At 48.2% G+C, this 72,089-nt stretch overlaps 2 pseudogenes; both read left to right on the top strand.

The window, feature by feature from the left end:
• Nucleotides 1–16,252: 16,252 nt before the first annotated feature.
• LOC127333239 (cysteine-rich receptor-like protein kinase 18) lies at nucleotides 16,253–65,356 on the top strand (annotated as a pseudogene).
• Nucleotides 65,357–67,888: 2,532 nt separating this feature from the next.
• LOC127330120 (cysteine-rich receptor-like protein kinase 6) lies at nucleotides 67,889–71,696 on the top strand (annotated as a pseudogene).
• Nucleotides 71,697–72,089: the final 393 nt, after the last annotated feature.

Below are 72,089 nucleotides of genomic sequence, written 5' to 3'. Positions count from 1 at the left end.
ATGAATTGTTTCTTAGGGTTGTATCTAAATTTAATTATTTATGCTAATGATGCATGTGATTGGACTAGCAATATGTTTTGTCTATGATTCCATGCAAGAGTTTTATCTTAAAATAGTCACAATGGATAGTATCATATAAAAGTATCATGCATGTATACTATCTCTACAATACAATGCATGGTATCATGTAGTAGTATAGTACTTTTCTTTTATTTATTGATTTGTAGAATCTCAATCAAATTGTGTACAAGATCTAATTGAAATTCATTTTTCTAGTTTCATGTTCTATGATATGGTATCTATCTATGATATCACTATGTCTCTCTCATCCTTAATTATAGTAACACATCATATTTTTGCACGAAATACATGATACTACTTATATTCTCATTATGGGTAGTCTTAGCTATAAGATACAATAACCATATCTTTTCTTATTTAATACAATGCCACATCAGCAAATAACTTAGGATACGACAGTAAGAAACTCCCATTGCGAAAGACCTTCGGTTCTCAGATAATTTAACATTTCATTTATTTAATATACTTCAGGTTTTATGCTTACTTTCCATGTTAAATTTAATAGAATTATTATTTCTATAAATAGTTCACCTACGCCCTTTTTATGTAACTAGTATTTAGGAGAATTCATTAATCAAATCCTAATATTGAAATCTCCAGGAAAATATGGTTGGCCAATTGGATCGGTCCCTTTCCTTGAAAGAATCAGATCCAAAGTTAATATTTCAAACATTAGTAGATCTCTAGAATTTGTGATAAAGTTTTTGTAATTTCTTATTCAACATGTAGTACAATCTTTTAAGCTTACAAAAAATATTATATTAGCTAGCATGAATTTGTTCAGTGAATGGCACTCGAATATAATTGATCAATACAATAATTAATCAACTGGGCAATGAATGCCACATCGAATTATTTCAAACGTGATCTCAGCTAGACATGGACTTTGCATCTATTCACTTGTGTATTCTCACGGCATTGTTGCTTTATATATTACTTTGTAGCAATCATAAAGTATCGTGGACAACTCAAACATCATAGCACTGCGCCTACATGGGCACCTAATATTTTTCTTTTCTTACCAAAACTTCCACACGTATATTTTTGTTATATTGAAATGATATTATTTTTCAATTTTTTTTAAAATTACAATTTATGCTTTACATGGCAGGCAACAGTAATTTCCATAATCAAATGAATTTTTCCTGTCTATCCCTGTGAAACAAGTTTCCTTGTATGGGAACTGATTCCCACATTGTGAAAAGAAGGCGTGCATGCATTCCTAAATTTAAATTTGACGCAAAAAAATTCTTGACATTTCAACATCAGGATTTAAAGTTTGCCAGAAATGGTAAAACACCATAATAATCGTTGGATTACTTGGCTAGATAAGCCGTACATTTACCGCAATCTATTGAAACACGGCATGTAAGAACTACAAGAACATGTGCCATGTGCTCCGGATGGTAATTACATAGTAATTATGCATAACGACATAATAAGTAAAACCCTATCAAATTGCTTTTTTTTTAGAGTGGTATTGCGCATATGGCACCTACATTGATTTTTTTTTGTCATCGCAGAGTGCCATTTGACCTAAGATCACATGTCATTTTTACTAGCTTTCTTCGTCCTCTCACCATCTCTCCTCCCTCTGCCCCCTCTTTGTAGTATCTCTTTGTGTGGGTGGGCAGACTTTTTTATCCTCAAACATTCTGGCGTAAGGTCACGCAGTGCATCAAAGTAGTGCCCTTCTGCGATAAATATATTTGTAATAGGGCCCTTGTTATGCAACTATCTAGAAAATGATGCAATATGTGGCAGCGTGAAACTCTCTAAAATGACTTTGATGCGTATTGAGAATGAATTTTGTTTAGAAAGTATGAAATGGAGTGTTACATATTCACGTAAAATATGTACTTATCTTTTATTATATGTCGCCCTTTCATAATCAGATTGCTGAAGAAGATGGCGACCTTCGAACCAAAATAGTTAAAACTCGAATAAAACCTCTGGCTTAAACTTGTTTCAGGATGTTCAAAATTTGTAAAATACCTTAAATTATGCGCTAATATCCATTGATATATATTCTTTCTTATGCAGGAATCAAGAATACAATCTGGATAATTGTAGTGATTGTGGCTGTCGTACTTCTGTTATTATGCATCCTTCTTGCCATTATCTGGACTCGATCAACATGCATATACAAGACTAAGGAATTTGTTGTTCTATAGTAGCTATGAATACTTATTTAGTAGAAAAAATATATCATGCACATCTATGAATTGTTGCATGGTCTTATTAATCCTTAGTAATAGGTTTTAAAACATTGTTGGGGATTCTCGCTTGTTTGGGAATTAGTCTTGAAGGCATAGTAAAAAAGCTTTTGCAAAATTTAGCAAAGAGATGCCATAATTTTGAGTGTACTGGTCTTTTAAATAAATGCTCATCCCTGGTAATTCTAACATTTTAACTTTTCTATAATGTTAATCTATCTATTTTTTCCATGAATCTATCTTTTGCTTTTGATTAGACTAATTAAATATAAATAGTTTGATGAAAGTGGCCAAGGTTAGTTCCAAAATATTTATAGGGTGTACATTTTAGATTAACTCTGTCAATGTTTTGTTGGGAATATGGATGCTTAGATGTTGATATTTGAGCTAAGTATGAATTTGATTTTAGCAAATCACCGGAAACTAAGAAATGGTCTGCTCCGTTTTAAAACTCGGTACACTTATCCTTCATTTTGAAAATATATTATTTTTCCTGGACTTCCAATTACTTCATTCAATCTAGTTTTAACGATAGTTAATCATATTTACATCTCCTTTTAGCTAATGTTTATGGCTAAGAAACATTGATTGTAATATTTGGAAGGAACTATGTTACGTGGATGATACACTTTGTATCTACCCAATAGAAGAGAAACCTGATGATAATTGAAGAACCTATTGTCGTAGTAAATTGACAATGATAAAAAATCTCTCCCATGTTCTCTTCTTTATTGAATTAAGCATCGTCATTACTTATGAATGAATAGGTAACATGAACTCACAATTTCATGAAGTAGCACCATCGGGCACAGAGGAAGCTATCATGCTCTGGAGGATGGAAGAGGGCCACTCTGAGTTTTCGATGTTCGAGTTCTCTCAAATTGCAGATGCCACAAATAACTTCTCAGAAGGAAATAAACTTGGCGAGGGTGGATTTGGTCGTGTCTACAAGGTGAACTATTTAACATATCTATATCGCCTACAATAATTTAAGTGTTAAACTAAGAGGGCCAACTATGTATGACAACCAAGGTAGAATTTCAATATTTTGTTGATCACAGTTATCGTAGGAAGTGGCAAGGGCAATGACACCAGTCACAATCATTCGTCAAAGCTTGTGTCTTGTTTAAAACATAACCAACATACTTAATTTGTAACCTTGTGGACTAGTTCGGCATCTTGACTCGTTATACTCAAGTATCCCATGGAACTCCGCATTTTTTTAATTTCATTTGATAGTTTTAATAGACTTATGATTGATATTCAAAGGCCTATTTACAAAGATTCAATGGTAATTATTTCTAGTTCCAGGTAATAGGTAAGATTTCAAAATTACAACTTGTGGAACTTATAAAGTTTGACATAAGGTAAGCAAATTATGTTAGACATGTGGCCTAACAAGGAGAACATAACTGTTTCTTGGACCACATACTGGTTTTTGAATGATATAATATGCCATTCGGTAAATTGTCCATATTAGATAGAAATAAAATACAATAAGTATATACAAAGTGAGCCAAAATAAAGAATCAAGCAATATTTTTATTCAACTTAACTAATTATAAAAGAAGAGAATAGATAGAAAACTAAACAAACAAAATTATGGTTGAATAAAATTTGTTTTGACTTTGCACAAGTATATATCAGAGTAATTACTGAATCTTACTTCTGTAACATATATAATTCAATCCATTTGAATACTTCCTATTAAAAAGCATAACTTGCTATAAGTTGAGTTGTCACATAGTTTACTTTATCAATAATAGAAATGGATGTCTTTAAGCCGATTATTAATTATTACCTGTAAATAGAGTCCTCATAGGCACCTCTATTAATGAATCATTAAGATGAAATAACTTCCTTAAAATAGCATAATATGCTACAAATTGGGTTCTCTAGATGTACCATATTAGATAATCGGAGCCTTATAATTGAAAGAACTCTTGAACAAGAATATTATGCAGGGATGCAAGTGCACCAACGAACTGAGCTACCTCATATAGTAAAAATTTGTGTTTTAATGGTTTTTTTATTGCATGAAAAATATAATAACAAGGGAAACTCATATCACTGAGGTAACAAACACATGGACTTTAGATATGACAGCTTTGGCTAGTGCATTTGAAATAACACATAAGAATTTTGCAAGAAGAAGAAATAGTATGAGATTTAAACCTTTCAATATTAAACATAGTTTAGACTCATTAAATTGGAGGCATTGTGAGTCTATGCCATAGGAATTCGACAACGTCTAACATAGTATACAAATGTTCCTTGTAGGAAAAAGTTGTAACAATTATAATCCTCTAATCTTGTGAAAGACCTATATTCCAAAGAGGGCCTAGCTATTTTGTGTTCATTTTTTATTCATATGTGTCTTAAAAAATTTGTCAGAATAAATGCACAACTTCCTTTGTTGCAGTATATTTGACAAACCAATCATGTCCATCGATCGAGCGGGCACTAGAATATAAAATAATAATAGGATATGAACATGCAAAGACCTATCCAATGATATTATCGTCCAACATTTTTATATAAATTTAGGATAGTGGTCGAAGAACTAGTTGGGCATAAACCATTATAAATATATTAGGAAGTCTCCTATTCGTTTATTCTTATGCTGCTGGAACGGCTGCAGGGAAAACTACCAAATGGACTTGAGATAGCTGTGAAAAGGTTAGCCGAACATTCAGGGCAAGGTCTAATTGAGTTTAAAACGGAGATTCATCTAATTGCCAAGCTTCAGCACACCAATTTGTTGAGACTCTTGGGATGCTGCATTCAAGAAGAAGAGAAGATTCTGATATATGAATTTACGTCCAACAAAAGCTTGGACTTCCACTGGTGGAAAAACAGGCTTCCGGGAAGCCCCATAAGTCGCGAAGGTAAAGGAACCGCGACTAATGGGGTCTTTAGTCGCGGTTCGTATGGCGAACCGCGACCAAAGGCCTGGGCCCAGGGCGCACGGTGGCCAGCTGGTGCACGTGGGGGGCTTTAGTCGCGGTTGGCCAGGCCAACCGCGACTAAAGGTGCCCGAAGGCGTTTAGTCGCGGTTGGCCAGGCCAACCGGGACTAAAGCCCCTCCCCTATATATACCCATCCAGCAGCCAACACTTAGCCATTTGGTGCCATTCTCTTCACAAGCTTCACAAGTGGGTGTTAGGTTTGCTTTTGGTTCCTCTTATGCACATAAGGTGTTTGATGAAATGCCCCAAGAGCATGAAACAAACATGATATGAAGTGTTGGAGCCACACTTGAGCTTTCTCATTTATTTTTTCCTCCTCGATCGCGGTTAGCAACTTGAACCTTTGATGTGTCGTTGATAAAATGTGCATGTGTGTGTAGTTCATTGTTTAATTTATATTGTTTGTAGCTAGTTAGTTTAACAAATGCATGATGGTTAATTATATATTTTATATTATAATAATGCAGATGAATCGACAATGGATGTACGGTAACCGACTCTCCGGCGAGTTCAGTGCGGGTTTGAAAGATTTCCTCGTAGTGGCTAATGCGAACAAGCAGGAGGGTTTTGTTATCTGTCCATGTGTTAAATGTAAGAATCAGAAGGGTTACTCTTCCTCAAGAGATGTTCACATGCACCTGCTTCGGCACGGTTTCATGCCAAGCTATAATTGTTGGACCAAGCATGGAGAAAGAGGGGTTATAATGGAAGAAGATGAAGAAGGGGATGATTTCATCGATGAAAGCTATCTTGCTCATTTCGGTGATACTTTCATGGAGGATGCTGAAGGTGAAGGGGAAGGTGAAGGGGAAGGGGATGCTGAAGCTGAAGGTGATGATGATCCCGTTGATGATCTTGGTCGGACCATTGCTGATGCACGGAGACGCTGCGAAACTGAAAAAGAGGGAGAATTTGGATCGCATGTTAGAGGATCACAGGAAGGCGCTGTACCCCGGATGCGATGATGGTCTGAAGAAGCTGGGCTGCACACTGGATTTGCTGAGATGGAAGGCACAGGCAGGTGTAGCTGACTCGGCATTTGAAAACTTGCTGAAAATGTTGAAGAATATGTTTCCAAAGAATAACGAGTTGCCCGCCACTACGTACGAAGCAAAGAAGGTTGTACGCCCTCTAGGTTTAGAGGTTACGAAGATACATGCATGCATCAACGATTGCATCCTCTACCGCGGTGAATACGATAATTTGAATGAATGCCCGGTATGCACTGCATTGCGTTATAAGATCGTAGGCGATGACCCTGGTGACGATGTTGAGGGCCGAGAAACCCGGGAAGAGGGTTCCCGCCAAGGTGATGTGGTATGCTCCTATAATACCACGGTTGAAACGTCCGTTCGGGAACAAAGAGCATGCCAAGTTGTTGCGATGGCACAAAGAGGACCGTAAGTCGGACGGGGAGTTGAGACACCCCGCAGATGGAACGCAATGGAGAAAGATCGACGAGAGAGTTCAAAGTTTTTGCCTCTGACGCAAGGAACATAAGATTTGGTCTAAGTACGGATGGCATGAATCCTTTTGGCGAGCAGAGCTCCAGCCATAGTACCTGGCCCGTGACTCTATGCATCTACAACCTTCCTCCTTGGTTGTGCATGAAGCGGAAGTTCATTATGATGCCAGTGCTCATCCAAGGTCCGAAGCAACCCGGCAACGACATCGATGTGTACCTAAGGCCATTAGTTGATGAACTTTTACAGCTGTGGGGCAGACCTGGTGTCCGTGTGTGGGATGAGCACAAAGAAGAGGAATTTGACCTACGAGCGTTGCTTTCGTAACCATCAACGATTGGCCTGCTCTTAGTAACCTTTCGGGACTGTCAAATAAGGGATACAATGCATGCACGCACCGCTTACATGAGGCGAAAGTGTACATTTGCCAAATTGTAAGAAGAACGTGTACCTTGGGCATCGTCGATTTCTTCCGAAAGGTCATCCAAGAAGAAAGAAAGGCAAGCATTACAACGGCAAGGCAGATCACCGGCGAAGTCTTGCGGAACACACCGGTGCTGAGGTATTTGATATGGTCAAGGGTTTGAAAGTCATCTTTGGAAAGGGTCTGGCGAACAATCAGTTCCGAAGGGAGCTGACGGGCACGTAGCCATGTGGAAGAAGAAATCTATATTCGGGAGCTAGAATATTGGAAAGTCCTAGAAGTCCGCTCTGCAATCGACGTGATGCACGTTACGAAGAATATTTGCGTGAACATCCTAAGCTTCTTGGGCGTGTATGGGAAGTCAAATGATACAAAGGAAGCACGGCGGGACCAGCAAAGTTTGAAAGACACGATGACCACATCGGAACGGTTTCAAGGTCGTGCAGCTACGCTACGACCAAAGAAGAGAAGGTCATCTTTTTTGAATGCCTGAGCGGTATGAAGGTCCCGTCAGGATTCTCGTCCAATATAAAGGGAATAATAAACATGGCGGAGAAAAAGTTCCAAAACCTGAAGTCTCACGACCGCCACGTGATTATGACGCAATTGCTTCCGATTGCTTTGAGGGGCTCTGCCGGAAAATGTTCGAGTAGCCATTGTGAAGCTATGTGCATTCCTCAATGCAATCTCTCGAGAAGGTAATCAATCCAGAAGTTCTACCACGGTTGCTGAACGATGTGATCCAATGTCTTGTCGGTTTCGAGTTGGTGTTCCCGCCATCCTTCTTCAATATTATGACGCACCTCCTGGTTCACCTAGTCGATGAGATTTCCATTCTCGGTCCTGTATTTCTACACAATATGTTCCCCTTCGAGAGGTTCATGGGAGTATTAAAGAAATATGTTCGTAACCGTGCGAGGCCGAGAAGGAAGCATCGCCAAGGGCTATGGAAATGAGGAGGTAATTGAGTTTTGTGTTGACTTTGTTCCTGACCTTAAGCCGATTGGTCTTCCTCAATCGCGGCACGAGGGGAGACTAAGTGGAAAAGGCACGATCGGAAGGAAATCAATGATATGTATGGACGGCCATTCTCTCGACTGAAGCACACCACACGATTCGACCAATTCCAGCTTGGTGGCTCCGTACTTTGAGAAACACAAGAATATTTTACGCTCGGACAACACTGGGAAGCCTGAATCCTGGATTAGGAAGGCCCACATGGAGACTTTCGGCAGTTGGTTGAGAAAACATTTAATGAGTGACAATAAGGTTGTAGATCAGCTGTACATGTTGGCCAAGACACCATCTTCGACTATAACGACTTTCCAAGGGTACGAGATAAATGGGAATACATTTTACACGATCGCCCAAGATAAAAAGAGCACCAACCAAAACAGTGGTGTCCGCTTTGATGCAGCAACCGAGAATGGGCAAAAGGTCACATATTATGGTTACATAGAGGAGATATGGGAACTTGACTATGGACCCTCCTTTAGGGTCCCTTTGTTCCGTGCAAATGGTTCAAGCTAACGGGAGGTGGGGTAAAGGTGGACCAAAGCAATACGGAATGACAATGGTGGATTTCAACAATCTTGGTTATCTTGACGAACCATTCATCCTAGCGAAAGATGTCGCTCAGGTTTTCTATGTGAAGGACATGAGTAGCAAACCGAGGAAACGGAAAGATAAGAAAACGATCAGTACATCGTTCGATGATCCAAAGCGCCACATTGTTCTTTCAGGGAAAAGAAACATCGTGGGAGTGGAGGACAAGACAGACATGTCGAGAAGATTATAATATGTTTGCTGAAATTCCGCCCTTCAAAGTGAACACCGACCCAAGCATTAAGTTAAATGATGAGGATGCTCCATGGATACGGCACAATCGTAAGCAAGCGGGGACACAAGGGAAGAAATGATGTGTAATAATTTATTGTACCAAACTTTGTTGAATGAATCATGTGAATTATATTACCCGTGATGTGTTTGGTGTCCATTTTCGAATGATTCAATTGACTCGAGATAGCACCGATGATACATGAAATTTGGAGTGACTAAGTCATACTCCGCATACATGAAATTTGGAGTGACTAAGTCATACTCCTGCATATAGGAAATTTGGAGTGACTAAGTCATACTCCTACATACATGAAATTTGGAGTGATTTAGTCATACTCCTGCCTAGGCGTATAATATGCATACTCGTAGTCTTCATAGCCGCCGCCATTATCTTGGTAGTCGTCGCCTTCTAAGTTGCTTGCAGCGTCGTCGCTGCTTCTTGTCGTCGGCCATCGTCGAGGCGGCGCTCGTGGCTCGAAGCGAGGGTAGCGCAGGCGGGGGATATCGCCGGCCGTGATGTAGTCCATGACGCTCTGCGAGTCCGGCCGTACCACCATAGCCGACGGCCGGCCTCGTGGAAGTTTCCGGGGAGGCGGACCGTCCTCCTCATACAGCGAGCGCCCTCTCACGCCGATTGATGAAGAAGGCGTCCCAAGTATGCTGGTTATCGGGATGCCGGCGGGATTCATCCGCTGCTCCGGCGTGAGGTCGAGGTAGTAGTGGTTCGTGATGGCCGCCGGCGCGCAGTACACGAGGGACGGGAGGGACCGGCACGCCGCCGGGCGCGCTTAGGCTCCGGCGCGGGGACGCGGTAGCCGGAGGGCAAGGGTAGTTCGAGGCGCAAAGCTCCTCCACCTGCTGGTAGGTTAGAGTGGGTGCGGTGGAAGCCATGAGAGAGTGATGAGAGATTGTAGAGATGTGATGCTGGCCAAGCCGGGCTACCTATATGTAGTGACAAATGGCGGGAAAAATGGGAGCGGGAAGACAGGAGGCGGGAAGAAAGAGGCGGGAAAAAAATTGGCGGGAAGAAATTGGCGGGAAAAAATTGGCGGGAAGAAAGAGGCCGGAAGAAATTGGCGGGAAACAATTGGCGGGAAGAAAGAGGCGGGAAGACAGGAAGAAATGGCGGGAAGACGAGGAGGGAAGAGGGGTCGGCGGAAAGAGGCGGGAAGAGGGGGCCAACGAACTTTTGAATTGAATTAGTTTTATTTTTATGAATTTTTGATAATTTGTATTTTTAAATTTTTGAATTGAATTAGTTTTATTTTTCTGAATTTTTTGATATATTATTTGTATTTTTAAGATTTTGAATTGAATTAGTTTTATTTTTATGAATTTTTTGATATATTATTTGTATTTTTAAGATTTTGAATTGAATTAGTTTTATTTTTATGAATTTTTTGATATATTATATGTATTTTAAACATTTTGAATTGAATTAGTTTTATTTTTCTTAGTTTTTTGATATATTATTTGTATTTTTAAGATTTTGAATTGCATTAGTTTTTTTTCTGATTTTTTTGATATATTATTTGTATTTTTAAAATTTTGAATTGAATTAGTTTTATTTTTCTGATTTTTTTGATATATTATATGTATTATATGATTTTCAAAAAAGAAAAAAAATTTCAAAAAAGAGCTTTAGTCGCGGTTGGCCCGGCCAACCGCGACTAAAGGTCCTTGCGCGCGGAAAATAAAAACCGGGCGAAAATACCTTTAGTCGCGGTTGGGGTCCCCGGCCCGCGACTAAAGTTACCCCTTTTGTGGCGGTTGGCGACCCCAACCGCGACTAAAGGGGGGTCCCTATATATTCGCGCACGGCGAACCGCCGCGCCATTCTTCTTCCTCCGCCCGAACTGCGCATCGATCTGAGACGCCGCGCCGCCCTCGTCGTCTCCACGCCGTCCTTCTCGTCGTCTCCACGCCGTCGCCGGCGTCATCGTCTCCGCGCCGTCGCCGCCATCGCCGCCCTCCATCTTCTCTTCTCGCCACGCCCGGCCCGTAAGGACCTCCAAACAAACGCAGCGCGCGCCGCCGCGTGCGTGCCGCGCCGCCGTGTCGCCGCGCAGCCGCCGCGCCACCGAGAGGAAGGCGGCGCCGCACGAGAGGAAGGGCGGCGCCGCCGGCCAGAGAGAGAGGCGCGCGCCGGCTCTGAGCGCCGCGCGCGCGCGGCGCACCCCGGCCAAATTTTTTTTTCTTTTTTTTTAGTTTTAGTTCTTGTTAATTTCGAAATTAAAATTAACTAAAATTGGACTTAAAAAAAACTAAAATTGAATCATCATATCTGAATTGTTTTGTTTTGTTGGTTAGACACAAAATAAAACTTTGTTAACCTAAATTTTGTTAACCTAAAATTTTGTTAACCTAAAATTTTGTTAACTTAAATTTTGTTAACTTAAATTTTGTTAGCCGGTCGATAACTAAGTACTTAACTCACAATTTGTTAACCTAAAATTTTGTTAACTTAAATTTTGTTAGCCGGTCGATAACTAAGTACTTAACAACAAAATACTTAACAAAAAATAGTACTTAAAAATTAAAACTTCAAAATTTGTAACTTACAAATTGTAACTTAAATGAAAAATAGTTTTAAGTAATTTGTTACTTCAAATTTTTATTCAACTTAAAAATATTGTAACTTTGTGACCAGCTACCACCGCGCGTATACGGAGGGGGCCGGCAGCGCTCGTCGCCCCCTCCGTATACGCGCGGTGTTTTTTTTGGGATCGAGAGGGGGCGGCGAGGGTTATGTGTCGTCGGCACCGCCACCGCCGCGCCCTTTCGCCACCGGTTCGCCACCGCCACGCGGTCATTGCGAGGTCGATCGTCCGCATATAACACGCGTCCCCCCTCTCGCCTCCCGCTCGTCGCCCTCTCTGTTTATATGTAGAAGAGATGTGATAATGCATATACACAATTAATTTGTTTTGACTACATGTTTTCAGGACTGACATATGGCGGACGATAGAGCTGACCCGATTCTGGACAACTATGATCCGGACGCTGAAGACCATATGTTCGGCATCATAAAAGGCGATATTCCATTTGTGCCGACCGGAGAAGAAGAAGATGATATCTCTTCTTATCTGAACCTTGAGTGTGAAGATGAAGGGCGCCGTCAGCAAGCAGATGATGCCGAAGGAACGACGATAAACGACGATCTTCAATTGGAAGTAGCAACCCCCTCCGGCGCCGAGGTATATATATATACATATTGAGCTAGCGTCTGGTGATACAAACTAACTGATTTGAATAAACGTGTGTGTACTAACGCGCGCGACTCTCTTTCTTATTTTAGCCCTCGGCCGGATCGTCGAAAAAATCGAGTACGTCGTCAAAGCGTGGCGCAACCAAGACGATGAAACCAGGAGAAACATGCACCATCGATGTTGTCGACGAAGCAACCGGCAGGCCGCTGGAGCCCAGCAAGAACGCCACCAAGTTTGTCAGCCAATGCGGAGCCGTTGTTAGAGACAACGTCTCGATCACCCGCCAGGAGTGGAATGAGCCAAAGAAGGCACGTGTTGGTTTCACTTTTGTCGATAAGAGAGAAAAAAAAGATTGCTTCAACAAGCTTATGGAACATTTCGTTCTACCTCCGGAATACCGCAAATACGATGAGGAGGGTAACAAGATTGCGGAAAACAAGGAGCGGCGCAAGCTAGTCAAAGAGGTCGCTCTTTCTAGGATGGCCAACGCATTAGGAAATACAAGCAAAATCTAGCCCATGACTTTGTCAACCAGGGCAAGACTCCGGATTTCAAAGGACAATATGAGAAGCGCAACATGATTGGCCAGATTTTGTGAAGCAAAAGACATCGGAGCAGTTCCTTGAACTATCGAAAAAAATAAGGAACATGCGGCCAAGAAGGAGTACACTCATAAAATGGGGCCAGGAGGGTATCGCTTTTGGCAGCCTAAGTGGGAGAAGATGGAGAACGAGCTGAGGGCGCGAGGAATCCGTCCGGTGCGGAGGGATGGGACCCAAGGGCCAAAAGCTGGTGGTACGGGCATGGGGGATCGGCTGAACCCGGAGACAGGGGAGTGTGTTTACCAGGGCAAAATAATTACACCCACCAAAAAGCTTATTGAGGCAATGAGGGAGGCTCAAGAGGGAGGATCAGGTTCAACGGAGAGAACGACGCCCGACAAAAGCCCTCGGGAATCCCGAACACGGAGGGACGTATACGAGGCATGGGGCCCATTCCGTGGAAAGTAGGGTTCCCCCGAACGATGACCCGTACGGTTACGTAAGCCGTAAGAGAAAGATGGATCGGGATGCGAGATGTTGTGGCGAAGTTGGCAACGGAAATGGATGTCTTGAAGGAAACCGTGAGTGTACTAGTAGCCGAAAGAGATGCAGCTCGGGCGCGACATGCTGAAGATCATCCAATGGATCTCGGAAGCCAGCGGAGAAGAAGCAGCGTGGCTTCCACGGAGGCCTCACCGGCTGGTGCACCGACGATAGAAATTACTGCACCGGAGCCTCTGGTGGTCGAAATTACTGCACCGGAGCCTCCTCGCTACCCCGTGGACGATATAAAGGAGATGAAAGCATGTCATCTGTATTATCCTATCGGGAACATGTCCATGAAGGTAGCCATCGGCAGTGCTTTGCCACCTGGAGCACTCCACCACAACAACCCCATTCAAGATGGCTATGCTCGTGTGACGGTGGAGGAGATAGTCCAAGGGTTTGAGGACCTGGACATTGACATTGCTACACACGAAGGGGTGAAAAGACTTGGAGATGTCAAGCGCCAGTTCATTCTAGGGCAGAAGAAATTTATCAAGTTTCCAGGCGAGGCGCCAACAAGTCCACCCCCGTACGGTGGTGGTGGTGGCGGTGGCGGTGACGGTGGCGGTGGCGGTGGCGGTGGCGGTGGCGGTGGCAGTGACGGTGGCGGTGGTGCTTCACCTAATACACCTCATTCACGTCGGCCACGCGCCGCCCCCGATCCTCGTTCGGCGGGTGATCGGACACCGGTACCGCCCCCAATCCACCTCCGGCGAAGAAGCGAAGCAGTCTGGGTTATTAACCCGGACCCTTACGTACCTAAGAAAACAAAGGTACCGGAGGTATCACTGAAGCCTCTCCCCACGAGGCCTTGGGAAAGTAGTGCCGAGGAAGTCGAGGCGGGCGCGGCTGCTGATTTAGAGAAATGGAAGGCGAGCGTCAAGAAGAAAATAGAGGGCGAGCCCAAGCCGGTATATTACGACAAGGAAAAGCAGTGGGCTAAGTCATTTTTGAACACACCGTCCCAAGCCGCGAAGAATCTGCCTGACGACTATTTACGTGAACTTCGTAGGCAAGCACTCGCGTTCAAGAACAGGAAAGAGTTGGCGGAGAAGAAAGCCTTGAAGGACGAGGCCGAGTCAAAATTAGAAAGGGGGAAAGAAGTTGCCCAGCTCGGGAACAAAGTAAACAATCGATCGCCCCGCTCATAGTGCAAGCCGCCGATCCGGATGCCCCCGATATCATAGCAGCTGCGGCAGCTTGTGGATTGACCGTAACGAGTGCCGAGAGAACAAGCGGTCGAGTTAGGTATCACTCTTCGTGCCTTGCTAGGCCTTGATGAGGCGCCAATGAAGGACGTAGTATTTACATATGTGAAGAATGGCCCTCTCGTCGAGCCTGCGCGAGAAGGGGATCTACCTCGACAAATGCTAGGTCCGCTAAATTGGTACAAGGGTTACATAAAACATAAAAACGCCAAAGACTATATCTATGCGGAAGTTAAATATGAGCATCACTTCAAACATTACCGGGTACAAATTCCTACGAGTGAATTGTTCCAGCTGTTCAATCTGCGCGACCTCGACAAATCTATCATCGGTTGCTACGTTCGTAAGTGATTTATTAATTTCTACCCCATCTCGTTCATTGCCTTGCTTGTCCTAACTATCTTGTTGTGTACGCTATTATGCAGAATGAAGAAGCGGGAAATGCGAATAAGGAACATCCATGATGTTGGGTTCATTGACCCACACATCGTTAATTCACATGTGTTAGAACACCACCCCGCCGACGTGGAGGATGACCTGTGGCGGTTTATTAGAAAACAGCAACAGAAAAGTGATATTCTATTTCCTTACCATTTTGGGTGAGTGTTTGTCTTGAGCACATTCTCTTTTGTTTACTCCATGCATGGTATGTGGCTAATCGATGAGTTATGCATGACTGTGCATGTATCGTGTCCGCAGGTTCCACTTTGGATTCTTATGGTAATTAAAGTTCAGACCTCCTCGGTTCTCGTCCACGACTCTCTGAATATGGATCCGGCGCTTTGGGCGACATGAGAAAAATGATGCAAAAGTAATTATTTTCATTCATTTGCGCTCTATATCGATCGGCCTATTTCGTTCATCATTTCCTAATATCAAGTAACTAATTAATAACTCTCTTGTTTATTTAATTTTCTTTGCCTCGTAGGGTTTGGAGACGGTTCGTAGATACCAAGGTCGGTGAATTCAAAAAAGAGCTACATTTTAAAATGGCAGTGCGGACGACTGGGGATATTCAGCCACCGGGGACCAATCTATGTGGATACTATGTTTGTGAGAGGATCCGGAGATACTGCAATGAGCGGGACCAGACGTGTGAGAACAACATCCTGAGGAATAACCTCCGGAAGACGCTTAGTCCAGAAGCTCGCTTCCGACCAATTCAAGAGGAACTAGCTGGATGGTTGGCGAGGGAAGTCATCGATCCTAGAGGAGAACACTATTACGATGACGTAGAACTTTATATGCACCAGAATTTGTAACTAACTTGTTCAAAATTGTATATGGTCATCCGATATTGAATATATATTGTATATGGTCATCCGATATTGAATATATATTGTATATTCCTCTTGAATTCTTTTTGGTTCTAATTTCAAATTTGTTTGAAATTGTACATTCATATGCATGTATGTATACAGTACCGTAGAATATGTGAAACTCCTTCAAAATTAAAACCCAAAAGAAATAAAACAATACAAATTAAAAAGAAACCAGATTTAGGGGGAGGGGGGCTAAAACCCTAAACCCTGCGGAGGCCTTTAGTCGCGGTTGGCCAGAAGAACCGCGACTAAAGGTCCTCCGCCCTGGCGCTCGCCTGCGGCCCACGTGGATGGGCCTTTAGTCGCGGTTCGTAAGGAACCGCGACTAAAGGGGGGGGGCCTTTAGTCGCGCTGCTTTGGTCGCGGTTGCGCCACCGCGACTAATGGCAGTTGCCAACCGCGACCAAAGCCCTTTTTTCCACCAGTGTTCTTCATATTTGGCAAGTTGTACATAATCTTAGTATCCATATAAGTTGAAGATGCATGTCACAATAATTTAATTTACTACTTCTGAAGATGTTTGTGTTTATATGTGTAGATACGACAAGAGGAGCATTACTAAACTGGAACAGGAGGCGTCATATAATTGAAGGAGTAGCTCAAGGACTACTGTACCTCCACAAACACTCACGTTTGCGGGTTATACATAGGGATTTAAAAGCAAGCAACATTCTATTGGATGAAAATATGAACCCGAAGATATCAGATTTTGGGCTTGTTGCTCGAATATTTGGGTCCAATGAAACCCATGCTAATACAAGCAGAGTTGTGGGAACACAGTAAGAGTATATATACGTCGATAACCATACTGAGTCGTAACATTGAACATGGCTGATTATTTTTCATAAGCACAAACTTCGCTAATTGGAAGCCTTTTTTCCAATCAGTGGTTATATGGCTCCGGAATATGCCTCCGAGGGCCAGTTCTCAATCAAGTCAGATGTCTTCAGCTTTGGTGTTGTTGCTCCTCGAGATCATCAGCGGAAAAAAGAAACAACGGGTTCCATCAGACCGGAAATTTTGGCAATCTTCTTGGGCATGTGAGTAGATGATCCTCTTGTTCGCCAATGTATTATAATGAACATTGCTACGCAGCGGCGCCGCATATGTGTGGCTTCGTGCGGCGGCTGGTTACTTCGCGTTGCAGCCTAGTTAATCACGGTCAACGACTGGTCCCATGTTGCTGCCACCAAAAAAGATCCCCACAGGGTTACATTCTGGTACGCTACCAAACATTTCTCCTCAGTGCACGCACTAGGGTCACATGCTCGTACCTCATCTAGACTTCCATCCATTCATGCGCACACCATTGTCTCTTAGTGAATAAAAATACACGAAAACTGCTCAAAGTATGAGATACTCCCTTGTTACTAGCTGCCAGGTTAATCACCCTTAGCTGCCAGGATCAGTCAAAAAAGGTCATTACTAATTGCCAGGTTAATCACCTCTATCTGCCAGGATCAGTCGTTACTAACTACCAGATTAGTAAAAAGGATATGTTAATTAGGCCTAATTAACATGTTCCACCATATCAATTAGATCTTAATTGCCCTGTTAATTAAGCATAGTCGCCATACTAATCGTGTACAAAACTGCCATATAATTGAGCCTAATTACCGGAATAATTATGGCTAGCAACCAAATTAATTATGCCTAATTGCTAAACTAATTCCTCTTGCCAATTCCATCTGCATCGCCATGGAAGAAGGGAGGATTAGGCCGGGTCGAGGTGCTTCCACCGGCAAGTTCGAGCTACATCCAGCAGCGAGCTCGAGGCGGGTGGATGAGGCCGGCGAGCTCAAGGCTTCTCCACCGGCGAGCTCCCTCGAGGAGTCGAGGAGTGCCTAGCAACGGCGGGCTCCCCCGACGCGTTCTCAGCGGCGGCGGCTTTCTCCCCATGCGTGAGCCAGCGGCTGCGGGCTCCCTCGACGGCGGCCTCCGTCGGCACGTTCGCAGCGGCAGCGGCCTTCCTCGTCGCCAGACCGACGGCGGCGGCCTCTCGCAGCGCGTTCCCGGTGGAGGCGGCATTCTCCCCATGCGTGTGCCAGCCGGCGGCGGCGGGCTCCCTCAACGCTAGACCGACGGCACCAGCCTCTCCTGGCGTGTTCATGACGGCGGGTGCGCCCATGTGTGTGCCGGCGGCAGCGGCCTACTCGAACCTCCCTGCGCGGAGCTTCCATGATTGTTTTGGAGATAGAGAAAGTGAATGGTGAAGAGCATTCCTGTTGGGGGATGAGGCATGTTAAATCGGATGGTTCGAGCCATCGAGATAGCGGTTTAATATTCTTATCGGAGCACAAAGATAAGAGCTTGGCTAAGTAAAGGCAGACCGGTATCCCCAGAGGGGTATACCGGAACCGGATGAAGAAGATACCGGAAGGAAGAGCATGTCGGCAAGACTGGTCAAAGATTCTCTTCAGAGCTAGAGGACAAGGCTGAGGTAAGCAAAGTGGCTTTAATCGAAGCCCTGGTGCCAAAGAGAGGGATGACGCTGAAAGAAGGCGGAGGACGTCAGCCTCCCTAATTAAAGAAGACCCCGGCGTCATCTATGATTAAAGTTACTTTGTAAAGTAGTTTGTCCAGTCAAAGATGCCATTAGGATTTCTTGTTCTGTAAGCCACCCTCTCCCCTATATAAGGAGAGGGGGCATAGCCTCTTACGGGCACGTGAGGTTGGAAGAGGCTCAGTCTCTAGAGAAATCTTGTAACCAGAAACCTGTAACCATGTTGAGATCAATGAAGATAGTGATCTAGAGCAGAGTTCTTCCTCTTGTATTTCTTCTTGCACCCTTGCCTTTGGCTGCGTTCTTGAGGAAAGCATCCGGAAGTTCGTCCCATCTAGTCACAAACCCTCCCCCGAATCCTCTTGCGTCCATCCGGCCCCAACTCAAGCCATCCTATGGCATCTGCTCGTTCACCACGACGACAGTTGGCGCCCACTGTGGGGCATGAAGTGGCGCTTGCTGGAGTTCACATTCGGGCGGGCATCCTCGACGTCGCCGGCCAGCGTACGGTCTCCGCGTTGGTGCAGCGCATCTACGCCATGGACTTCATCAACGACAACGCGGGCTGCTTCGCCAACGGCAGCATCTTCCCCAAGAACGGCCGCATCATCGAGTTCGGCAGCCACCGCATCTACTTCGGCACCGTCCCTGTGCGCCAGTGCCTCTCGCCGGTGCTGGTGGCGCCGGATCCGCCAAGATGGCTACATGCTGGCCGCGCTCCTGGCAGCGTGGAGGTGATGATGGCAGGCGCGGTCGACGCCGGCAAAGGAGCTGTAGAAGAAGGTGCTGGGCGTGCGGCTTCAACCCGCGCGGCCAAGCCACCGCTGGAGCGTGACGCAGGCGCTGCGGGAGCATCATCTGCACCACCGGAAACACCACTCCAAGCGGCGATGAACGTCCTCGCCACCCCCATCGCGCAGAATATCGACCCGACAGCGGCTCAGGCGGAGCTGGAGGCGCAGCGCCGGAAGGTACTCGAGAGCGGCAAGGACATCCTCAAGGCGCAGCGCGAGCTGAACCTAACCATACGTGAGTACAACGCTGCCCATGGCTTTCCTTCTGTTAGCGCACATGCTGCTAGGATACCGGAGAACCGGCTTAAGGCTCGCAATCTAGATCAGGATCTGCGCAAAGAAATTGTTGCCGGCAAGAGTATCTCTGGATCTGTGAGCATTGTAGAAAAACCTAAGTACAGTAGCCCGAATAAAACCTTGAAAGCTGCTAAAGCCGTGGTAGCATTGTGTGAATCGCTTTCCGGGGATGCTCTGGTAAAGCAACAAGAGCGCGTCCGGGAGCTGCTTGAGACTATAGAGCAGCAGCATGCTGAGCAGCTTGTTAAGCTAAACAAGGTTGTGGCTTCAAAATCCGCGCGTTCAACAAAGAATGCCGGTAGCAAGTCCCATGGGCAGGCTTCGTCCCCCCATCCGGACAGAAGAAAAGAGAAAGAGATGAATGCGCAGCAGATGACTGTGTATGATCCGGTTCTTGCCGGAAAACAACAAGCCGGGCAACACGATGCCGGTAGAAAAAGCCAAGGGGCAGACAGAGGCTACGCCAAAGGAGGCTATGCCGGAAACAATCATGCCGGTAGACACGAAACCGGGCAAAATTACCGAGCTGCAAGGGCAGCGTACGATGAGGAGGAAATAGACCCTCCAAGGTACCGGCAGGCAAGGGCCACGGTACCGGAATATGAAGACGAGGTTGATTCAGCAAGACCGGCAGCGTACCGGAACCCATTGGCAGAATGCTTGGGAGAAAGATACCTGCCAGAACGGGATGCGAGACACCGTCTGGATAGAGTATACTTGTCGGAAATAATCGAGGCAGAAGGACCTCTAGGCCCAAAGTGCTTTGGTCCAAGAATCATGAAAGAAGGACCACCAGTTCGCAACTTCCAGTTGCCCCGTGACACAAAAATATATGATGGCACAACTAAGCCGGAAGACTGGCTCGCGGATTACGTGACCGCGGTATACATCGCTGGCGGCGGAGGAACCGTAGCTGGAGGAGGAAACCGGCGTTGGGCCGTGAGAATCATACCATCATTCTTGGTAGGTGATGTCTACGCCCCCTCCTTTTCCTGTAGACAGTGTTGGGCCTCCAAGAGCAGAGGTTTGTAGAACAGCAGCAAGTTTTCCCTTAAGTGGATCACCCAAGGTTTATCGAACTCAGGGAGGAAGAGGTCAAAGATATCCCTCTCATGCAACCCTGCAACCACAAAGCAAGAAGTCTCTTGTGTCCCCAACACACCTAATAGGTGCACTAGTTCGGCGAAGAGATAGTGAAATACAGGTGGTATGAATATATATGAGCAGTAGCAACGGTGCCAGAAAATAGCTTGCTGGCGTGTAGTCGATGGTGGTAGTATTGCAGCAGTAGTAACGCAGTAAAACAGTAAACAAGCAGCGATAGCAGTATTTAGGAACAAGGCCTAGGGATCATACTTTCACTAGTGGACACTCTCAACATTGATCGCATAATAAATAACTCTTTCTCATATGTGCTACATACACTCTTTTGTTGGATGATGAACACATTGCGTAGGATTACACGAACCCTCAATGCCGGAGTTAACAAGCTCCACAATAATGTTCATATTTAAATAACCTTAGAGCATAATAGATCATTGCAAAATAAACCAAGAACTAACATAGTGCACACACTGCCCACATTACACTATGAAGGAGGAATAGATCACATCAATACTATCATAATGATAATTAACTCCACAATCTACAAGAGATCATGATCATAGCCTACGACAAGAACCACATGGTGCACACACTAGTCACCTTTACACCATGCAGGAGGAATAGATTACTTTAATAACATCACATGAGTAGCACACAACTAGTAGCGATACAAAGCTCATCATATGGATCTCAATCATGTAAAGCAGCTCATGAGATCATTGTATTGAAGTACATAGGAGAGAGATTAACCACACAGCTACCGGTACAGCCCCGAGCCTCGATGGAGAACTACTCCCTCCTCATGGGAGCAGCAGCGGTGATGAAGATGGCGGTGGAGATGGCAGCGGTGTCGATGGAGAAGCCTTCCGGGGGCACTTCCCCGCTCCGGTAGCGTGCCGGAACAGAGACTCCTGTCCCCCAGATCTTGGCTTCGCGATGGCGGCGGCTCTAGAAGGTTTCTGTGGGTTTCGTCGAACGCCATAGGGTTTTCGATCCAGGGGCTTTATATAGGCGAAGAGGCGGCGCCAGAGGGTCGAAGGGGGGCCCACACTATAGGGGGGCGCGACCCCCCCCTGGCCGCGCCGGGGTATGGTTTGGTGGCCCTGTCCCCCTTCTCTGGTGGTTCTCGTGTGTTCTGGATGCTTCCGGGCAAAATAGGAACCTGGGCGTTGATTTCGTCCAATTCCGAGAATATTTCGTTACTAGGATTTCTGAAACCAAAAACAGCGTAAAACGAGGCGGCACTTCGGCATCTTGTTAATAGGTTAGTTCCAGAAAATGCACGAATATGACATAAAGTGTGCATAAAACATGTAGATAACATCAATAATGTGGCATGGAACATAAGAAATTATCGATACGTCGGAGACGTATCAGCATCCCCAAGCTTAGTTCTGCTCGTCCCGAGCAGGTAAAACGATAACACAGATAATTTCTGGAGTGACATGCCATCATAATCTTGATCATACTATTTGTAAAGCATATGTAGTGAATGCAGCGATCAAAACAATGTATATGACATGAGTAAACAAGTGAATCATATAGCAAAGACTTTTCATGAATAGCACTTCAAGACAAGCATCAATAAGTCTTGCATAAGAGTTAACTCATAAAGCAATAATTCAAAGTAAAGGCATTGAAGCAACACAAAAGAAGATTAAGTTTCAGCGGTTGCTTTCAACTTGTAACATGTATATCTCATGGATATTGTCAACATAGAGTAATATAATAAGTTCAATAAGCAAGTATGTAGGAATCAATGCACAGTTCACACAAGTGTTTGCTTCTTGAGGTGGAGAGAAATAGGTGAACTGACTCAACATTGAAAGTAAAAGAATGGTCCTCCATAGAGGAAAAGCATCGATTGCTATATTTGTGCTAGAGCTTTGATTTTGAAAACATGAAACAATTTTGTCAACGGTAGTAATAAAGCATATGCATCATGTAAATTATATCTTATAAGTTGCAAGCCTCATGCATAGTGTACTAATAGTGCCCGCACCTTGTCCTAATTAGCTTGGACTACCTGGATTATCACCGCAATACATATGCTTTAACCAAGTATCACAAAGGGGTACCTCTATGCCGCCTGTACAAAGGTCTAAGGAGAAAGCTCGCATTTGGATTTCTCGCTTTTGATTATTCTCAACTTAGACATCCATACCGGGACAACATAGACAACAGATAATGGACTCCTCTTTTAATGCTTTAAGCATTCAACAATAATTAATTCTTTTCTCATTAGAGATTTGAGGATGTTTGTCCAAAACTGAAACTTCCACCATGGATCATGGCTTTAGTTAGCGGCCCAATGTTCTTCTCTAACAATATGCATGCTCAAACCATTCAACTCAGTGTAGATCGCCCTTACTTGAGACAAGACGAACATGCATAGCAACTCACATGAAATTCAACAATGAATAGTTGATGGCGTCCCCCGATAAACATGGTTATCGCACAACAAGCAACTTAATAAGAGATAAAGTGCATAATTACATATTCAATACCACAATAGTTTTTAAGCTATTTGTCCCATGAGCTATATATTGCAAAGGTGAATGATGGAATTTTAAAGGTAGCACTCAAGCAATTTACTTTGGAATGGCGGAAAATACCATGTAGTAGGTAGGTATGGTGGACACAAATGGCATAGTGGTTGGCTCAAGTATTTTGGATGCATGAGAAGTATTCCCTCTCGATACAAGGTTTAGGCTAGCAAGGCTTATTTGAAACAAACACAAGGATGAACCGGTGCAGCAAAACTCACATAAAAGACATATTGAAAACATTATAAGACTCTACACCGTCTTCCTTGTTGTTCAAACTCAATACTAGAAATTATCTAGACCTTAGAGAAACCAAATATGCAAACCAAATCTTAGCATGCTCTATGTATTTCTTCATTAATGGGTGCAAAGCATATGATGCAAGAGCTTAAACATGAGCACAACAATTGCCAAGTATCACATTACCCAAGACATTTATAGCAATTACTACATGTATCATTTTCCAATTCCAACCATATAACAATTTAACGAAGGAGAAACTTCGCCATGAATACTATGAGTAGAAACTAAGGACATACTTGTCCATATGCTACAGCGGAGCGTGTCTCTCTCCCATAAAGTGAATGCTAGGATCCATTTTATTCAAACAAAACAAAAACAAAAACAAACCGACGCTCCAAGAAAAAGCACATAAGATGTGATGGAATAAAAATATAGTTTCAGGGGAGGAACCTGATAATGTTGTCGATGAAGAAGGGGATGCCTTGGGCATCCCCAAGCTTAGACGCTTGAGTCTTATTGATATATGCAGGGGTGAACCACCGGGGCATCCCCAAGCTTAGAGCTTTCACTCTCCTTGATCATATTGCATCATACTCCTCTCTTGATCCTTGAAAACTTCCTCCACACCAAACTCGAAACAACTCATTAGAGGGTTAGTGCACAATAAAAATTAACATATTCAGAGGTGACACAATCATTCTTAACACTTCTGGACATTGCATAATGCTACTGGACATTAGTGGATCAAAGAAATTCATCCAACATAGCAAAAGAGGCAATGCGAAATAAAAGGCAGAATCTGTCAAAACAGAACAGTTCGTATTGACGAATTTTAAAATGGCACCAGACTTGCTCAAATGAAAATGCTCAAATTGAATGAAAGTTGCGTACATATCTGAGGATCACTTACGTAAATTGGCATAATTTTCTGAGTTACCTACAGAGAATTTTGCCAAGATTCGTGACAGCAAAGAAAACAGTTTCTGCGCAGTAATCCAAATCTAGTATTAACTTTACTATCAAAGACTTTACTTGGCACAACAAAACACAAAACTAAGATAAGGAGAGGTTGCTACAGTAGTAAACAACTTCCAAGACACAAATATAAAACAAAGTACTGTAGCAAAATAATACATGGGTTATCTCCCAAGAAGTTCTTTCTTTATAGCCATTAAGATGGGCTCAGCAGTTTTAATGATGCACTCGCAAGAAATAGTATTTGAAGCAAAAGAGAGCATCAAGAGGTAAATTCAAAACACATTTAAGTCTAACATGCTTCCTATGCATAGGAATCTTGTAAATAAACAAGTTCATGAAGAGCAAAGTAACAAGCATAGGAAGATAAAACAAGTGTAGCTTCAAAAATTTCAGCACATAGAGAGGTATTTTAGCAACATGAAAATTTCTACAACCATATTTTCCTCTCTCATAATAACTTTCAGTAGCATCATGAGCAAACTCAACAATATAACTATCACATAAAGCATTCTTATCATGAGTCTCATGCATAAAATTATTACTCTCCACATAAGCATAATCAATTTTATTAGTTGTAGTGGGAGCAAATTCAACAAAGTAGCTATCATTATTATTCTCATCATCAAATATAGGAGGCATATTGTAATCATAATCAAATTTATCCTCCATAACAGGCGGTACTAAAAGACTACTATCATTATAATCATCATAAATAGGAGGTAAAGTATCATCAAAGTAAATTTCCTCCTCAATGCTTGGGGGACTAAAAAGATCAAGCTCATCAAAGCCAGCTTCCCCAAGCTTAGAATTTTCCATAGCATTAGCAACAATAGTGTTCAAAGCATTCATATTAATAACATTCTCATTAGCATGCATATAAAGTTCCATGGGTTTTTTAATTCTTTCTTCAAACACATCATGTCCTAATTCAAGATAAAGCTCATAAAGATCTCTCATATTTTTGTTGTTTTCCATTATGCCTAACTAGTGTAAAACAAGAAACAAAAAGTTGCAATTGCAGGATCTAAAGGAAATAGCTTCGAGTACTTACAACGGCGGAAAATAGCTTAGTAGCCGAGATCCGGAGTGTGAGTACCTTTTACCTTTCCTCCCCGGCAACGGCGCCAGAAAATAGCTTGATGTCTACGCCCCCTCCTTTTCCTGTAGACAGTGTTGGGCCTCCAAGAGCAGAGGTTTGTAGAACAGCAGCAAGTTTTCCCTTAAGTGGATCACCCAAGGTTTATCGAACTCAGGGAGGAAGAGGTCAAAGATATCCCTCTCATGCAACCCTGCAACCACAAAGCAAGAAGTCTCTTGTGTCCCCAACACACCTAATAGGTGCACTAGTTCGGCGAAGAGATAGTGAAATACAGGTGGTATGAATATATATGAGCAGTAGCAACGGTGCCAGAAAATAGCTTGCTGGCGTGTAGTCGATGGTGGTAGTATTGCAGCAGTAGTAACGCAGTAAAACAGTAAACAAGCAGCGATAGCAGTATTTAGGAACAAGGCCTAGGGATCATACTTTCACTAGTGGACACTCTCAACATTGATCGCATAATAAATAACTCTTTCTCATATGTGCTACATACACTCTTTTGTTGGATGATGAACACATTGCGTAGGATTACACGAACCCTCAATGCCGGAGTTAACAAGCTCCACAATAATGTTCATATTTAAATAACCTTAGAGCATAATAGATCATTGCAAAATAAACCAAGAACTAACATAGTGCACACACTGCCCACATTACACTATGAAGGAGGAATAGATCACATCAATACTATCATAATGATAATTAACTCCACAATCTACAAGAGATCATGATCATAGCCTACGACAAGAACCACATGGTGCACACACTAGTCACCTTTACACCATGCAGGAGGAATAGATTACTTTAATAACATCACATGAGTAGCACACAACTAGTAGCGATACAAAGCTCATCATATGGATCTCAATCATGTAAAGCAGCTCATGAGATCATTGTATTGAAGTACATAGGAGAGAGATTAACCACATAGCTACCGGTACAGCCCCGAGCCTCGATGGAGAACTACTCCCTCCTCATGGGAGCAGCAGCGGTGATGAAGATGGCGGTGGAGATGGCAGCGGTGTCGATGGAGAAGCCTTCCGGGGGCACTTCCCCGCTCCGGCAGCGTGCCGGAACAGAGACTCCTGTCCCCCAGATCTTGGCTTCGCGATGGCGGCGGCTCTGGAAGGTTTCTGTGGGTTTCGTCGAACGCCATAGGGTTTTCGATCCAGGGGCTTTATAGAGGCAAAGAGGCGGCGCCAGAGGGTCGAAGGGGGGCCCACACTATAGGGGGGCGCGGCCCCCCTGGCCGCGCCGGGGTATGGTTTGGTGGCCCTGTCCCCCTTCTCTGGTGGTTCTCGTGTGTTCTGGATGCTTCCGGGCAAAATAGGAACCTGGGCGTTGATTTCGTCCAATTCCGAGAATATTTCGTTACTAGGATTTCTGAAACCAAAAACAGCAGAAAACAGGAACTGGCACTTCGGCATCTTGTTAATAGGTTAGTTCCAGAAAATGCACGAATATGACATAAAGTGTGCATAAAACATGTAGATAACATCAATAATGTGGCATGGAACATAAGAAATTATCGATACGTCGGAGACGTATCAGTAGGACCGGCAAGAATCTGGCTAAACAACTTGCCGGCGGGAAGCATAAACGGCTGGCTAGATTTTGAGGAAGCTTTTGTGAGTAACTTCAGCAGCACATACCGGAGGCCAAACAGGCCGCAACAGCTCGCTCTGTGCGTGCAGCGCCCAAATGAAACAGACCGGGATTATCTGGCCCGATGGAACACCACAAGAAATTCCTGTCGTGGTATCGTCACGGCATATGCCATAGGGTGGCTAACGAAGGTGGTTCCTAAGGGATCTCACGGCGGTATCCGGATGCGGGTATGGGGACGAGCGACACGGCGACGTACCCAGGTTTGAGGCCCTCCAATGGAGGTAACACCTCTACTCCTGCTAGAGTGTATATGATGATCACACAATACAAGGTTGCTCCTTGAGCTGTGTACGGCTGCTCCTGGGAGGCTAAGGAAGACAGGAGTCTCTCTCACAGGGCAGCGCTAGGGGTGGAAGTGAGGTGAGAATGATCGATCGATCCCCTGCACAAGAGGGGGTAGTGCGGCTTATATAGGCACCGGCACTTTACATATAAGACCCTATAGTTTACTGGCCGGCTTGGCCGGCTCCGGCTTCCGCTCCTTCCCGAGGCAGTGACGTCAGGAGCCGTTGAGGCCTCATGGCCTGTCCCATCCGGCTGCCAAGGTCAGCGGTATGGAGAGGAGGTGTCCCTGTCGCCATCAGCCACTGTAGCCAGTACGGGTCGACGTAGACCATGATGGCCTGTCCGGCGCGTGGCACTATTGCTCCACAGTGCCCCGCGCTTTACGGAAGATGAAGTCAGCGTGGACTTTGGAAACCCGGATCACCAACCCGGTTCCTTCTAGTGCAAGACTCGCCAGCCTCGAGTCGGCCTGAGGTACAAACCCCCAGTCGGATATGGCTTGTAGAAGCCGGCCCGGCCACAGCATTGGCGGCCGTAGCCAGGCCGACTAGGACCTAGAGCCAGCCGGCTTCCGGACCAGCCGGCCACGGCGCCAGCCGGCTGCTCCTCAGCCGGCCTTTGCCGCGAGCCGGCCAGTGGCCAGCCGGCTGCTCCGCGTCCATTGCCCTACCCGGGGTCTTCCCCCCGACATTAGCCCCCGAAGCTGGCAAGGTCCTGCATTTAGAAGGACCTAGGCAGGTTTTCCTGGCTTCTCGAATATACTTGACGGCACTTGGAGGGGCCGACTGAGAATTTCCATTCAGCCGGCTGCGCCCTCATCCGGCTCATTCCGGCCGGCTGCTTCTAGCCGGCCACTATTTACACTTATGCAGCTTGTGCTTTCTCGCAAGTTTTGGTGATGTCTCCACCTTGCTGGATGAATTTTGGGCCGAGGTGAACTTAGTGTCCGGCTCCGGCTTGCGGCGCGCCGGAGTCTCCGCCGCCTCGGGTCCTGCACCCGACTTGACCGGTCTGACGTCTGGGCTCTGCCGCCGGTTCGTCTGGTCACATCAATGTCTCCTCCGGATTCGGTGCGGTCGTGGGCGACGCGGTGTGGCAGTTTCCGGTAACTGCAGCGGTCGTGGGGGGAGTTAATGCGCAGAAGATCCGGGCGACGTGGCCACGTCCGCCACTTGGAGGCCAACCGTCCGCCCCGGGCGGCTATAAATGCCGCGCGGGGGGGGGGGGGATCGAGGCGGCACTCCCGCACTTCCTCTTCTTCCTCGCGCCCGCGCCCTGCTCCGCTGCACTTTGAGCTTTTCGCTGTTCTCTTCGCGCCGTCGCTCCTCGCGGTTCCGGCGAAGGTTCTCACTGGCGAGCTCCGGCGAACGTGTCTCCGTTAAGCCGCCGCCGCCACTCCGTCGAGCCGGCGCCACGGGGCCCCGAGTTTCAACCGTGCGCCCTCCGCCGCCGTCGTCGCCGCCGCCGTCGCGAGGTTCTTCCTCCCCGTTCCGTCTCTCGTGGTCCTCTTCATCTTCTTCTTCGTCGATGGCCTCCGCCAGCGGATCGTGGAGGGGGTCGTACATGAGGGACGACGACATCGAGCGGCTGGTGCGCCTTCGCCGGATCCCGTCGTCGGTGGTCACGAGGGCGCCCGGTGCGGAGACGGAGCCCGAGCCGAGGCCCGGCGAGCGCGTCGTCTTCGGCGCGCACCTCGATCGCGGGTTGGGCCTACCGGCGTCCAACTTCTTCCGCCAATTCCTCGACAACTTCGGCTTGCAGCCGCACCACCTGCCGGCCAACGCCTGCATCCTCCTCAGCTGCTACGTGGCCTTCATGGAGGCTTACGCCGGCTTGTGGCCAGACATAGATTTCTGGAGCCGGCTCTTCTACCTCAAGGCGCAAACCACTGACGGCCGCCTGCGGGCCTGCGGCGCCGCCTCGATCTACACCCGGCCGGGTACGCCCTTCTTCAAAATTCCAACCGTTGACTCGGTGAAGAATTGGCAGATGTCGTTCTTCTACATGCGCAACGAGGGCCAGCTCGTCGACCGGATCAACCTGCCGGAGTTCAACCCGGCTCCTCCAGTCGGCCGGATCAACTGGAGCTACAACGCCCGCACGACGGACCCAGACGCTTAGGTGAACCAGCTCTGGGACTTTCTGGGGGTGGCCGTCGGGAACGGGCTGACCGCCGAGGACCTCCTATGCACCATCGCCGAGCGCCGGGTGCTGCCGCTCCAAATGGGCACCCACAAGATCGGGCACATGTCCGGCCGGTTCGACCCGAACCAGACGTCCAAGGCGCTGCTCTCCAAGGCCCAGGTGGCCCGCCGGGTGAACAACATCACCAAGGCGAACATGCCGGACGAGTGGAACTATGGGCTGGCACCCCACGACAGGGACCACCAACCCGAGCTGGTAAGCTTTATGTTCTGGCCGACTTCCGGCTTGCGGCTGCGAGGCCGACTTCCCTTTCTGCCGACTTCCGGCTTGCTGTTCGCTCATGTCTCCTGTTTTTTCTAGCTCTTCGACCGCCAGAACATCGAGGACGGCGACCTGGCGACAAGGAAATGGACGCCGGATCACGCCGATCCGGCTAACCAGGCCGGCGACCAGGCCGGCGATGACGACCTGCTGCAGGCGCCTGACCTAGGCGGCCAGGGGGAGCACAATCCGCCCCCTTCACCGGAGCAGCAGGAGGACGAGGAGCCGGCGACGTCCGCCACGGGGCCAATCCCCGCCGTGCCCCTGCGCGCGAGGCCGCCAAGCACCACGGCGACTTCGGCGCCCAAGGGGAAGAAGCGGGTCGGCGATCCCCGCTCCACCGCCACCTTGGAGGAAAAGGCGAAGAAGCTCCGCCGGAACAAGCCGAAGAAGGTTCCGGAGCAGGCCGGGTGAGCTCTCTTTTTCTCTTGTTTGATTCCTTTTCTTTCCTTACTCTTTATGCTTATCTTTTCCTTAATTGTTCGGCTAGGGCCCCCATCAAGTTCGCTCAGGGCGGCGGCTCCCGGCAAGCCCCGCGTGTCGTGTCGCCGCTTCCGCGACAAAGGAGGGAGTCGACGCCACAGCCTCCATCGCGCGCGCCTACGCCGCCGCCGCCTGCGGGTACTCCGCCTCCCGCAGGGGCGCCTTCCTTCGCCGTGCCACTGGCCTCAGCGCCTGGCCGCGGCACGCGGGCCGAGCCGACGCGCCAGCCGATGCTGGACGACATGTTCCCGCGCCGTGCTCGTCTTACGGACCCAGCCGGCCAGGGCCGGCCGGGGCATGCCGCCTTCGGCCGGAGCCGGAGCCGGCAGGGCTGCGCCACCTGCGACCGGAGCTGGAGCCGGGCCAAGCGTGGTGGTGTTGGTGGAGAGTCCGGAGGGGGCACCTCGGGCGCCGGAGGTGGCTGCGCCGACTGGGCCAACCGCTTCGCCCGGAGCGCCGCCACTGCCGGAGCCGACGACGGAGGAGCCGGCCAGGCAGGAGCCGGCAAGGGATGAGCCGGCGCGCATGGAGGGCGCCGACTCGCGCGCGCTGGTGAGGACGGAAGCCCCGTCGGCGCCGCTGGAGAGCCTACATGTGGCCAAGGGCGCCCGGCTGCTGCACGTGCCGTCCGCCTCCGACTCCAGCCTTGGCTTAGCTGGCACTATGGAGCAGGCGTGGCTCCGCGCCGACTCCTACGAGGTGACCAGCCGGGAGGGGAACCCAGGCCAAGCGTCGGTGGAGATGTTCTTCTCCAGCTTGCAGGCCAACCTCAAGGCCAGGGCTGCCGAGGCCGCGGCCAACGTCGCCAAGGTGGAGGAAGCCAGCAAGGTAAGCGCTTCATCTGTTTTTCAATTTGGTTATTATCCTGGTAGCCCTCCGAGGCATGGGCCGGCTGCTCGGAGCCGGTCCGGGTTTCGTCTAGTTGACTGATTTTCTTTTCCCTTAGGCTGTGGCGGATCGGCGCACCAACTTGTACAACCGCGCCGTGACCCACTACCACAAGGCCAAGCTGGACCGGGCCGACTTGGCTCGCGACCTGGAGGCCGTCAAGGGTAAGATCTTTTTCTTTCCAACCCGATGTCTTCTTTCTTTTTAGTCTTGGTTGGCTGACGCTTCGTTCCGGCTGCCTTGCAGCTGAAGCCGCCAAGGTCCCGCGGCTGGAGGCGGATCTCCGGGCTGCTCGCGCTCAGTGCGCCGAGAGCGAGGAGGCGGGCCGATCTGCTGCCGCCAAGCTCAAGGTGGCTGAGCTGGAGCTAACGCGGCTGCGCCGGCTTGAGGAGAATCACCTCAAGGAGCTTGCCCTCCTCAAGACGGCTGAGAAGGAGAAGGTGGAGGATCTGAGCCGGCGGCTGACCGAGGTGGAGAAGCACCGGCTTGCGCTTCAGGAGGAGGTCACCACGAAGACCACGGAGCTGTCGGCCACCGCCAAGCGCTGGGTGGACGAGATTGGCGCGCTCGACCGTGGCTTGTCGGGTGAGTGCATTTCTTTGTTCCTTTCCCTTTTCCGGCTTTCGGCTGTCGGCTGCCGGCTTTCATTGGCAGCCGGCGGCAGAAACTCTGATTTTTTCGCTATCTCCGTCTTCGGGCTGGGGGCAGTCGGTTCTTGCCGGCTGCCGCCAGGCTTTTCCTTTAGGACTTCGAAAATTTGCATTTTTCAGCTTATTTTGGCTTTGACGATTTCTGACGTGCTTCTTCTTGCAGCGGCCTTCCCGGAAACGCAGGACGCGGCATTAGCAGCCGTTGGCGTTGCGCGCGAGACTAGGAGGCGGGCGACTGGCGAGGGCAGCTCGGAGTACTTCACCATGGAGGATTATATGGCATCCATGGCTGGCCGCGTCGAGCCCATCACCAAGCTTGGCTGGGAGCTCCGGAAGGCGGCTGAGGAGCTGGTCCCGATGCTGTGGCCCGCGGAGGCGGTGCCGCAAGATATCTCCAACCTCGTCTCCTTGATGGAGCGGGCGCCGGATCGCTTCCTCGACTGGAAGGAGTCTGCCACGCGCGCTGGAGCCGACATGGCGCTGTCCTTTGTCCTCTCCTGGTACAACGAGGTGGACTTGGGGCAGCTCGAGTACCGGCGAGCCGGCGTGGAGGACAAGCTCCCGGCCGAACACAAGACTGCACGGCTTGCCCGAGCCAGCGCCATCGCCGACTTCGTCGACAAGGGCCTCTTCGTCGTGGACCCGAACCCTCAGTCTGATGATGAGTACGAGATGGAAGATGAGGAGGCGGAAGACGCGCCTGAAGACGACCCGGCAGCCGGCAGCCGGCTCCGCTGACGCTCCTCCGACTGGTCCTTCTCCAGCCGCTGCTTAGTTTACCTGTCTCTGTTGTTGCTTTTGCCAAGACAATTTGTTAAATCCCCGGGATGCCGGGTGCATGTGTATGAATATTATCGTCCTTTCATTATGTCACACTTTTAATGTGTTTGTTAATCATTTATGTGCCGAGTTGCTTTCTTTCGACTTGTTCGCTTTTTCCCATCCGCCCCACTCTTTGGCTGTGCTCTTGCCGGTCGTGCGTCCGACTTGCGATCCGTTGCCGGATCAAGAGCGGGCCGCTAAGTGAGGCCGACAGTATTTCAGTCGAACGAGCCGAGTTTGGCAGTCCGGCACTTTTATGAAAAGTTGCAAGTCAACTCGCTTTTACTCTTTCCCTTAGTCGTCTTTCGCGTGCCGGCTCCCTAGGCCTTACTCCCGCCAGCCGGACAGCCGGGTTGCGGTCTGTAGCTGGATCGGAAGCCGGCTGTCGGAAACCGGATCACGTTACTGAGCCAGCCACGAGAGAGGGTTTAAGCCAATTGGCGAAACGAAGTAGAGTACGCGAAAAACTTGTCGGAAACGGCGCTCTTGGCGCACGCTTTTTCATAGCTTACAAAAGGGATACAAGGGATACATACATTCCTGATCTCAAGTGTAAAATGGGTGGAGCAAGTTGACATTCCAGGGACGTTTAGTCTCCTCGTCAGCCTTGTCCGGCTTGTTTTCTCTAGCCTCTTGGGCATCTATGAGATAGTAGGAATCGTTGCCTACTGCCTTGCTCACGATGAAGGGACCCTCTGTCAACACCCGTATTTTTAAGTCCGAATGCCTATTATGTCATACATCGCAATCCCAGGAATATTGTTGTTGCGAGACATAATAGTTAAGTATCACAGTCATCATTCATTACAAACCATAAGTCTTACAAATTTGGAATCACATGATCCATATTACACGAATAGTTGATCTATTGATCAACGAACAAACACAAGTTCATAGTTCAACATAGCGGAAGCGTAAGATACAAGGACTCTCTAGTCCACAGGCCAACGCTTGACGTCGGAAGGCGCTTAGTTGTCGTAGGCGTCCTGCTGGTCATCTCCTTGGTCATCTTCATACTCTGGCCATTTGAATAGCCAGGGACAAAGCCGTGAGTACGTTGAGTACTCGCAAACTAGTACTAATGTAAGTGCTAGACATTCTAGTAGGGTTTACTAAGCTCTAGTTTATTTGCATAAAGCTAGTTTTAGTTCGCAAAGTTTGAGAAAAGCTTGTTCAAGTGCTAACTAACTCAAGTGGGAACATTAGTGTCATTCACACCATTCAAGTGGTGATTTCAATTCAATCCACCACAAGTCATTTCACCATCATCCTTTTCAACATCATTTTCAAAGATATGACATCGGAAACTGTATGGCCTTTCCAACCGTCATGCTTGTAGTGGACGTGGCTATTCGAATAGGTTTACACTCTGCAGAGGTTGCACACTTGTGCCACAACATTTGATTTCATCCATCGGGATTTCCCCGAATCATCGTAACACAGTACGCGGATCATCAACCATAACCTTTCACTTACGAACCCTAGTATGAGCACCTCTCCCCATGAGCTTGGCCTCCCAGTGAAGACAGACAGTCAGCCTGGGAACTGCACAGGGCTTGGGCCAGACATTCACCTCATTTCGCATCATATCGTATCGTTTCTTTTGTTGTAGAGGCAGCTTTCGGCATAACCCCGATGACGCTTGTTTAGAGGGAACCCATACTAAGACGCATTAACTTCCAGTTAAGCCCTACCCAAAATCAGGTATTGTGGGGGTACTTGATAATTGGAAAGGTATCGCATTCAAACCAATATCATGTTTTATCAAAAATCACCATCTTCTCTTGGTCATATTCCCCTTCAAAAATCCTTCAATGGAAGGCATCTTCATTCCAAGGTTTAAAAATCATTTCAACATCACATTGTTCCCATCTAGAGTAGTCAAGTTTAGTTGATTAGCACTAGCTCTAATTCATGAGGGGTGCTATCTTGCTTTGCTTGGGAAAGACTAATTCACTACTCTAGTAACCAACTTGTACTTTGACCAAAGTTAACTATAAAAGTAACTCATTTAGAAAACAAGTAAAAACTTGTAAGATAAAAACTTGGGATGGGTTCATATAAGAAAAGATAAGAAACATTGTGCCTTGCCCCAAGGGGCTTTGCACTTTGCAAGAATATTAGCTTGCATTGGTAGTAGCTTGCCTTGGTAGTTCTCAAACTGTTCCTCCTCCTCCTCTTGGTAGCAACCTTCTTCTTCGGCGTACTCTCCGGTGCTACCGTCTAAATTGGAATACGAGTATAATTACTCACTAATTCAATGGCTATTCCATACATCACATACAACACACAAACTAGTCTATGCACACAAATAAATCAACTAGAGTGCATGGGTTGTGGGATTTAAATAGAATTCACTTCGTTGTATTTCATATGTAAATGATAGTTTCCATAGGGTTCTTGAGAAATAATTTCCTCTCATTGAAATCTTCTTAAGATTTAATTTCTCCAGCAATCATGTATGAACTCCTCTTGACCTAAGTCAAAGGTTCATCATCATCATTTTGAGAAAAATGATTTAAATGAGGTGGATCACCTCATACCATTTAAATAACACTACATTTGATTTAAATCTCAAGTAATTCATATAAGAGAGTTTGGGACCAGGGGTCCAAACATCCCATGAATCCATGTGAGACAAGTTTAAATGAAGTGTAAGACTTCACACCATTTAACTTTAATAGTTTTGGACAATATCAACTAGTTAAACTAGTCAAAATATCCATTCTTTAAACCATGGCATGATCATGCAAAGTGACCACACCATTTTATTGCATAAACAATTAGTGTAAGTCAAATGTGAGCTATTAGAGTTGGAATTAACTTAATATCTATTTTGGTTGATTTTTAAGAATTATTTGAATAGGGAAAAGTCCCTGTCTGGTTATTTTTACCACATTAATTCTACAAAGAATTTGACCATGAGGCCAGTGGCATGTTGTAGAGAATTTCAGTGGCTTTCTAACAACATAAAATTCACTAAATTTGGTTTAGCCAATTTGAAATGGTTGAATTTCAAAGTGGAGGCAGTATTCAAATTCATTTGAATTAATTAAACTAAGTTTGAATTAAAAGGGCCGGCGGGAAAAGCTACTGGGCCAAATAGTTTAAACGGGCCCAAGGCCAGCCCAGCCACGGTACAGTACCGCGCGGGCTGCCTGACAGGGTGGGGTCCGCCTGTCAGCCTCTTTTAAAACCCGAAACGGTATGTTTCAACGTGGGACGTAGGATTAGATCGCAGATCTACGGTCGTGGTTCATCGTCGTCTCCGACGAGAACCCGACGATGCGGCGGCGGCAGTAGGGGGTGGGAGAGCTCACCGCGGCTCCAGCAAGGTATGGCAGTGTGCGCGAGGTAGATGTGGACGACGGCGAAGCAGCTGGTAGCGGTGGCGGAGCTCGAGGTGGCCTGGATCAATGGCGATTTCTCCAGGGCTTCCGCGGCTCCGATCTTGCAATTGGCCTTGCTCCGGCGACGATCGAGGTGGCTAACGGTGCGAGGCGAAGTGGTGAAGGGTGGGGAGTGAGGTGGTGTGCTTGGTTTGGTCCAGGGAACCTCCTATTTATAGGATTGAGAGAGGGTGGCGGGGCAGTGATGCGGGCGACCATGGCGCGGCTTCTCCGGCGGCTGGTCGAGCTAGGCGTGGTCATGGCGATGCTCTACGTGTCTAGGCGAGGTGAACGGTGGCGACAGCTTGGTCGGAGAGGGCCTGGTTGGGTCGCATTGCTTCCTCGACGGCCGCGGCGTTCACGGGATATGGTCGTCGTTTCCGGCGCCGGCGGTCACGGGTCTGGGCTGGGCGCGTGTCTGGCGGCGTCGCGGTGTCACTGCGGTGCTCAACCTGTTGAGGGAGGGTCCAGGGCGTGCTCGAGGTGGTGGCGCGGCGCGTGTCCAGGGCGCGCTCTCGTGCGACGTCCACGGCATGCAGGGCGAGTTTGGGCGCGCTGTCTCCAGCGTGTATCATCGTCGAGCTCGACAACGGCGATGCTAGGGTGGCGTAGGGGTCTCGCTGGCGCATGGTGGCGAGGGGGCCAGGGCAGAGAGTGAAGGAGGAGAGGGGGAGGTCGTCGGGTTGGGCGACATGGCCGGCATGGCCATGTCTAGCCTTGCTCCTCCTCTCCCTAGGGTTTCTATGTTGCCATTAAGGGTGAAAGGGGGCAGGGGAACCATTTGGGGTAGTGTAGTGTAGGTTAGGTGTGTATAGAACACTATTTCAAATAGTGTCAAATAGTGCCATATTTTGCAATTTGCAAAATTCTCCAAATTTGAAATAATTCAAAAGGTGAAAGTTTTTGAAATGTGAGTGTTGGTATTAGTTGTAAATGACCAGAGGTGATTTGAGGTGGTAGTGGAAAAAGTAGAATTCAAGAATTGCAACAATTGACAAGTGTGAGATTGTTCCACTTGTTAAAATGTTGCAACTTTGGATGAGCATAGCTATTGATCAAGGATGAATTTGGCAGGGTGATCTTCATCAAAGTTGTTCACCTTGATGTTGACTTTGAAATGGTGCAAAGAGTTAGCAAGAATTGGTTTGGGAAAATTGAATTGCAGGGGCTCAAATTGGTGATCAGACTATAAATTTCAGTTTTGGCCATTATCATATGTGAGTGGGAATTGTCTTTGAATTTTATTTGAATTGTGATTCTTTGATTCCAAAAGTTGTAATAAGTGTTTAATAGCATTATTCAACTAATGGTGAAGACCAAATAGGTCTAGGGTAAAACTTTATAAAAATGCCATAGGGCATATGTGAGGGTTTTTAGGGTTTTCCAAATTATTGGATTTTCTTCCTCTTTGATTTATTTGGTTGGTGATCTTCATATGATCACCCTAGGGTTTTAGAGCATATCCAATACAAGTAATAACAATCATCATGGCATATCACTCAAATGCACAAGTCCTATGCATGGTACTATATGCAAAAAGAAAAGTTTTTGTTGGTTTGAAATTTTGTTTTCTGGAATTCTCTAACTTTCTTTTTATTGAAATTTGGGGTGTTACACCCTCCCATGGGGATGACAGTTTATGTTGTCCGGCTGTCCGCTGGATCAGCCGGAGCACTAGGTCTCCTTCTCGGAATGCTAAGGGCTGGACCTTCCGGCTGTGATAGCGTCGGAGGCTCTGCTGGTAGATAGTAGATCTGGGCGCAGCCAGCAGCCGGGCCTCTTCGACCAGGTCAACTCCATCTTCACGAGCTTCTTTGGCTTTGGCTTCTGTGTAGAGCTTGATCCTTGGCGCGTCGTGCTCGATATCAGTCGGCAGGACGGCTTCGGCCCCGTATACGAGGAAGAATGGTGTGAAGCCGACTGAGCGGTTTGTCGTTGTGCGCAGGCTCCACAGCACGTTGGGCAGCTCTTCAATCCAGCAGCCGGCTGCTCGCTCGAGCGGCTCCACCAGCCGGGGCCGGATGCCGGCTAGGACCAAGCCGTTAGCCTTCTCCACTTGTCCGTTGGACTCTGGGTGCGCCACAGAGGCTAGGGCCATCCGGATCCCCATTTCCCCGCAATAGCGAGAGAAGATGCCTTGGGAGAAGTTGCTGCCGTTGTCGGTGATGATGCTGTGAGGGTAGCCGAACCTCACGATGATTTCCTTGAGGAATGTGACGGCTGTGGAGCCGTCCAGCTTCTTGATTGGCTTGGCTTCGATCCACTTGGTGAATTTGTCAATCATCACCAAGAGATGTGTCATGCCGCCTCGTGATGTTCTGAACGGGCCCACCATGTCCAAACCCCATACGGCGAACGGCCACGTGATGGGGATGGTTTTCAAGGCTGAGGCCGGCAGGTGTCTCTTCTTCGCGAAGCGCTGACAACCGTTGCACTTCTTCACCAACTCTTCTGCGTCTCTGAGCGCAGTCGGCCAGTAAAAACCGTGCCGGAAAGCTTTGGCCACTATGGCTCTGGATGAGGCGTGATGTCCGCACTCTCCTTGATGGATTTCCCGTAGGAGTTCAATCCCTTCAGCCGGCTCGACGCACTGCTGGAACACCCCACTTACGCTGCGTTTGTACAGCTGGTGGTTGATGATTGTATAGGCCTTGGCCCTTCTCTCAATCTGCCTGGCCTGGACTCTATCATCAGGCAGCACACCATCGGTGAGGTAGGAGAGGAATTCTTGTGCCCATGAAGGTACGCATCTTATCTCGAATACGCTGACCAACAGGGCCTCCTGCGTGGGAGCTTCCGGATCCGACTGCATGGTCGCCGGGTTCGGCTTGCTAGCCGGCGGGTTCGGCTTGCTAGCCCCCGAGTTTGGCGATGAAGCCCCCGGGTTGGACTGAGAAGTCCCCGGGTTCGGCATGGTAGCCGGCGGGTTCGGCTTGTTAGCCCCCGACTTGGGCGATGAAGCCCCCGGGTTTGGCTGAGCAGCCCCCGGGTCAGCCGGCACGAATATTGAATCCGAGTCCGGTGACGGTATGATGGACGGCTTCTTGAGAACCGCCAAGGCGATGCCCGGTGGAATGGCTTGCCGGGTTGAGCCAATCTTGGACAAGGCGTCAGCCGCCTCGTTGTTTGCTCGTGGCACATGGTGGAATTCGCAGCCGTCGAAGAAGCCGGATAGCTGCTGGACATGGAAGCGGTATGAGGCCATGTTGGCGTCCTTCGCGTCCCAGTCGCCAGATGCTTGTTGTATGACCAAGTCGGAGTCGCCGAAGCAGAGTATGCGACGCACGCCAATCTCCTTGGCCAGCTTTAGCCCATGAATGAGCGCTTCATACTCCGCCACATTGTTGGATGCGGCGAAGTGGATCTGCAGGACGTAGTCCAGCCGGTCTCCCTTGGGAGAGGTGATGACGATGCCGGCTCCCAAGCCGTTGCACATGTTCGAGCCGTCAAAGTGCATCTTCCAATGTGTGGAATCCGGCACAGGCGGCAGGTACTGCATCTCAGCCCAGTCGACGAAGAAGTCCGCGAGGATCTGCGACTTGATGGTTGTGCGTGGCTCGTAGAGGATGGTGTGGGCGGCTAGCTCCAGAGCCCACTTGGCAACCCAGCCGTTGGCGTCCTTGCTGCCAATGATTTCCGCCAAGGGCGCTGTGGCAACCACCTTGATGGGGTGCTCTTGGAAGTAGTGCTTGAGCTTCTTGGCCGCCATGTAGACGCCGTAGGTGACCTTCTGGTAGTGGGGGTAGTTTTGCTTCGACTGGGAGAGCACTTCGCTGAGGTAGTAGACTGGGCGCTGAACCAGCTGCTCCCTGCCGGCTTCTTTGCGCTCCACCACCAGGACAACGCTAACCACTCGATTGGTGGCTGCGATGTACAACAGCATCGGCTCCATTGAAGCCGGCGTTGCGAGGATTGGCGCGGTTGAGAGCACGCGCTTCAAGTCACGGAAGGCCTCATCTGCCTGCGGTGACCAGACGAACTTGTCCGCCTTCTTCATTAATTGATACAGGGGCAATGCCTTCTCCCCCAGCCGGCTGACGAAGCGGCTCAAGGAGGCCAGGCAGCCAGCAAACTTCTGGACATCCTTGAGGCACTGCGGCAGTTCCATCTTCTCCAGGGCACTGATCTTCTCCGGGTTGGCTTCGATCCCTCGCTGAGAGACGAGGTAGCCGAGGAGCTGGCCAGACGGCACGCCGAATGTGCACTTGGCCGGGTTGAGCTTCATCCGAAATCTTCTCAGATTGGCGAAGGTTTCTCTCAGGTCATCAAGGAGGGTAGTCGTCTCCTTGGTCTTTACAACGACATCATCCACATATGCGTGAACTTTTCTGCCGATTTGATCCTGCAAGCATTTTTGCATGCACCTTTGGTATGTGGCGCCTGCATTTTTCAAGCCGAACGGCATAGTCGTGTAGCAATAAGCCCCGTACGGGGTAATGAACGAAGTCTTTATTTGATCATCCGGATTCAAAGGAATCTGGTGGTAGCCTGAATAGGCATCTAGAAAAGACAACAGTTCACAGCCAGCAGTCGAGTCTATGACTTGATCTATGCGCGGCAGGGGGAAGGGGTCCTTCGGGCACGCCTTGTTCAGGCTGGTGTAGTCGATACACATGCGCCAGGAGCCGTTCTTCTTCAAAACCAGGACCGGGTTCGCCAACCGGTCCGGGTGCAGCACTTCCATGATGAAGCCGGCTGCCAGCAGCCGGGCGATTTCTTCACCGATGGCCTTCCTTCTTTCTTCGGCGAAGCGCCTAAGAGGCTGCTTCACCGGCTTGGCTTCAGGCCGGACGTGGAGGTGGTGCTCAGCCAACTCCCTCGGCACACCCGGCATGTCTCTTGGAGTCCATGCGAAGATGTCCCGATTCTCACGGAGGAAGCTGGTGAGCTCGCTTTCCTATTTCCTGCTCAAGCCGGCACCGATGGTGACGTACTTGTCCGGCTGCGCTGGGTCCAGCAGGATCTTCTTCGTGTTGTCGGCCGGCTGGAAGTCAGTCGTCCCAGCCGGGTTGCTTGCGGCCGGCATGTCTGTCTGCGCGGCCTTGGCGAGGGCGACGGCGTCGTGGATGAGCTGCTTCTCGGTGGCGATGACCAGCGTCTGGGCCATCTTGGAGCTCTGCGTGGCGCAGTCCATGGAGCGACGATAGTCGCCGGCTATGGTGATGACCCCCTTGGGGCCAGGCAGCTTCATCTTCAGGTACCCATAGTGGGGCACCGCCATGAACTTGGTCATGGCCGGCCTGCCTAGGAGCGCGTGGTAGGGACTCACGAGGTCCACCACCTCGAACTCGATCTTCTCGGTGCGGAAGTGATCCGGCTTCCCGAACATCACCTCCAGCGTGATCCGGCCAATCGGCTGGCAGCAATGGCCCGGCACGATGCCATGGAAGACGGTGGGGGTGGGACGCAGCTCGGCTTCCTGGATGCCTAGCTTGCGGGCGGTGTCGCGGTAGAGGATGTTGATGCTGCTGCCACCGTCGATGAGGACGCGCGAAAAACGCACGCTGCGCCGGGTCGTGCCAATGGTGGGGTCAAGGACCATGGCGTAGCTGCCCGGCTTCGGCAGGACAGCCGGTGTGTCGCGGCGATCAAAGGTGATGGCCTGCTCTGACCAGTTTAGGTACTGGGGGACCGGCGGTATGACCGCGTTGACCTCGAGGGAACGGCTCTGCTGGCTCGTCTTGTCCTCGGGCTCGGAGGTGAAGATGATGTAGGTAGCATCTTCGGCTAGATATCGGCCATGGTGCACTTGGTTAGCCTCGTGGTGCTCGAGGTTGGCGTTATCTGCGCCGGCTGCGCCACCCGGCCCGCCGGCTGGAGGGGGCGGGGGTGGAGGCGGGAGAGGTTCACCGCTTGTCAGCCGCTTCATGAAGTGGCAGTCGCGGGTGGTGTGGTTGGAGGGGTTCTTGCCGCTGTGGTACTTGCACGGCGAGTCGAGCATCTGCTCGAAGGTGTACTTCGGCTTCCACTGCCGGTCTTGCTTCTGGCGGCGGCTGCCGCCTGCCGCGTTGTCTGCCACAGCGGCTACGTGGGCGGAGCCGTACCGTCGGTCCGGTTGGTCGCTGTGACGCTTGCCGCGGTAGTTGTCCCGCCGGCTACCATGAGAGGCGCCGTCTGCCGGCTTGTGCTCAGCCGACTTGTGGTGGTCCCGTCTGGAGGGAGCCGGCGCTGGGTCAGCCGTCGCCTTGCCGGCTTCTTCAGCCAGCGCGTACTTGTCAGCAATGGCCATGAGGGCGGCCATGGACTTGGGCTCGCTGCGGCGCAGTTTGTGCCACAGCATGGTGTTGGGCCGGTAGCCGCCCATGAAGAAGCTGATGGCCTGGATCTCGTGCACACCCTCGCAGGAGTTGCGCATCTCGCACCAGCGCGTCAGGTACGCGCGATCCGTCTCGTCCGGGCCCTGCTTGCACATCTCGAGCTGTTGGGGGCGACCCGGCCGGCGATAGGTGCCGGTGAAGTTGCTGATGAAGGCCTCCTCGAAATCAAGCCAGCCGTTGATGCTGCCGGCTGGCAAGTTGTTGAGCCAGGTGCGGGCGGAGCCGACTAGCATCAGGGGGAGTAGCGCACCGCCCAGCGCTTGTTGCCTCTGGAGATGCCGACTGCGGTGGAGTAGTCCTGCAGCCAGTCCTCCGGCTTGGCGGTGCCGTCGTACTTGGGCGTGTCGCGGGGGAGCTGGAAGCCGTCGAGCATGGGCTCGTTGGCGATGCGGGGCCCAAAGCACTTGGGGCAAGCCGGCGCCTCCTCTTCCGCAATGCGGGATTCGACCAGCCGATCGAGGCGGTCTCTGGCGTCGACGGGCTCGATGCGGGGGCCCAGCCGGGAACGTGCCGGCTGGCGGGTGCCGGTTCGCTCTGGAGCCGGCCTGTGTTGGCGCCTTGGCGCCGCCAGCTCAGAGTCATGCTCCTCGTTCCGGTTTGGTGGCGGGCGGCTGCGGCCGCTGTGGCCGCCGTCCAGCCGGCTTGTCCGGCTTGAACCTGCGCGGGTGTCGCGGGAGTCTCTGTGCCGGCTTGGTGCGGGCGAGGCGGACTAGGCCGTGTCTCTGTGGGGGTCCTTGCTGTTGCCTGCAGCAGCGCGGACGGGAGGAGCTTTCGAAGCACCATACCTGGGGTCCTTGGTCTGCTCAGCTGCAGCCCGGCACAGGTCAGCTACGCGCTGCGTCTGGCGGCGCAGCTCTTCTCCTTGGAGGAGGGCTAGCTCCTTCGAAGCCGCTTCGGCTGCGAGGATGTTCTTGTCGGGGGTGTTGTAGACGGGCAGCTCCGTGGACGGAGTCGGCGTTTCCGCGCCGTCGCGCTCGATCTCGGCGCCTAAGGTGCCTCCGCGCTTGCGGATCACGCCGGCTCGGCTGGGGTTGTTGCCGCCTGGCGTGAAGCCATGGGCGTGCTCGAGCTCACGCTGGGTGATGGCCAGCTGGAGCTTGGCTGCAGCCAGCTCTTCGGCCTGCTGGAGGAGGAGCTGGCGATGTGCTTCCAGGTCCGCCTCGACGGTGGCGGCGTCGCCGCCTGCGGTGAGCGGGGAGCTCAACTTCGTCCGGACTTCGTCCAGCCGGGATGGAGGTGGAGGCGCCTTTGGGCCCGAGCCGGAGGCGTTGGGGTCGACGTTGCGCTCCAGGTTGGGGCCGCGGGTGCGCGGGTTCTTGGTGGGGAGCTCCTCGCCAGCCATCATGACTTGCACAACGGTGGGGCTGGCGGGAGCGCTGCTGCCGGCTCGCGGAGGAGGGCTTGCGCAGCGCAGCACCTGCCGCGGGTAGCGCGGCGGTGCGACGGTGGCGACGTAGACGTCGTGGCCGCCAAAGGAGATGACGCTGCCGCCGGCTGGGAAGGGCCAGTCGGTGAAGCAGCCAACGTTGTCGCTGACGCAGTCGAGGGAGCCGAATCTCCAGATCAAGCCTGAAGCGACTCGCTCGCCGGTGGTGATGGTGAGGCCCGTCCGGATGAAGACACCGGCCGAGGATGCTGAAGGCCCCACGGTGGGCGCCAAATGTCGTGGTATCGTCACGGCATATGCCATAGGGTGGCTAACGAAGGTGGTTCCTAAGGGATCTCACAGCGGTATCCGGATGCGGGTATGGGGACGAGCGACACGGCGACCTACCCAGGTTCGAGGCCCTCCAATGGAGGTAACACCTCTACTCCTGCTAGAGTGTATATGATGATCACACAATACAAGGTTGCTCCTTGAGCTGTGTCCGGCTGCTCCTGGGAGGCTAAGGAAGACAGGGAGTCTCTCTCACACGGCAGCGCTAGGGGTGGAAGTGAGGTGAGAATGATCGATCGATCCCCTGCACGAGAGGGGGTAGTGCGGCTTATATAGGCACCGGCACTTTACATATAAGACCCTATAGTTTACTGGCCGGCTTGGCCGGCTCCGGCTTCCGCTCCTTCCCGAGGCAGTGACGTCAGGAGCCGTTGAGGCCTCATGGCCTGTCCCATCCGGCTGCCAAGGTCAGCGGTATGGAGAGGAGGTGTCCCTGTCGCCATCAGCCACTGTAGCCAGTACGGGTCGACGTAGACCATGATGGCCTGTCCGGCGCGTGGCACTATTGCTCCACAGTGCCCCGCGCTTTACGGAAGATGAAGTCAGCGTGGACTTTGGGAACCCGGATCACCAACCCGGTTCCTTCTAGTGCAAGACTCGCCAGCCTCGAGTCGGTCTGAGGTACAAACCCCCAGTCGGATATGGCTTGTAGAAGCCGGCCCAGCCACAGCATTGGCGGCCGTAGCCAGGCCGACTATGACCTAGAGCCAGCCGGCTTCCGGACCAGCCGGCCACAGCGCCAGCCGGCTGCTCCTCAGCCGGCCTTTGCCGCGAGCCGGCCAGTGGCCAGCCGGCTGCTCCGCGTCCATTGCCCTACCCGGGGTCTTCCCCCCGACAATTCCTGTGAAGGAGTGATAGAGGCACAAGCCATTGCTTGGTTTAGCAGTGGGTGCAGAAGAGGTTCACCGTTGTGGCAAAAGCTGCAGCGGAACATGCCGACAACGTTGGCAGAGATGATACGCGTAGCGGATAGCTATGCGTTGGGAGATCCAACGCAGCCGGCAGTACAACCTGAGCCGGAACAGCAGCGCCAAGAGCAAAACCGGGATAACCGGAACAACAAAAGAAGGGAAGATTTTCCGGATCGAAGGTACGGTCCGCAGCAAGTTGCTGCAGTACAAGAAAACTCGGAGGCCAGCGGCAGTCAGAGATAAAGGACCGGATCGCAGCCATGGGCGGGTCCTAAGAAACAGTGGGTTGAAAAGAAACCCTGGGGCCAGAAAAAGAACTGGCAGGAACCTGTGAAGTACACCATGGAAGCCGCCATGGATCAACCTTGCCGGTGGCACACACCGAATCCGGCACTCCCGTCAAACCATCTGACGAAAGATTGCTCTTGGACCAAGTACTTGATGCAAAAAGGAGCAGTAAAAGATGCTCAGCCACCACCACAAGATATGCTGCGGCAACAACAGCTACCACCACCACCACCGCTTACCGGGGAAACGCCTTACCGGTACAGCCGCAGCCAAACCGGCAGCAGTACCAACAAGTTAACCAGGTGGGAGAAGGCAATGGCCAAGCGCCTCCACCGGCACCTTTGGGCCGGAATGTTTACCATGACCCAGATATGTGTTGCGTTGTGTTTGTCACTGAGCCAACCGACAGACAGAGCCTACATCGCCGTTCTATGGAAGTGAACGCGGTGATGCCGGCAGTATCAAAATATATGCTGTGGTCTGATCAGGAGATCTCATGGTCGTTCAAGGATCACCCCAAGATAATGCCTAATCCAGGTGGCTATGCTCTCGTCTTGGACCCAATCATGCAGGGGCCAAACGCTCGAGTCAAGTTCAGCAAGGTGCTGATAGACAATGGGAGCAGCATAAACATTATGTACCGGCACACCATGAACATGCTGGGCATAACAGAAAACATGCTTCAGCCAACGCGTACAACGTTCCCCGGAATCGTTCCGGGCCTGTTCTGCGCACCGGTTGGAAAAGTCCGGGTGAACGTGTCATTTGGAGGACGTGATAATTGCCGGGTTGAAAACCTTGAGTTTGAGGTGGTGGACTTAGATAGTCCTTACCATGCACTGCTAGGGAGACCGGAATTGGCTGCTTTCATGGCCTCAACTCACACGGCATATCTCAAGATGAAGATGCCGGCACCTCGTGGACCCTTAACTGTGGTGGGGAACTACAAAGTCTCACTGGAAACAGCTTCCGCCAGATCGAACCTGGCAGAATCGCTGGTGATTGCAGAGGAAAAGAAGAGGATGCAAACTGCGGTTGCGCTGGCTCAGTCCTCACAGCTGAGCTTAGCGGCAATGAGTGCAAACCTGGGCGCACCGACATTCAAGCCGACAAAAGAAACAAAGGACATTGTGCTAGACCCGGCTTACACTGAGCGCACCGTTCGTATCGGTGCCGGCATGAATGAGGCATAGGAAAGCGCGCTCGTCAGCTTCCTCCGTGAGAATCGGAATATCTTTGCCTGGTCTACTGATGACTTGGTAGGTGTTCCGAGGGAGCTGGCTGAGCACTCATTAAATGTCCGGAAAGATGCAAAGCCGGTAAGGCAGCCGCTGCGTCGGTTTGCTGAAGACAGGAGAAAGATCATTGGAGAAGAGGTGACAAAGTTGCTGGTTGCCGGTTTCATCGTGGAAGTACTGCACACTGAGTGGCTAGCCAATCCGGTGCTGGTCGAGAAGAAGAAAGAAGAGAACCTGGAAGCAAAAGCTCCAAAGGTGTGGCGCATGTGCATCGACTACACCAACCTGAACAAAGCTTGCCCGAAAGACCCTTTCCCGTTACCCCGGATCGATCAAGTGATTGATTCCACTGCTGGTTGTGAGCTGTTGTCTTTTTTGGATGCTTATTCCGGTTTCCACCAAATCCCCTTGAAAAAGGAAGATCAAATAAAAACTGCGTTCATTACCCCGCACGGGGCTTATTGCTATGTCACTATGCCTTTCGGTTTGCGCAACGCTGGTGCAACGTACCAGCGCTGTATGCAAAAATGCTTGTTTAACCAAATTGGAAAAAATGTGCAAGTCTATGTGGACGATGTCGTGGTAAAAACTAAGGTAAAAGAAACCTTAATCGATGACCTCCGGCAAACATTTGATAACTTGAGAAGATTCTGGATGAAACTCAATCCGGCAAAGTGTACCTTTGGTGTACCTGCCGGCAAGCTGCTTGGCTTTCTCGTGTCAAGCCGGGGCATTGAGGTCAATCCGGTAAAAATCCGGGCAATCGAAAGAATGACAATACCGCGCAATCTCAAAGACGTGCAAAAGTTTACCGGAAGCTTGGCATCGCTAAGCCGGTTCATAAGCAGGTTGGGAGAAAAAGCTCTGCCACTCTATGCTCTCATGAAAAAATCTGACACGTTCGTCTGGACCCCTCAGGCAGACGCAGCGTTCAAAGAGCTGAAAACAATGTTGGCCACAGCGCCTATACTGGCTTCACCTCTAGAAAGAGAGCCTATGCTATTATACATAGCAGCAACAAACCGGGTTGTGAGTGTAGTAGTTGTGGTTGAAAGAGAAGAGGAAGGAAAAACCGTCCAGAGGCCGGTATACTACCTGAGCGAGGTGCTCTCCCTCTCAAAACAAAACTACCCTCACTTCCAAAAGATGACTTATGGCGTGTACATGGCCGCCACCAAGCTTAAGCATTACTTTGAGGAGCACCCCATGAAAGTGGTGAGCGAGGCACCCATTTCCGATATCATGTGCAACAAGGATGCTAGCGGAAGGATTGCAAAGTGGGCAATCCAGATATCACCGTTTGTGCCGGTGTATGAAAGAAGAGATGCCATAAAATCGCAAGCTTTGGCTGATTTCCTTGTTGATTGGGTGGAGATGCAGTACAAGCCGCCGGATCAAAAGATAGAATACTGGAAGATGCACTTCGATGGATCCAAACTCAAAGAGGGTCTAGGCGCTGGTGTGGTGCTTACCTCGCCTAAGGGAGATCATCTCCGCTATGTTCTGCAAGTGCATTTCAGGGCATCAAACAATGTCGCTGAGTACGAAGCTCTGATTCATGGGCTAAAGGTCGCAAAATAAATCGGTGCACACCGGATCATTTGCTATGGAGATTCAGATCTTGTGGTGCAACAATGTTCCGGAGATTGGGACGCGAAGGATGCTAACATGGCTTTGTACCGGTTTCACGTGCAAAAGATTGCCGGCTTCTTTGAGGGCTGTGAGTTTCACCATGTGCCGCGAGCGGAAAATGAAGCCGCAGATGCTTTGTCCAAACTGGGCTCATCTAGGTAGGAAATTCCTCCCGGAATAGCCTTGGCACACTTAAGAGAACCATCAATCAAACCAAGCCCGGAATCGGAATCAATTTTCGTACCGGAATCACATTAGTGCCCATGGATATCGATGAAGGAAACCCGGGGACTGTTCCGGCAAGCTCGGGGACTGTTCCGGAAAGCTCGGGGACTGTCGCAGCCATACCGGAAGAAACAATGCTGGTAGATAGCATGGAGATAGATGTACCGGTGTTTCTGGTTCGGGAGACACCGTCGTGGGTTAAACCTATTAAGGAATTCCTGATCAACGGCACCTTGCCGGATGACGAAAATGAATCCAGAAGGATCCAGAGGAGGTCCAAAGCATACACATTCATCAATGGCGAGGTGTACAAGAGAAGTGTTACCGGCGTCCTTCAAAGATGTGTGGAGCCGGAAGAGGGAAAAGAAATGCTTGAAGAGATTCATCAAGGGGAGTGTGGGCACCACGCCTCATCAAGGGCCCTGGTAGCAAAAGTGTTCCGGCATGGGTTCTATTGGCCCACTGCTTTGGAAAACGCTGAGGATTTGGTAAGAAAATGCAATGGGTGCCAGAGGTACGCCAAGCAGAATCATACCCCAGCATCCGGCTTAAAAACCATACCGCTAACATGGCCTTTCGCCGTATGGTGCCTTGATATGGTTGGCCCGTTCAAGACTGCAAGGGGCAGCATGACTCACATCTTGGTCATGGTAGACAAGTTCACCAAGTGGCTAGAAGTGAAACCTATCGCAAAGTGTGATGGGCACACAGCGGTGAAATTCTTGAAAGATGTCATTTTGCGGTATGGCTACCCGCATAGCATCATCACAGACAATGGAACCAATTTTGCTCAAGGTGAGTTCAAAAGATTTTGCGAGGATAACAACATCCGGTTGGATTTGTGTTCGGTAGCACACCCACAAGGCAATGGCCAAGTGGAAAGAACAAACGCGTTGATACTTTCCGGTATCAAACCAAGACTTATCGAAGCGGCGGAAAAATCGCCGGGGTGTTGGCTTGATGAGCTACCATCAGTGTTGTGGAGCATAAGGACAACTCCAAACCGGTCCACCGGATACACTCCATTCTTCATGGTTTACGGAGCAGAAGCGGTCATACCAACCAACATTCTCCATGACTCACCAAGAGTGCAGCTCTATACCGAGCAAGAGGTAAAATAAGCCAGAGAAAATGATGTCAACTTGCTAGAAGAAGCAAGAGAATTGGCATTGGCAAGAACAACCATTTACCAGCAAAATCTCAGACGCTATCATAGCTGGAAGGTTAACCCGACAGTATTCCGGGAAGGAGATCTGGTGCTACGCCTAGTGTAGTGCACTGAAGGCCGGCATAAGCTTTCACCACCATGGGAAGGTCCCTTCATTGTGAGCAAAGCTCTCCACAATGATGCCTATTACTTGATCGATGCACAGGAATGGAAGAAAGGAAAGGCGGACAGGTCTGGAGAAGAGAGCAAGCGTCCATGGAATGTAGCTCTGCTGCGTCCCTTCTACTCTTGAAGTTGTGGTGTAAGAAGTTCCTTTTTGTACCTTATATGCTATGAATAAAAGATGTCGGGACCTCGAATGAGTCTCGGGGACTACCCCTACTGATACGTCTCCAACGTATCTATAATTTCTGATGTTCCATGCTTGTTTTATGACAATACCTACATGTTTTGCTTGCACTTTATATCATATTATGGCATTTATTGGACTAACCTATTAACAAGATGCCACAGTGCCAGTTTCTATTTATTATGTCTGTTTATTGCAGAAAAGGCCCAAAAACCAAAGTGCTCGGAAAAATCCAGAAAAATTACAGAAATTCTATTTCGCCGGAAGACTCACGGAGCCAGAAGGGCAAGCCAGGGGGAGGCCCAGGGCCTCCTCCTCATAGGCCGGCGCGGCCTGGAGGGTGGTCACCCCACCCTATGGTGTGGGCCCCTCGGGACTCTTCCCACTCCGACTCTTTGCCTATTTAAGCCGTCGTGACCTAAAACTTCGACACCGATTGACGAAACTCCAGAAAGACTCCAGGGGCGCCGCCACATCGCGAAACTCCAATTCGGGGGACAGAAGTCGCTGTTCCGGCACCCTGCTGGGACGGGGAATTGCCCCCGGAGCCATCTCCACCGCCGTCTCCACCGCCATCTTCACCGCCATCGCTGCCCCCATGATGAGGAGGGAGTAATTCACCCCCGGGGCTGAGGGCTCCGCTGTAGCTATGTGGTTCATCTCTCTCTCTTTGTGATCAAGTTGAATACTATCTATGTGCTACTCTAGTGATGTTATTAAAGTAGTCTATTCCTCCTGCACGGTGTAATGGTGACAGTGTGTGCCCCGTGTTAGTACTTGGTTTGTGCTATGATTGTAATCTCTTGTAGATTATGAAGTTAACTATTGCTATGATAAGTATTGATGTGATCTATGCCTCCTTCATAGTGTGATGGTGACAGTGTGCATGCTATGTTAGTTCTCGGTGTAGTTGTGTTGATCTATCTTACACTCTAAGGTTATTTAAATATGAACATTGAATATTGTGGAGCTTGTTAACTCCGGCATTGAGGGTTCGTGTAATCCTACACAATGGTGTTCATCATCCAACAAGAGGGTGTAGAGTAGTCCTATTATGTGATCATTGTTGAGAGTGTCCACTAGTGAAAGCAGGATCCCTAGGCCTTGCTTCCAAGCATCGAATCTCCGTTTGTTTACTATTTTGTTACATGTTTGCTCGCTGCCATAATTTATTCAGATTGCTATATTCACTCATACTCATCCATATTATTTGTATCTCACTATCTCTTCGCCGAACTAGTGCACCTATTGTATTAGGTGTGTTGGGGACACAAGAGACTTCTTGCTTTGTGGTTGCAGGGTTGCTTGAGAGGGATATCTTTGACCTCTTCCTCCCTGAGATCGATAAACCTTGGGTGATCCACTTAAGGGAAACTTGCTGCTGTTCTACAAACCTCTGCTCTTGGAGGCCCAACACTGTCTACAAGAATAAAGGCTCCCGTAGACATCAAGCTATTTTTAAGCGCGCCGTTCTTGCAGTGAGGAAAGGTAAAAGGCACTCATACTCCGGTTCCAGGTAAAGTACTTTTCTGGCGCCATTGTGTTTGTGCTCAAAGCTATTTCCTTTAGATCCTGTAATTGCATCTTTTTGTTTCTTGTTTTACACTAGTTAGGCATAATGGAATATAACTATGAGCTTCTTAATTTATTTCCTAAGCTAAGACATGAATTGTGTGATGCAAAAATTAAAGAACCTATGGAACCTCATTTGCATGCTAGTAGCAATATTATTGGTATGAACGCAATCATTGCTAATGCTATGAATAAGTCTAAGCTTGGGGAAGCTAGTTTCTGTGATCTTTTTGGCTTCCCATCTTTAGGGGAGAAAACTTGTTCTGATAATGCTTTATCTCCCATATGCGATAACTCTAATAATGCTTGTGATACTTTAAATCCACCAACTGCAAGTACTTCTTTCAAGATACCCATGAAAATTATTGAACGTGTTATGGATAACCGCTATAAAGGGGATGGAACTGTCCATCCTGGAGATCATTTACAGTTTTTGCATGAATTATGCGGGTTATTCAAGTGTGCAGGTATCTCTATGGATGAAGTGAAGAAGAAGCTATTCTCTTTCTCGCTGACTGGTAAAGCGGCGCATTGGTATAAATTATTGGAGAATAGTCATTCTCTTGGTTGGGAGGAAATTGCATCTCTCTTTTATTCTAAATTTTACCCTCCTCATGAAGTGCATATTGATAGGAATTATATTTATAACTTTTATCCTCGTGATGGAGAGAGTATTTCTCAAGCGTGGGGGAGATTGAAATCACTAATGCTCAAATGTCCCATTCATGAGCTTCCCCGTAATGTTATTGTTAACAATTTTTATGCGAGGCTTTCAGGACAACACAAGGACTATCTGGATGCCTGTTCAGAGGGATCTTTTACAAGCATGGAGGTTGAAGCTAGGTGGGATCTTCTTGATCGGATTAAGGAGAACGCTGAAGGATGGGAGAACAATGAAGGTAAAGAGTCAGGTATAAATTATGATTATGAATGCATTGAAGTTTTTATGGATACCGATAAATTTCGAAATATGAGTGCTACTTATGGTCTTGACTCTCAAGTTGCTGTAAATCTTTATAAAGCCTTTGCTTCTCATTTTGAATTGCCTAAAAAGAATTTTGATAAGTATCATGAACCTTTTAAAGAGGCTTGCATGAAGAATGAAATTGTTGTTAATTATTGCAATAAGCATGCTCAAACTCCTAAGAATGCTATTTCCTATAAGCATGTTAATTTTTGTGGAATGCATAGACCTTGTGGAATTAATCAAGTCAAAGATGAATATTGCATCCATCATATTAATGAAAAAACTAGAAAGTGGCTTAGGGCTCTAGATGATCTTGGTAAAAAAGTTTGTGCCCTCTATCCTTTTATTTGTGAAGTTTGCCATGAAGTGGGTCATTTTAATTTTCAATGCTCCTCCAATGATAATTTGAACCCAATGAGTGCTGCAAATTTGTATTGTGATGATGAAATTACTCCTAATCAGCATGATGAACTTACTTTATTTTTGGGGTGTGAAGAACTGTCGAGAAAAATCTCTTTGTTACATATGAGTGATCTTGATATTGATGATGTCCTGCATGGGTGTTTTTCTTATTGCATTGATAATAGCCATACAAATACTTACATACAAAATATTTTAGAAGATGACACCTTGCCAAAATATGATAGGACCGCCATGTGTTTTGAACTAATTAATGAAAAGGAGGAATCCTCCCAAGTTTCTTCTATTGTTTCTAAAAGTAAATCAGGTTATGCGGACAAGCCACCCTTCAAGCCTCTTCCTCCTAAAGAAGGAAATGAGGAGAAGGAAGAGAAGAAGAAGAAGAAGGGAACGAAGAAGAAGAAGAAGAAGAAGAAGGAGAATAAAAAGAAAGAGGTAACGGCGTATCCCCGCGTGAATGAGATAACGCTAAGTAACCGTAAGTATGTTGCTCCTAATGATTATTGTGATAATGAATCTAAATATGATGATCTTCCTATGCCCTTTACATACATTAGAGATCATGATTTGAATGAGCACACTACTTTTGATATTGCAAATCTCTGGGAAACTAATTCTGAAAATGATGATGATAATAATTGCCATAGTGTCAGTGCTATCCATGCTTCCTCCCATAATGATATAGAAAGCTCTAAGCTTGGGGAAGAGGTGTTTGAAAATCCTTTTGCTACTGATCATTATGTGTTTGATACATCTCCTTCTAATAACAACGATGGTATGGTCATAGATAAACCGACTGTGAAAGATAACTATTCTATTTCTTATGATGACACTATGCCTCCGATCTTTGATGATTATTATAAAGAATGCTATAATATAGGTTATAACTACTCTTATGAAACTTGTCATAGTCATGATTGGATTACCAAAAACAATTCTTTTAATATGCAACTTGTTTATCATGTTCAAATTCTTGATAATAATCTTGCTCCAATTACTATTAATGAGAATAACTCTTCTTATGCCAAAATTAATGATACTTCTATGCATATGAACCATGATAAGAATGTTTTAAGTGATGGGTATATTGTGGATTTCATCAATGATGCTACTGAAAGTTATTATGAGAGAGGTAAATATGGTTATATGCATCTTAATAATATTAAGTTTCCCCTCTTTATGTTGAGAATCTTGAAGTTACTCGTGTTTTATCCTCTTATGCTTGTCACTTTGTTCTTCATGAATTCATTTGTGTACAAGATTCCTCTGCATAGGAAGCATGTTAGGCTTAAATGTGTTTTGAATTTGCCTCTTGAAGTTTTTTTTTTGCTTTAAATACTATTTCTTGCGAGTGGATCATTAAAATTGCTGAGCCCATCTTAATGGCTATAAAGAAAGAACTTCTTGGGAGATAACCCATGTGTTATTTTACTACAGTACTTTGTTTTATATTTGAGTCTTGGAAGTTGTTTACTACTGTAGCAACCTCTCCTTATCTTAGTTTTATGTTTTGTTGTGCTAAGTAAAGTCGTTGATAGTAAAGTTCATACTAGATTTGGATTACTGCACAGAAACAGATTTCTTTGCTGTCACGAATCTGGGCAAAATTCTCTGTAGATAACTCAGAAAATTATGCCAATTTACGTGAGTGATCCTCAGATATGTACGCAACTTTCATTCAATTTGAGCATTTTCATTTGAGCAAGTCTGGTGCCCCAATAAAATTCGTCTTTACGGACTGTTCTGTTTTGACAGATTCTGCCTTTTATTTCGCATTGCCTCTTTTGCTATGAGGGATGGATTTCTTTGTTCCATTGACTTCCAGTAGCTTTAAGCAATGTCCAGAAGTGTTAAGAATGATTGTGTCACCTCTGAACATGTGAGTTTTTGATTATGCACTAACCCTCTAATGAGTTGTTTCGAGTTTGGTGTGGAGGAAGTTTTCAAGGGTCAAGAGAGGAGGATGATATACTATGATCAAGGAGAGTGAAAGCTCTAAGCTTGGGGATGCCCCGGTGGTTCATCCCTGCATATTTCAAGAAGACTCAAGCGTCTAAGCTTGGGGATGCCCAAGGCATCCCCTTCTTCATCGACAAATTATCAGGTTCCTCCCCTGAAACTATATTTTTATTCGGTCACATCTTATGTACTTTACTTGGAGCGTCTGTATGTTTCTTGTTTTTTTTTTTTGTTTGAATAAATGCTTGTGTGGGAGAGAGACACGCTCCGCTGGTTCATATGAACACATGTGTTCTTAGCTTTTAATTTTCATGGCGAAGGTTGAAACTGCTTCGTTAATTGTTATATGGTTGGAAACGGAAAATGCTACATGTAGTAATTGGTATGATGTCTTGAATAACTTGATACTTGGCAATTGTTGTGCTCATGTTTAAGCTCTTGCATCATATGCTTTGAACCTATTAGTGAAGAAATACATAGAGCTTGTTAAAATTTGGTTTGCATGAGTGGTTTCTCTAGAGTCTAGATATTTTCTAGTGAGGTGTTTGAACAACAAGGAAGACGATGTATAGTCTTATAATGCTTGTAATATGTCTTTTATGTAAGTTTTGATGTACTAGTTTATGCTTGTGTTTGCTTCAAACAACCTTGCTAGCCTAAGCCTTGTATCGAGAGGCAATACTTCTCATGCATCCAAAACCCTTGAGCCAACCACTATGCCATTCGAGTCCACCATACCTACCTACTACATGGTATTTCTCCGCCATTCCAAAGTAAATTGCTTGAAGTGATACCTTTAAATTTCTATCCTCTACCTTTGCAATATATAGCTCATGGGACAAATAGCTTAAAAACTATTGTGGTATTGAATATGTACTTATGCACTTTATCTCTTATTAAGTTGCTTGTTGTGCGATAACCATGTTCCTGGGGACGCCATCAACTACTCTTTGTTGAATATCATGTGAGTTGCTATGCATGTTCGTCTTGTCTGAAGTAAGAGCGATCTACCACCTTATGGTTAGAGCGTGCATATTGTTAGAGAAGAACATTGGGCCGCTAACTAAAGCCATGATCCATGATGGAAGTTTCAGTTTTGGACATATAACCTCAATCTCATATGAGAAAAATTAATTGTTGCTACATGCTTATGCATAAAAGAGGAGTCCATTATCTGTTGTCTATGTTGTCCCGGTATGGATGTCTAAGTTGAGAATAATCAATAGCGAGAAATCCAATGCGAGCTTTCTCCTTAGACCTTTGTACAGGCGGCATAGAGGTACCCCTTTGTGACACTTGGTTAAAACATGTGCATTGCGATAATCCCGGTAGTCCAAGCTAATTAGGACAAGGTGCGGGCACTATTAGTATACTATGCATGAGACTTGCAACTTATAAGATATATTTTACATGATACATATGCTTTATTACTACCGTTGACAAAATTGCTTCTTGTTTTCAAAATAAAAAGCTCTAGCACAAATATAGCAATCAATGCTTCCCTCTGCGAAGGGCCATTCTTTTACTTTTATGTTGAGTCAGTTTACCCATTTCTCTCCATCTTAGAAGCAAACACTTGTATTAACTGTGCATTGATTCTTACATACTTGCTTATTGCACTTGTTATATTTCTTTGCATTGACAACTATCCATAAGATATACATGTTACAAGTTGAAAGCAACCGCTGAAACTTAATCTTCCATTGTGTTGCTTCAATGTCTCTACTATGAATTTATTGCTTTATGAGTTAACCCTTATGCAAGACTTATTGATGCTTGTCTTGAAAGTACTATTCATGAAAAGTCTTTGCTATATGATTCAATTGTTTACTCATTGCATTAACATTGCTTTGAATCGCTGCATTCATCTCATATGCTTTACAATAGTATGATTAAGATTATGTTGGTAGCATGTCACCTCAGAAATTATCTTTTAACGTTTACCTACTCGAGGACGAGTAGGAACTAAGCTTGGGGATGCTAATACGTCTCCAACGTATCTATAATTTCTGATGTTCCATGCTTGTTTTATGACAATACCTACATGTTTTGCTTGCACTTTATATCATATTATGGCATTTATTGGACTAACCTATTAACAAGATGCCACAGTGCCAGTTTCTGTTTATTATGTCTGTTTATTGCAGAAAAGGCCCAAAAACCAAAGTGCTCGGAAAAATCTAGAAAAATTACAGAAATTCTATTTCACCGGAAGACTGACGGAGCCAGAAGGGCAAGCCAGGGGGAGGCCCAGGGCCTCCTCCTCATAGGCCGGCGCGGCCTGGAGGGTGGTCACCCCACCCTATGGTGTGGGCCCCTCGGGACTCTTCCCACTCCGACTCTTCGCCTATTTAAGCCGTCGTGACCTAAAACTTCGACACCGATTGACGAAACTCCAGAAAGACTCCAGGGGCGCCGCCACATCGCGAAACTCCAATTCGGGGGACAGAAGTCGCTGTTCCGGCACCCTGCCGGGACGGGGAATTGCCCCCGGAGCCATCTCCACCGCCGTCTCCACCGCCATCTTCACCTCCATCGCTGCCCCCATGATGAGGAGGGAGTAATTCACCCCCGAGGCTGAGGGCTCCGCTGTAGCTATGTGGTTCATCTCTCTCTCTTTGTGATCAAGTTGAATACTATCTATGTGCTACTCTAGTGATGTTATTAAAGTAGTCTATTCCTCCTGCACGGTGTAATGGTGACAGTGCGTGCCCCGTGTTAGTACTTGGTTTATGCTATGATTGTAATCTCTTGTAGATTATGAAGTTAACTATTGCTATGATAAGTATTGATGTGATCTATGCCTCCTTCATAGTGTGATGGTGACAGTGTGCATGCTATGTTAGTTCTCGGTGTAGTTGTGTTGATCTATCTTACACTCTAAGGTTATTTAAATATGAACATTGAATATTGTGGAGCTTGTTAGCTCCGGCATTGAGGGTTCGTGTAACCCTACACAATGGTGTTCATCATCCAACAAGAGGGTGTAGAGTAGTCCTATTATGTGATCATTGTTGAGAGTGTCCACTAGTGAAAGCAGGATCCCTAGGCCTTGCTTCCAAGCATCGAATCTCCGTTTGTTTACTGTTTTGTTACATGTTTGCTCGCTGCCATAATTTATTCAGATTGCTATATTCACTCATACTCATCCATATTATTTGTATCTCACTATCTCTTCGCCGAACTAGTGCACCTATTGTATTAGGTGTGTTGGGGACACAAGAGACTTCTTGCTTTGTGGTTGCAGGGTTGCTTGAGAGGGATATCTTTGACCTCTTCCTCCCTGAGATCGATAAACCTTGGGTGATCCACTTAAGGGAAACTTGCTGCTGTTCTACAAACCTCTGCTCTTGGAGGCCCAACACTGTCTACAAGAATAAAGGCTCCCGTAGACATCACCTACCTAAGCTGCATGCAACATGTTTACTTTTTCAGTTCACCGGTTGCTTAGTGAACATTTTTTCTTTCCGGTTTAGTAGTGTGCTAAACCTACCGGAGTCTTCGACTCTGCTGCTGTCCGCAACCCGGCTTCATGGCAAGCAAGATAAACCGGTAGCAACTAAGCACGCGAACTGCGAAAAGAGAGAGTGGGAACAAGCAATCCGGAAAAGTTTAACTAACCCCGGTTAAGCCGGTTTTTTGCAAAATTTCGAAGTTATTTCTAAGTTCAAGAAAATGCTTGTTTGGTAAAAGAACCTTGCGCTCATACGCCAAAGAACGCCCAGAGAAGGCAGGCAGAGCCAAGGTGAAAAAGGCAAGTGTGCATCGAATTGGATGCAGAAACAATTTTGAAATCTTTGCAGTGCAGGATAAAAGCAAAACAATAAGCAAATATGTTAAGGCAAACATAAGATAATTAACTACCGGTATAACATACCGGCATAAAACTGTTGTGCCACAACCAAAAGGGGAATTTAGAGTTTTACATCACGAACCCCGGTATACCGGGGTAGAATTTAACCAACAATGTTTTGAGTCAGACAGGACCAACGAGCATTTCATAAGTAAACAGATAACGGCAGAGGCTCAGGCAGCAGGGGCTTCCGGAGGAGCATCGCCAGCACCAGGACCATCCAGAGGCTCGTCGTCGGCTCCGGCCTCCTCGTCGCCTTCACCTTCCTCCTCGTCGCTCAGATAATCTTTGATGTCTGGAGGAGGGGGATGAAGGTGCGCACGTCGGCATACTCCGCGATGTGGTACGCACGATCCTGCCGCTTAGCGGTGAGGACCAGGTCCCGATCGGTTTCAGCATCTTCGCGCACTCCGACGAGGGCGTCCAGGTCCAGCTCCAGGTACCAGGAGCAGGCGACGCGGAGCGCAGAGTCTGCCCCGGCATGGGCAGCAGAGCACTGCCACTCCCGGATCCTTCTGCCGGCACCCTTGAGGCGGTCGCTGATAAGGGAGAAGGTGTCTGGCACCACTTCTCCAGGCCAGAGAGTCCTGAAGAGCTGGGTAGCCACGTCAGGGATGTCGGAAAGGTTCCGATCTATGGCGCGCATATGGGAAACCCGCGCGTTCAGCGCAACCAGATGGTCATAGGGGTCCCATGGCGCAGCAAGATTCTCACAGGCCTGGGCAACCCGGTGCTCTTCAACCCTCTTCATGGCAAACGCCTGGGAGTCCGGGAAGAGACCTACACGGAGAAGGAAAGAGGCTAAGAAAATGCAACCGGAAGAAATAAGCTTGTAAACAGAAACCGGAAAGAAAAAGGAAGAAGCTTAAGGAAGGCAAGCGCATCAGTCTGCGTGACCAGAAGGTCATGCTGCTTCCGCTCCGCCTCCAGCCGCGCGGCCTTGTCCTCAGCAGCCTTCCGCGCCTTGGCAAGCTCCTCCAGCTCAGCCTGCAACACCATGTTGGAGTTGCCGGCATCCTCCAGCGCTTCGTGCAGCTTGGTCACCGCATCGGCTTCGGCAGCCTTCAGCGCCTTGTGGTGGTCAAGGCCAAGCTGGATAAGCTGGTCCTTGAGCTCCTTGGAGGCGGTCCTCTGGGCGCTCAGCTCTTCCTGATGCTGCTGGATAAGCTGGTCCTTCTCCTCTGGAACCCGAAAAAGAAGATGTTAACAAAGTTGTACTGGTAAAGATAAAAAGAAAAGCAAGTAAACCGGAAAAAAGAAAGCGGTACCTTTGGCGGCGGCAAGCTGGGCCTTGAGGGCCTCAATAGAAGCTTCTGGGATGACTGTTAAACAAAAAATCATAAGTGTTAAGAGAAAGAAAGCTTTCCGGTAAGAAGATGCCGGAGGTACAAAAAATTTACCTTGGCACTTGTCGTGTGCCTCAGCAAGATCCCGGTGCTCCCAGAGAAGCTCCTCAAAGAGGACCTTCCGAGCGTCAGCCGTGGTCTGTTCAAGAAAAAAGAGATAAGATAAGTTTCGCGCTAAGAACAAAGATCTTAACCCGAAACTCGGGGACTGGCTATGCTGGTTTCGCGCGTTTCTAAGTTAAGTTTCGCGCTAAGAACAAAGATCTTAACCCGAAACTCGGGGACTGGCTATGCCGGTTTCGCGCGTTTTCTACCTAAGTTTCGTGCTAAGAGCTACACTCTCAACACAAAACTCGGGGACTGGGAAGATAGACAAGGTTCAGCAAAAAGAGAAACTGGCATGAAGTTAAAGAAAAGACAGAAAAGATCCGCAAGGAGAGAAACCGGCAAGAATTGAAAAAAGTTGGTGGAACTTACCATCAGGTTGTTCGTGGCATCATACCACACGCTGTCCAGCTCTTTGACGGCCCGACGAAGCCGCATGAAGTGCTCCTCAGCAGACCGGTCTCCAACAGGGTCAGGCGCCGGCAGCCTGTCCTTGCCCATGCCGCGGGTCGCCGGAGACATGTCCGCGGCGTTCCATTTTTGCGCGTAGGGCAGCAAGTGCCCCAGCTCCCGGCCTTCACGCTTGAACTCGATGATCCGGCCAATCAGGCCGGTGGCCTTCTCGCTGGCAGCGCTGGCGGCGCGGGAAACGTGCATCACTAAGGGCTGCGGATCGCCGGAGGGGGCGTTGGAGGCCGTCGCCTTTCCCTTGATGAGGTTTGAGGTCTTGGGCGGCGGCGGAGTTGGAGTGGCGCCGGATGGCTCTGTGCGAGGAGCTTCCGGCGGTGGCGTCGGAGCAGTTTTTGGAGAAGGGGGAGCGCTGGGCGCGTCACCCAAGTTGGAGCTTTCCGGCACGGAAGTTTCCGGCACGGAAGTCTTCTTCTTCTTCTTCTTTTCAAGGACGGGAGGAACCAGAGGTTCCGCCCGCCCGGCAGCTTCTTCCTCGGCGCCGATGTTGCTGGCGCCGGTGTCTTGATTTTCAGGAGGGGAGACAAAGTCCTCCTCCGCGCGGTGTTCTGGCGGTGTAGGGGCTGCGCGCCCCAAACTTGAAGTGCCCCCCACAGGGGAGGCAGAGATGTTGCCGGCACCAGATGGTGTCGGGCTTGAGTGAGGAGGAGGGGTTGAGGTCCTCACGGTACCTTCAGAGCCCTCAGGCCTTGGGCCAAGCTTGAGCGCAGGGCTGAACGAAAGAAAAAGAAAAGAGTTGGAAAAAAGCAACCGGCAAAAGAACTTGATAAAAAGAAACAAGCAAGAAAACGGGAGCTTACCCAGGGGAGGTCGGCATCTGCTTGCGCTTGTAGCACCTCACACCTACTTCCTTCTTCGCCAAAGGCTCCATCCGGAAGCGCTTCGGGGGAGGGGCCTGGCTGGAACCGGCGTCAGATGCCGGCACCTTGTTCTTCTGGCCCTGGGCCATGAGCTTGTCCACGAACTCTCGACCGGCCTCGGCTCGCAGGGGCGGCGCATGCTCGTGGATCTGCGGGTTCGAGCTAGCTAAGAGAATATCTACTAAGGAGCAATAATGAAAAAATTATAAGAAATCGAAAAAGAAAAGTACCTCGAGCAAGGTCAGGTCGTCCGAGGAACCGGATGGTTCCGGCACGGACCCGCCAAGGCGCGAAGCTTTGGTCTTGCCCATCTTCAGGTCCTGCCAACGGATGAAAGGATCCGGGTCAACAGAATCTAGGGCATGCTTCACGCAGGGGCCTCGTCGCTCTGCGTGAATAGAGGGGAAGCGGTCCTTGGCCTGTAGCAAGTAAAAAGAAGGTTAACAACAGCATAAAAGTTACCGGTAAGCCGACCCGAGTTGCGTAATCTCTTACTTCTTGGGTCGGAGGGTTAGTAGTACTGAGAGGCTGGAGGCCCCATTCCCAATCATCCGGCATGGCAGTCTGGCAGATCTGCCTAGCCTTGCGGACGACGTCCTTCTTGCTGAGAGGAAGGCTGGTGATCTTGGTGGGATCACCAGGACCATACATCTCGCTCATCTTGTGCTGCCGGCGCTTGAGAGGAAGCACCCGGCGCGAGATGAAGGTGCGGATAATATCATCGAAGCAGATGTTAGTCTCCTTCATCAGGTTCGCCATGAAGCGTACCACCCGGTTGGTTTCGATATGATCCGACTTCGGGTTGTAGCTCCAGTTGGCTCTACTGGGCGGCGCCGGGTTGAAAGGCGGCAGATCGATGAGATTTGCGGCGCCGTTGTTCTTCACGTAGAAAAAGGTCCCTTGCCATAGCCGGCATGACTCGAGACCGGAAAATTTGAAGAAAGGGCTCCCTTGGCGGGAGCCGATGATACAAGACCCGCACTGCACGGGGGGTTTGGGCTTAGGGATTTCCTTGCCCTGAACGGAATTGATCCGTAGAGCAAAGAAGCGGGCAAACGTCTCACGAGTGGGACGAATGCCGATATAAGCCTCCATGAAGGTGGCAAAGCAAGAAAGGTAAAAAACGGCGTTGCCGGGAAGATGATGAGGTTGAAGTTCGTAAAAATCTAAGAACTTCCGGAAGAACTCGGAGACAGGAAGGCCGAAGCCGCGCTCAAAGTGAGCAAGGAAAACGACGTGTTCACCGGGCTCGAGCACCGGTTCAATCTCGTCGCCAGGAAGCCGGCAGGTTACTCCCTCCGGAATCCTACGGGACCGGTATAGCCAGTCAATCTCATATTGGGTAACGTTGGAGCCCATCCAGGCTCCACGTGTGACACCGGAAGGATCTACACTGGAAGCTTGGCTAGAGCTACCGGATTCTTGGTGGCTACCGGAGTCGGTATCCATCGGAACAGGATCGGCGGTTGATCTATCAGAAGATTGGCTATGCAGGCTATCGGAGGAGTAGGCAGAGGAAGATGAAGCGGAAGAGGACTCTTCGCTAGACATGAGTGTGGATGCGGAAAAACAAGAATCCCAAGATCTACACCCACGTGAAGATCTACGAGTAAGAGAAAAAGCAAAAGAAAAGGAGAAGTAAATACACTACCGACCCAAGATCTAGAAAGCAAGCAAAAGAGGAGTAAACTCAGATTAAACCTAACCTGGGGCAGCGGAGTCGCAGTAGAAGGGGTCCGCCGGTGAAGTGGCGAGCCTGCGGTCGCCGGGGAGTTCCGTCGACGGCGGAGCGGAGAAGAGCTCGAAGAAGCGTGAATGCGGCGGTCGCGAGAGGAGCGCTGTGAAGAATCTCCGCGCGGTGAAGTCCGGCGAAGAAGCGGAGCAAGTTCATCGGGCGGCGAGGCTCGAGCGGAGAACGGCGGACGGAGAGCAGCGGAGGCGCAGAGAGCAAATGGCACTGTGCGCGAGAGAGCGGAGAATGCGAGAAGAGGAAGAAGAGGCGGCGGTTCTGGCTTATAAAGGAAGAAAGAGATGGGCCAAAAACCGTCGGGCCGCAGCGGTTCGCTCCGCGGGCCGCGATGGTTCGCACCACGGGCCGCCACGTGGCGCGGTGATACACGCGTAAAAAGGGAAGGCCACAAAGAGGTACACACGGATCCGGAGTGGCGACTGGGATCCGCTGTGAGGCATTTAATACGCGCGCGGAAGTCAAAGGGAAGTGACCCCTGACACTAGCGCGTCAGTTAACAGTGCGCATGTCACTGACAGGCGCGGGACCCGAGAAATTCTCGACTTCGCCGAGGAGAGAGTTAATGGCTAAGATACCAGAGAAAAACATACCGGAAGATACCTTGCAAAGAGAGAAAACGTGAGTCCGGGCAAAGATGCCGGATCCAAGCTTAGCGCCAAAAAGATTAAACCGGTATCCTATGATATGAGAACCTGGCATGGTCTGTAGGATAGAATCCGTCAGACTATACCAGCTTCGGGGACTAATGTTGGGGGGATGACCCCCGGTATGCCAAAGGCATGTCAAATCGGATGGTTCGAGCCATCGAGATACCGGTTTAATATTCTTACCGGAGCACAAAGATAAGAGCTTGGCTAAGTAAAGGCAGACCGGTATCCCCAGAGGGGTATACCGGAACCAGATGAAGAAGCTACCGGAAGGAAGAGCATGTCGGCAAGACTGGTCAAAGATTCTCTTTAGAGCTAGAGGACAAGGCTGAGGTAAGCAAAGTGGCTTTAATCGAAGCCCTGGCGCCAAAGAGAGGGATGACGCTGAAAGAAGCCGGAGGACGTCAGCCTCCCTGATTAAAGAAGACCCCGGCGTCATCTATGATTAAAGTTACTTTGTAAAGTAGTTTGTCCAGTCAAAGATGCCATTAGGGTTTCTTGTTCTGTAAGTCACCCTCTCCCCTATATAAGGAGAGGGGGCATAGCCTCTTACGGGCACGTGAGGTTGGATGATGCTCAGTCTCTAGGGAAATCTTGTAACCAGAAACCTGTAACCATGTTGAGATCAATGAAGATAGTGATCTAGAGCAGAGTTCTTCCTCTTGTGTTTCTTCTCGCACCCTTGCCTTTGGCTGTGTTCTTGAGGAAAGCATCCGGAAGTTCGTCCCATCTAGTCACAAACCCTCCCCCGAATCCTCTTGCGTCCATCCGGCCCCAACTCAAGCCATCCTATGGCATCTGCTCGTTCACCACGACGACAATTCCACGAAGCAATAAGTAGCATGCGGTGTGTGGTTCCTCAAGAGACAAATGTATTTTTTTTCCGCCGCAAGGACGAGAGAGCGGTGCGGCGCTTTATTGTTGATTTTCCCAACATTGTTTCCACTCTTATTACACTGGGCTACCACTGCTAGTTAATTTCATCATCATCACCCATTTTCAGGTTTGGCTATTATGGAAAAGGGAAAAATGGTTTGAGCTCATTGACCCATGCTTAGACATTAAGAATCCAAGCATAGAGATTATGAGATTCATTAATGTCGGGTTGATGTGCGTGCAAGACAACGCTAAGATCACCCTACAATCTCGGATGCTATCTCACTGCTTATGAATGAGAGCACAAGCTTGCCTGACCCAAAGAAGCCTACTTATTTTAGGAACAAAGGAGAAGATCGAGAGTGAGAGGAACCGCACAGCGGAAATATTTTGACTGGATCACCACCGGATGGTAGATAATTGAGCTTCTTGCTTGCATTGCTTTTATTCTACGTGATTGCATAAAAAAATAGCGGAATGTATGTGATTTTGAAACTTAACACAATTTGTAGAAGATTCTGAAGATATATACTCGATCATTTTAGTCATGTTGGGCTGGATTTTTCTTGTAATTTCTATGGCATTTTCTTGTAATCTATCTAGAAAATGTTGCCAGTATTACATTTTCTTGTAATGTTGCTGGAAGATGCTTTTTTTTTTGTAAGAATGCCTTTCTAATATTTTTTTTGCGAATAGCCCTTTCTAATTTCTGAAAGGGATTGCTCCAGATTGAAATAACTGAAAGAAGGCAGTTCTAATGAAATGGTCGTGGCAACGATGACTTATTTAGTTTGGTCTTGCACAAAATCCCGTGATACATCTCCACCCTTGTCATTCCCCTTCCTCGCGCAGCTCTTCTCCTGCGATGTGCTGTTGCAAGAATGTAACAACAATGGGAACTACACCGTGAACAACACCTTCCTATCAAACCTAAGGGGGTGTTTGTTTGGGCTTTTTCTGGCTTTCCAGTGAAAAAAGCTAGCCAATCCAACCAAACGGGGTACTTTGGAAACTGGCTTTGCCAAAGCCAAAGCCGCGTATAGGCAAAGATAAAAAAGCACGTCTTGAGGTGCTTTTGGGTGCTTCCCGCAGCTTTGCCTCTAACAGTCGAATCGTTTTTCAAACTTGCCCATTTCGTTTGGAAGTATTTACAGCAGATTGCCACCCCACCGATAATTAAGAGCAGCCCATCTACTCTCTGGCTCCCTGACCGAACCGGTCGTTCCACACAGCGACCGTCCAGACGTCTTCCTCTCGACTCCCGCCGGCGACCGTCCTCGTCCTCGACATCAGACCTCCTCCCCTTCGCCATTCCCCCTAGCCGTCGCCGATTCGCCGGTCTCCTGCTGTCCTCGGCTCCTCGCTCGACTCCCGCTATCCCAGATCGATAGGGCTGCTCGTGATTCGCGGCAGCGGCAGGTGCTTGACCGGAGCTATGGTCTCCGGCAGCGCAGGGCTTGACCGCCAGCGGACTTTCGCGGGGCTCTGGCTACCGAGCGCAGGGCTTGAATCTTCTCCGCGTCCGTCCGTCCAAGCTTCGTGTACTTGCGCTGCTTCTTTTCATAGTAGCCCTGCTCACGATATAGCACTTGATCTGTTAGTGCGTACTAGTACTAGTACCAGTTTTGTACGCTTCCGTCAGCATCTTGATTTGTTTCCCCGCAAAGAAAAAGCATCTCCATTTGTTATTCTCATGTTTGGTACATGATCAGCAAAAGTAGACTATAATAAATTATTTAGTGTGCGTGTTTATATATTTATATCAAGAAAAGAATGTTCTACCAATTTGAAGGGTATTTTAGATAATTCATCTGTTCACAGCTAGACAGCCAGTTAAGTTGCCAAACAGTGAAACTCGACACAGCAGCTTTTCCTGCACAGCAGCTTTCTCTGCGCAGCAGCTTTCCCCCCACAGCCAGCCAGCCACAGCCCAAACAAACAGGCCCTAAGGCAGTTATCCTCCACCCTTCCCATTAACGCCTCCTCTTCTACCGCCCTCTTCTCCACGGGCGTCCTCGGGGACATCCCGAAAAACAGTGTAGGCCTTCACACTCTGCTGTGGCAATACCATCAATGCATCCGCATGCACGGACTGCATCGGTGACGCCTTTCGGGACGCGCAGCAGGCGTGCCCGTTCTACATGGACGCAACCATCTACTACGAGTCCTGCTACCTCCGCTTTTGGCTTCCACTGACAACCCTAAATGGCACATCATGCCCAACATCGAGTAACTCTCCGGTGGCAACCTTCGATGCTACCGTGGGTCTCCTCCTCACCGTTGTCATAGACTACACCGTGCTGAACTCGTCCATCTTGTTCAACACAGGAGTAGAGGACTTCGACGTGAGCACCCCGAAGATCTACGGGCTGACGCTACCCCGAAGATTCGCGTAACTTAGTCAATCCTCCTATGTTCTTACCCTCGGTAGTAGCCACTTGCCAGTATGACAACGTAAAAATGGCATATTGTCCCTTTTTTTCTTCAAAGAAACCCTTTCTAATTTCTAAAAGAGGTCGCTCCCGTTTGAAACAGAACTGGAAGAAGGAAGTTCTGAGAAATGGTCGTGGCACCATGACTCATTCAGTTTGATTCATCAATAGTCAACACTATTCCTATATAAAATTTCATTTGTGGACGCGTGTCGTGACGGGTTCGGCATCAGACGGCCAGCTGCTTTCAGGACTAGGTAGAGAATCTGGTTGTTCGAACAAATTCTCGCCCAGTGCCTGCATCATATCTTTTTAAGAACTCGTTTCTTCCATTTCTGAAAGGGATAGCCCCAATAACTGAAAGAACGCTGTTCTGAAGAACGATGACTTGTTCAGCTTGATTCATCAATAGTCAACACTACTCCTACATAAAATTCCATTTGTGGGAATATTGTTCCTTTATCGGCGTTCAACACGGCCCCTACGAAAGTTAACACCGATCAATCAGGCATGACATGCTCGCAGCAGAAAGATCAGAGAATCCAACTCCCCCCTGAACTACCATTGGTCATCGACGTCAACAATTCATCTACAGTACCGAATTTCTTTATTCCTCTATGATTATGAGCCGCCGGCTATCTCTTGATATTAATATTTTCATGCTTCTGACCCGAAGTAAACAAGCAGTGCACTAAACTAGATCTCCTCTGTGCAAATCAAACTGTTCGTAGTGTCATGTCACTAGAATTCCCAACTCCCAAGCCAGCCTATAAAGTCACATTCCTTGTCTCTTCTGCACCCGCTGTATCTTGTTGTCTCAGACGCACACCACCACCTGGCTATCACCATGATCTCGCACCAACTCTGGTGCTACCTCTGCATCCTCGCCGTCCCCTTTCTCGCGCACCTCGTCTCCAGCGACGTGCTACGGCAAGAATGCGACAATAGCCGGAACTACACCGCGAACAGCGAATTCCAATCAAGCCTAGAGCAGCTCTCCTCCGTCCTTCCCATTAACGCCTCCTCCTCTCCCACCCTCTTCTCCACCGGCGCCGCCGGGGCCATCCCGAACACGGTGTACGCGCTCACGCTCTGCCGCGGCGACACCACCAACACGTCCGCGTGCGCCGACTGCATCGGCAACGCCTTCCGGGACGCGCAGCAGGCGTGTTCCTACAACATGGACGCCACCGTCTACTACGAGCACTGCTACCTCCGCTTCTCCTACCAGAACTTCCTTGCTTCCGCCGACAACACCAAACGGCAGATCGTACCCAACGGGGCGAGCGTCACCTCTCCAGCGGCAACCTTCGACGCCACCGTAGGTGTTCTCCTTGCTGCTGTCTCCGACTACGCCGCACTGAACTCGTCCATGCGGTTCGGCACAGGAGTACTAGAGGACTTCGACGTGAGCGCTCCGAAAATCTACGCAATGGCGCAGTGCCGGCCGGACATTGAACCGGCCGAGTGCAGGGACTGCCTGGAGAAAATAACGAGGGTGATGCCAAAGCATTTCAGCAGGCGGCGGGGAGGGCAGATCCTAGGGTTACGGTGCAACTACCGGTTTGAGCTGTATCCTCCATTCCTCGGCAATCCCGTTTTGCAGCTCAAAGCGCCGGCATGGGCCGTTGCACCTTCGCCGGATGGTGATGGACCCATAGTCCCAGATGGAGGTGAGTTGCAGATTTCAGTAAAAAATATACTACTCCCTCCGGTTCATATTAATTGACTCTAATATAGATGTATGTAGACATATTTTAGTTGCAGATACATACTAGGTACTACCTACTAGTAAAGTGAAGCTCAGCTGATGGATACCCGCATATTTGTTGAAATACCATACAAAGTTCAGGGCCTATAGAGACGATTCCTACAACGCAAAATTAGGGAAAACACATAATTTGATTTTCATACCATCTTGAGTACTGCAAGAATCCAAGTTGGAGTGTATGAAATACATCCTAGGAAATCCACAAACTGAATTCGAAGAAACAAATATGTTACTTTCTTTCGAATCAAACAGCCTACATAGAAGAAGCATCCAAAGGATTTTAGAATTCTCAAAAAACTTTTCAAAATTCTACTAAATTGATGAATTCACCCATAAGTCTGAACTTGTGAAGAAAGTTGGACATTATATTTCAACACTCCCTACCACTCCTAGGCTTCAGCTGACCATTGTGGTGAGATGGATGAAAGTCCGCAGAAATTTTTATTCGACTACTGCATTGGTCAGGTCTTCAAGTTGAGACAACTTAGCTCTGATTACATATGAATTGATGCCCAGACCAATTCACCCAAAGTTCCATAATGGAGAAGGGTGTGCAATATATTTCAACAAAATCAAAAATGGCTCAATGGACAGGCATATCTGGCCACAGAGGTAAATACTTTTGAGAGCATCAAGGATTGAAAGATTCGAGAGGTAATTAAGACACACGAGATGGAGTAAACAAAGGGATGTTCTGAACATCAGACCAAGTTTTCGTAGAGCTTCTTTGTTGAAAGGTGCCAAATTTTAAGTTTATTGTGTGGATACTAAATGTAGTGCACGTTGCAAATATACATTTATATTAAACACTAATAGACCTATTCCATGTAGTCAAGTGATTTAACTCTAGTGTCATTTTACAGGAGGAAGAAAAAATAAACCAAGTACAATCGCACATATCCTAGCCGTTGCATTGGCTGTTGTTTGTGCAGCATTGGTTTCCACTTTTGTCTGCTTTTGTCTCTGGAGCTGGAGGAGAAAACAAATATTGCCGATACTACCATGTAAGTTATTAAGATTGCAGATCATTAAGCGAAGGAGAATAGGTAGGTCCAACTCTTTAATAACAAAATATAAAAATAGTTGTAAGGCAATTCAAGGTTCAACTATATCAATTATCGAAATATATAGGATAAAATAATTATGCATTCCAGACAATAGATTTTGTAGTTCATTCTAATGATCAAACTTCGTCATCTTTTGAAATGGGGTTCGTTTGTACAGATAATAATTGTCACATTGGACAGATTCTGGGAACTGGGAGAGCGTTCCCAACATCAATTTATCCACTCTTGATCTGCAAACACTGGAAGCTGCAACAGAGAACTTTAGAGACGAAAATAAGCTTGGGGAAGGAGGGTTTGGTGCAGTTTATAAGGTGCCAATCGTATCATTATGTTGCTCGTTCTGTGTTGTTTTGGACTGCTTGTGACTTCTGGTGAATTTATATGTTTGCTATTTGTGCATCACTGCATCACACAGGGAGCTCTTCCTGATGGCCAAGAGATAGCAGTGAAGAGACTCTCCCCTGGTTCAACACAAGGAATAGGTGAGTTGAAGGCAGAGCTTGTTTTTGTTGCGAAGCTTCAGCACAAAAAATCTTGTTAGGCTAATTGGAGTTTGCTTGGAAGAACAAGAGAAACTCGTTATCTACGAATACATGCCTAACAGAAGCCTTGACACGATTCTCTTTGGTAAAAACTAAAGATATTGCGGCAAAAACATATTTAAATCTGAGCTATAATAATGGCGCAAAATTAACCTCACTGATGTTTCTTGCTTCTTTATAGATCCTGAGAAGAGAAAGGATCTTGATTGGAAGAAGAGGTTCAAGATAATAAATGGAATCGCCCGAGGTTTGCAATATGTGCATGAAGATTCTCAGCTGAAAATAATCCACAGAGACCTTAAAGCAAGCAATGTTCTGTTAGACTCGGATTTGAATGCGAAGATTTCAGACTTTGGCTTGGCAAGGTTGTTTCAAGGGGATCAATCAAAGGATGTCACAAACAGAGTTGTCGGGACATTGTAAGTGAAGTCAATCATGCCGTGATATAATTCTGTGGACTGCGGGATTGCAGAAATAAGTTAGACCGTCCTATTTTTCAGATCACTAAGTAATCATATCTTGTGGTTTCAGCGGATACATGCCACCAGAATATATTGTTCGCGGGCATTATTCAACCAAGTCCGATGTGTTTAGCTTCGGCATTCTGGTCTTAGAGATCATAACAGGAAGAAGAAACTGCACCTCCTACAATTCCGAGCAGAGTGTTGACCTGGTAACTGATCTTGTAAGCAGTAAACCCTACCTAAATACTAATTCAAACCCCTTGCAACAATAACACTCTAACAATATAATCCATCCTATGCAGGTATGGGAGCACTGGACCAAGGGAACGATCCTCGAGATCGCTGACCCGTTACTTACCAGTAGTAGTGCCGAAGATAAAATAGGGATGTATGTTCATATAGGCTTATTGTGTGTTCAGGAGAGCCCTGCAGACAGGCCTACGATGTCAGTCGTGAATGCGATCCTTAACAGTGACGGGGCCGCACTTCAAGCTCCGTCCAAGCCGGCTTTCTGTCTCCGAGCAAGTAGCGCCGACCCGGAACAACGTCGGGGAGCCTCACATGGCGGTGGCAGCTTGGCTGTGGTTTCACCAAACGAAGTGTCGCTCACAGAGCTTGTTCCAAGATAAAGTTGTTTTTTTTCTGAAATCTTGTCGAACGAACTGTGACATTGTATAGAGGTCTTCGGTTGGTCACAAATTGGTTGATCGCTTCTCAAAATGGGGGTTGGAGCAGGGGCAGAGCCAGGATTTGACCATAGGGGGGGCGAGAAAGCCGATAACCACTTAATGCCATAGAAGAGTTTTTTTTATAGGACGAACGGCATATAAGATATTATCTAAATATTGCATCATTAATACTATGAACTTTGAAAAACAATTCCTGCCTTTTTCATCATTTTTAACTATTTAAAAGAAACAAATCTTACCTTCAGTCCTCATTCTATAGTCCTACAAAAGTACACAAAGTGATACAAAATTTCTATCTGATTTTATAAAAGACTAACCAGTGACATGTATATGGATAGAATTGCAATACAAATAGAGTGACATACCTTAGGCACAGATATCATGTATGAGTTACAATCATTCGAGGGAGTATCACAGAAATA

This window comes from Lolium perenne, chromosome 2, assembly GCF_019359855.2.
Source record: "Lolium perenne isolate Kyuss_39 chromosome 2, Kyuss_2.0, whole genome shotgun sequence".
Taxonomy (NCBI): domain Eukaryota; kingdom Viridiplantae; phylum Streptophyta; class Magnoliopsida; order Poales; family Poaceae; genus Lolium; species Lolium perenne.
The sequence above is the reverse complement of the archived record's forward strand: the minus strand, read 5'-3'. Positions and strand labels throughout refer to the sequence as shown.